The sequence below is a fragment of the Argiope bruennichi genome, chromosome 7 (genome assembly GCF_947563725.1).
Source record: "Argiope bruennichi chromosome 7, qqArgBrue1.1, whole genome shotgun sequence".
Taxonomy (NCBI): Eukaryota; Metazoa; Arthropoda; class Arachnida; order Araneae; family Araneidae; genus Argiope; species Argiope bruennichi.
The window spans coordinates 33,159,624-33,231,712 of NC_079157.1; the positions used below are offsets into that span (position 1 = coordinate 33,159,624).

Consider the following 72,089-nt stretch of genomic DNA (forward strand, 5'->3'; position numbering starts at 1 on the left):
GAATTTCATGTTTCCAAAATTTCGTTCCTGGCATTTTTACTTATATTGCTTGTTAATCTTTCTGTTTCAATCCCACCTTTTTCCTTGTTTCAGTAAATTTTTGAATCCATATTGAACTAGACTGGAAATCAATCAGTTGCATTTCCAATTCTTCAATTTGCAACTAATCGAATTGGGACAAATTCAATTTATGAAATGAAATTACATCAGGGTACATAACAAACTTGAGCGTTTCCGATAATTCTTTGAACTGAGAAAATCTGGCTGAAAATTCCTTGATTGACAAATTAATCACAGAAATAAATTGTTCAATTACTTTTTTTTCGTCTGGTTTCTCATGTACATCTAAATCTTTGATATATATATATATATATTTCAAATTTAGGAATTACTTGTGATTTTTTTTAATAATATCGTTTCTAAAACATGCAATCCAGCGTCAAAAGCGAGAATGAGATCCATCATGACGATTATTTTATTTGTGCCTTGAAGCTTTACGTTTAATTCATTGAAATGTTGGCATATGTCTGTAAAAACATCAATTTTGAGAGTCACATAACATCCAACAACTGTGTATATTGTTCAATTCCCCCTGCATTTTGCAGAAACAGTCTGATTTCTTCCAAGCAGTCAACAAATCTTTGAAGTACGTTCCCGCGGCTCAACTAGCGAATATTATTATACATTAGTAAGCCATTATACATAGAGTTGATTTCATCCAGCAAAGCCTCAAACTTTCGCTTATTTAAAGCCTGCGACGATATGAGGTAGACTATTTTTGCGACTAACACCATTACATTATCAAGAGATATTAAATCACTCTTAAAACACAAGGCTTGTTGGTGAATAATGCAGTGGAGTTCAAGAATCGAATATCCTACATCTGTTTGAAATAAATTAATGAAACTTTTTTTTTTTTCTTTTTTTGCCTACCATATTTGGAGCAACATCAATTACTGAAACAATTACTTTCAAATAAATTTCTTTCAGAGCAAAGAATTTTTAACAGTTGTACAAATATCTATGCCCTTTTTAAAATGGAATGGGAAGACTCGCGTTTGTTTGTAATACTTCATAGTGAACTTTGTTATTTTGAACTAAAATGCAAACCGTTTTGATCAGAACCATTTTTTAATTTAAAATTAATGTATTAAATTAAGGTATCGTGTATGACACGTTCATTAATTTTCTGTCAGAATGAAGATTTATAAAATTACAGAGGTAATATAATTTTAATGTTTCAATTTTTTTCCTTATGTAATAGCAGTAAAATAAAAAGAAACGTGCTTGCACAGATATTACATTTGTAGATTCAAGATTTCACTTCTGAGGTTGTATTAACAGATGTGCTTTCATTTCTCGATAGATTCTGTATGTATACCTGACAATGAATTGGCTGATGAGGCTGCGAAATCGGTTACCAGTCTTTTAAATTACCTCTTTCCTTTTAACAACATCAAGAAATATATATAAAAACCATTCTAAATTTGGAATGGCAATCAGAATGGAACAGTAAAGAGGTAAACGAGCTTCATTCTATCAAATATTCGTTCGAATTTTGGCCCATTTTACCTGGCAGTAAATTGGATACAATTATTACCCGTTTAAAAATTGGCCATACTAGACTTACACATAAGCATTTGTTGTTGGGGGTGCCATCCCCTAGATGTACAATATGTCAATGCCTTTTGAGAGTTCGGTACATTCTTATAGAGTGCCCATGTTTTAATTCTTAACGCATTCAATGTTTTCATTCTCCTCACTTTATTTTAAAAGGCAATCTTCATAAAACGCTGCATCCTCATCTGTTTACCTTTTTAAAAATAATTGGTTTCTTCTACCTTATATGAGAGTATTGTTCATTCTCTTTAAATGCTTCAAATATATACAACAGTTTTTAAAAAAAATATAGAATCGAACATTTGTAACATTGAAAGAAGTTTTAATTAACCTTTTAAAATGTGACCATGCACTTTTTTATGAACCATATGTTTGCATATACCTTATGGTTGGCGCTGCATAATCAGAAATGGTTTTAGCGCCAGTAAAAAAACTTCTCACTAGATTCTTTTAATCTTCTATTCAGATTTCATTTATGTAATGGATTGATTGATTGCTAACGAAGGAAGAAAAGAATAGTGACTCCGTAGAAATCACAGACAGTATCTTTTAATTACTTGAAAGGATGGGAAAGTATTTCCATGACCCCTTCCCCTATACTCCAAAATCCCTACTGTAAAAGGTATTTGAGTTTTATTCTAGCCTTTAATCTAAAAGTGGAAGTGTTTTTTAAATTGTACTAATTACTCCATACCACAGACAGAAATGGAACTATGTTAAAATACCTTTTTTCAGTTCCTTCTTTCATAGTTATCAATTTAAACATGCAATATTATTTATTCTTGTTATACTCTTTAAGACTGATGGAAAGCATCACTAATCATTTGTTTCTATTTTAGTACATCCATCCCTGTTTCAATAGAAGCATATCAAAGTATTCTATTGATTCTATCCATTCAGAGCAGTACAGATATCTACTGGTGTGCATTTAAACATAAAACACATGCACACCAGTATCCTAATGAATTTTTGTATAATCAAAAATAAACAATTCAGTTTTCATTCATTTTGAATTAACATATTAAACAGATGCTTTCTAATTTTTTGCAAACTTCATTCTACAAGCTAACATAAAATTAACTCGATTAATGTATCACAAACAATAATTTAGCATTCATTTTTTAAAAAGATTTACAGGACACACATTAAACTCACACAAACATTAATAAGAAAACTAACTCATAAAAAAACATTATTTTTGATTTTGAAAAACAATTTTCTTAAAATTTCAAACTTTTATTAATTATTTTAAAAAAAGACTTGCATCATTTTCTTCATGTATTGTCAATTATATATATTATTTTTTTATTATAATAAATTATTATTTTATAGTGTCTTTCATCTCTTTCAAGTTTTGTACTGAACTTTTTGATAGTTTATCGTTCTTAATAAAAGTTAAATTAATTATGAGAACTTTTATGTAATATTAACATGTTATAAAAAATTTTTGAGTATGCCAAGATCCTCTTCATAATTTCTATCCCCCCCCCCTTTTTTGCCTCAGTCTAGTCTTGTGAACACTAATTATAAATATTTATCCAATAACTTCCAGCATTTCAAAAAATTAACTAACTGCTGGTCAATTTGAATAGATGCAATATTTCTAAAAGTGTCAGTACTGATGCAGACATTTACTGGTACATCATATTATTTTTAAACATTTATAAACAAAATATTAATAATAATATATTAAGATGTATATTGAAAAACTGCTGTGAAAATTAAATCCTTATAAGCATCCAAGCGAAAAAAATTAAACACTTTTGTACATGCATGCCAAAATAAATCCATGTATTTTTTCTGCATAAGATGTTTTTTGTTTTATAACAATGCCTGATTGAACAATGTTTTGATTGAAAAATTTAATATATATTTTAATTTTAAATAAGTATTTTTTTAATTTTAACATTTATTTCTGCATTTACTTGTCTTATCAAAATTTTTGACAAAAATAAAAAAATAAAGATAAGAATGCAAATTATCACAACCAAAACATTAAGTTAACTTTTAAAAGATTAACAGTAAAAATCTCAGATATTTTCAGCATTTCTAAAAATTAACAAATTATCAATCAATTGGGATGGATACATTATTTCTAAAAATGTCGACACCTATGCAGAAACATAGGATGACCAACAAAATTTTAGAAGGGGTCAACAAAAATTTATTTATTGTGAATCAAAACGGAAGAAAACAATTAGAAATTAATTAATATTTTATCCTGTACTAAAACTATTTTAATATCAATAAATATAGCAAATGGATATTACTGGATTTAAATAAATTCATTGTATAAACAATCTTTGTAAAAAAAAAAGTATATTTTAATCGAAATATTCTAATATGATACAGTAAATTTTAAAAATGGTTACAACTTTGGTTTAGAGGTTCTATCAAGAAAAATAATTTATTCAGAATGCCAATATTACCTTTAAGTAAAAGTCAAAAATTCGATTTGTGAGGTATTGATTAGAATCCATCTCTCTCTTTCTCTATATATAATCAGTGAAACTGACATATCTTTGTTAAAAATTGGCTTAAAAAATTAATCATCAATTTTTTAAGATGGTAGATGAGAAAACTTTTAGTATTTCTTGATCTTTATAAATTAGACAAAGGAGCACACTACACTAGAAATCAGTATTGTTAAGAAAATTAAATATCAAATAATGTTGACAGATATTTATCACTATAATTTTAAAATTTAAGTTGGAGTTAAGAAAAAAACCAATAATATAATTAAATAAATTTTTATAATTTTAAAATTTAACAACCTTGAATTTACTTCTACCTGAAAAGATCATGTCCTGGTACCTGCTGGGTATGATTAGGTTAGTGCACCCAAAAGAATAAGAATTATCTTGAGGAGAAGATTTTCTTACAGAAAAAAAAAAATTGAAATTTTCTTTATTTAAGCAGTGGATAAAGAATTGGAAAAATGGAAGCTGAGTTCAGAATTCTATTAAGCATAAAAGTTTCGATACCACAATGGCCAACAATTCTGAAGACAAAAGATATTATTGTTTTTAATCAATTGTACCAAGTAATTTGCAAGATTTAAAAATCGATTGGAAGAATACATGCAGTGTTTTTAGTTTTTGCATAGAGGCAAGATGTATATAAACCAAAAACATTACTATAATAGTACATTTCTCAAGTTTCTGATATTTTATGACATGAATAACAGATTGATAAAAACTGCACACACATTATTGGAATCAAAGCAAAAGAAGTATCAGTTCTTTGCAAATTGTTAAAAATCACATAAGCATTATTCAGAATAGATTTGAAAACCTTATGATCCTTGGAATGCATAGTACCAGAACATGAAAATCAAGATTTAAATAACATGGCTTTAAAAAGAATGCTGTAATTTATTCAAAATACCCAATCAAGCAACACTAATATCATTGGGATCTCTTGTCACTCACTATAAGTTGGTTTATCTCATTTTTCTAATAAAACAAAGTAAGTTTGTTCAATTGTGGTTAAGTCCGTTTTGTAATCTTCATAACTTAAAAGCCATTTTTATCACAATATGGAAATGCACTATTGAATATTTAGGAATGGTTGCAATCTATTTGTAAATATTTAAATGATTTTCTCACATTTAAATGTGTTGCATATGCTACAATATTTGTACACAAAAAATCTTTGAGATGAATGTACTAAAAAGAAAGTACTAAGAACTTGAATTGTTTAAAGGAAAATTACTAAGATACACAACTCTTTTGAAATGTGTACAAAATAATAGGCTACATGGAAATTTTTTTTTTGCTATTTCATTGTTATACTCCACAACATTCACACAATGGAATATGTAACTGGCAAAAATTAGAGGGATCTCTTCTACCTTTCATTTAGACAAATCATACCCCACACATTGAACAGATCGTGATTCTAATGGGACAGAATGCCACAATTGATATTTCCAAATAATTTTAATTAATTAAAAAGTTACTCAACATTATTTAACAGACATTTATTATAGACTAAATACACATTTTATAATGAGGAGTGACTTCAGTGTTTTTTTGCACTCAAACATGAGCAAGATTTCGCTTCCCCCCCCCTTAACATGCTAAATTTTTTTTTCTCTAACCACCAGCATTGCTCTGAGCAAGGATACAGAAAGAGGGTACTTTTGGCATTTTTTTTTTTTTTTTTTTTTTTAGTTTTTCACTATATAATCATAGCTTTCACTTAATTCCCGTAGCAACTACAGAAATTCTGTAGCTGTTGAAGGGTATGCCATCACAATGTACTAATTTAAGAAGTAAAAAAATACTTTGCATTGAATAAACTGACAGCATTAATTCTAACTGGATCAATGAAAGGCAGAAGCACAAATGAAAGCGTCAAGCTTGTAATGTGTCAGTTCTCAATTATCTCTGAGCAGATAATGCTACTCCTGCAGATATCATAATAAATTCTTATTATAAATAAATTTAAAAAAAAACAATCATGAATACAGAATCCTAATATTGATGCCAAGAAAGGATAAATAATGAAATACAGACACAAATCACAGCTTTAAGTGTTTTGTTTGTTACAAATATTGATTTAAAAAAAATGAATATTGTATAGTAAATACCAATTATAGATAAATCTGGAAAGATAAAAAAAACATTAACATTTTTGTCTGATTTATAATATGATTTAACACATTTGGTTAACATGCTTCTCATTAAAAAAGGATCAATGCTAGAAGGAAATTTTTTCCAACATAAAATGATGTTTTAATAAGTTGATAACAATAAAAAAAAATCAACTAATTTTTTCACAATCAAGAAATTATTTTTCATCATGAAAGAAATCATCAATTTTCAATGAGGCTCAAATCTGGAAGATTACCAGAATACAGTTTATTTTTTAGTCAACTGTAGATTTAAAATTTTAAACAGTCTTTTTTACTCATCAGAAATCTTTCTATGAGAAATTAATCAGTAGCCATTTAATCATGAACTTTATTCATTCAAAATATTATTTGAATTTTGTTCATTTAAAAATTTGGATCCAAGCAAATTATATTCTATATTATTAAATTTTTAATTTGATGGAAATTGTTAAAAAAAAAAGTACCAATTCATTTTCTTTGCTTTTCCATTATGGAAGTACAGATTCCATTTTAAGAATAAATTGAAACTTATTTCATTACTTATAAGTAACATAGATACTGTTCTTGAGAAATACAAAAGCTTTTTAAAAATGTTTTTATAATCAATCAGAACAGACATAATTTTAAGATTTTGGAAGATTTTCTTCAGAATTATATCTGGATGTTAAAATTGTGTTAAATGCCATAAAATGCAACATTATTAATCTCATATCATTATTTTAAAGTAGGTTAATTTTTGTTCCTACTTTTTACCGGCAGTACAGGAAAAGCGGATTCATGGCGGCGATGACGCCAAGTTGTGGCGCTCTTCATCTCGCCTGTTGATACGAGATTCATTAGTTATCCTAAACTGTACGATATTATATGTATGAATGAATAGATTTTTTTGCAAACAGCTTGATTTTAATAGTCGATAAAAGTTCCTAAAGTTATTTATGTTTATGATATGGATAATAAAGAATAGATAAAATGAATGAAAATGCCAACATTTGATCACGAAATTGACACTGCGTTAAGAATTGTAAAATTTTATCACATACTGAAATCGCTTAAGTATCATATCAAAGTAATTTAAATCTCTTCTTCGGTTAGGAGTTCTTAACAACGTTTCTTATGATGTGTATGTAAGAAAATACAAAATTTATACAATAAAAAAAAAGCATCCAGTCTCATTTGTTGAAAATGCTGTCGATTTCAATATTTAATTTCGATAATACTATAAAAATTGACTAGAATATGTCACTGAAGTTTCATTATATAAATATGTAAGCATTATTTTCATATACTTACCTAAAATAATTTATGTTATTATTTTAAAATCTGGTAAAGCTGACAAACAAAACAATGGCCAGAGAAGCGTCACTTTCTCTGCCGACTTTACGATGTCGTTCACTCAAACCGGTTGAACGATAAATTCAATTCTAATATCTGAATACAATTTTCCGGATCCTTCAGATGGAACAAAATCGAAATCAGCAAATGAATATATATAATAGGTCCACAGTGGTATACTTTTAAGAATAATTAAAAATCATTTCATTTGAAAAGTAAAATTTATAGCGATAAATAAAGTTAAAGAAGTAAGTTATTTTCTGAGAATTACTTAGTTTCTTCTAAACATATAGGCCAAATTAGTTGACAAATTTACATGATCTAATTCAAGTCTTTTATCCCTACGCTATATGTCTGCAATTTAAATTTTAACGCAAATTCAATTTTTTATTTTCTTATAATAGTGGATTTAAGCTTTGTAAATAAAGCTATATTAATAAATATTCAGAATTCTCACTTAGTTTAAGATTCTATTTAATTTTTTTTGCTTCATTTACTTCATTTTTTTCAGAAAATTTATCTTCTCCGCTGCCTTGATAAGCTGTATCGAAAAAAATCGATAAATACGTATTTGTTTATTGTATATACATAAATAAATATGTCACCAATTAATTACTAAAACCAGCAGAAGTGCTCCTCGCCAACCCTTCTTACATACTTTAATAAAGGTCTTATCCTCCTTTCTCCGCATAAAACGCTACGCCTTGTGTACGGCCGCGAATTATAAAGCCGCTTTCAGTTCACCATTGCATGCTATTAGTGAACAATAGGTATGGAATATAGATCTTTGGCTTGAATCTAGAATTTTTACTAAATCTGTCGCGATAATACGTATTTTCAACACCTTTTTGCCGGCCGATTCATCCAAAAATTTAGTATAGTTTGGTTTGGTTTAAAGTTTGATTGCTCAAGAACAAAATGTCATAAATACTACGGAAATGTGGCAAGTTTTCTTTAATCCACAATTTAATTAATTAAAAAGTTAGTGTTAAACTACAGCTGTAGTCACGAAGTAACATACCAAATTTGTTGATTTAAGTCATGAGTTATTGGGTTTACAATAACAGATTTATAGTACCGACTGTCCACTGTTTGATAAATTTGGTTCAAAATTTGATAAATATTGTTACGAAATTTCCGGGTTCGTTTGGATAGTGGGAGTTATATGGTGTGGAGAACGCTCAATCAGCAGCACAAAATAAAACAACGACGTTTATTTACACGAAGACACACAGGACAGCCCAAAGACGACAACTATATACAGCACAGAAGACGATTATCTTCAGCCGAGACGTGCAGCATACAAAACTCTACTACAGACAGTAGCACACAGCTTAGTTCAGCACTAGCTTCACTCCGTCGCTGCTCCGCTTATCTCTGGAAGGCCAGTTTTTTATCATCGGTTCCGACTACTCTTCGACTCCACTGGTCCCCGACTCAATTCACCGTCGACTCCCCAGCAGCTGCAGCTCTTTTTATAGGTCTCAGGAAGTGGGGCTAGAAGTCTCTCAACCAATCAGGAACGTTTGAGGCGTAACTCGGTTCCTACTGGACGGCTCGGGAAAATTCTCGATGTTTCGGGTATAATCTATTTTGGCGCCAAAGTCGCCAAGCCGCCAAGCTCTGGGACCTCCTATGGAACCGACTATGCTGGTAAGCCGCCTCACAGATTCGTAACAATATATATGTTTTAGGAACTAAATCTGTGCGTGACATTCACCTAGCGTTTTGGGTTTTGTAATTATCGAAAAAGCTTGTACCCTAACATCCAGACAGATTTCCTGCGAATGGATTTCATTCAAAATTTGACAGAAATCTGCAAATTTGCTCGTAATTCTATATACCAAATTTCAGCTATCTAGTTCAAAGTATTTTTGAGTTCTCGAGTTCACAGATAGGCAGATGTTACACCAAATTTTTTTTTTCAGTCAGGGAGATCTGAAACGTAAAGATTCGTCAAAATTTAGAGTTTCAAATTTTTTGATGATTACAATACTTCTATTATTCTTCTTATACGAGAAAGTAAAAATTGCCAACGATATCATGATATTGAAACAGCTATTAATTAACAAATATGTTATATTAATCTACGATAAGGTTCGGAAATGATGCGGTTGTACAGAATAAAGTAAGGTTTATATTCAGCCAGTTGCAATCCATCCAGTAAAACCACACATGCACAAAAACTGACGTGAAATTAAGCAACACGGCTTTAATGTTCAGCTATTTGGTCGAATCATGGACATGAAGTTTTTTTAAAACAATTTATCTGGAATCAAATATAACCAATATTTCAGGCTAGCAGCTGCTCTCCTCATGCGACTAGCGTGAAATAAACCAGATAATATTTTTGTATTGAAGGAAAAGGCTAAATTTCTACTAATGTCGTTGCTAGTATTTTTTATCGTTATAATACGATTTTATTAAATGATTTATTAAGAAAATGCCTTCAAAGAATCTAATGTAAAAGTAGATATTGTTATATGATTTATACAGCAAGTTATATTTTCTCTCAAAAATTTCAGATCATTGTTTTTTTTTTTTTTTCATCCATCATTTTTTAATTGAAATCCGAAGCTCGTAGCTCTTTAGTAACGGAAAACATTTAAAAAATGGACCTGATTAAAAAATGCTGTGAATAATGCTAAATATTTTTACTATCTATAAATGAATGATTTGTTAATAGTTTTAACTTAACTTATCTAAACTATTATTAATAAAACAATGAACAATTGAAATATTTTTTTAATGTAATGTTGAAAGCAGCAGCAAAGATGACTCAAATGCTGCAAGTCTTATTAAAAAAAATTATATTGGAAATAGAATATTGTGTATAAAATAAATCAAAATGCCAAGCTAAATTTATAACTTTCTTCTCGAGTTGGACATTCAGAATCCGTATTATCCCAAGAAAATGTGATCATAAAACCATCAGTGTAAAAAACAGTCAGAATTAGTACGATGTGAGCTGATTGGTAGGATTTTCTAACTCGCACTAACATCCCGCCGTTCATTTTTACGTAGACTGAACGCCATTCACTGAATGCAACATCAAGACAAGGGTTTCAGGCTCATGAGGGAATGGGGAGTTGGACCATGGCCATCTCCGGAGGACCATGGAATGAAACCACCTCACTTAAGCGGAATGATCCAAGATCAATAGCTTTAAATATCTAAATCTCATCTTTCGCTTAGTAATTTTCGTTTAACTTAATTTCTATCTGAAAATAAAAATTCCATAAATAATTCCATATATTCATTCATAAATTTGGGTTAGGACTTTTCAGGGCGTCAAAAGTTGGCCATGCTTGTTTATAAAAGCTAAATGCTTGCAAAATTTTTTTTATATAATATTAATCTAAATTTTCTCGCATATTCTCTAATAAAAGATGTTGCCCTCAACCCCCTCGCATAAAATTGGAGACATTGGCAAAGGCTTTGAATTCCTTGCATAGCATTAGCAAACAATAGATACGACATACAGATCTTTGTTGTGAATTTGACAGAGAATGAATCTAATGAGTGATCCTTGGCGAGTGTTTTAATGATTAACTTCTGGCCTGCTGTTAAGAGTGTCTGAAAATCCAATTTTGGTTTAAAACACGATTTTTTAACTGACTGAAACTGAATTCTGATACAGATCTGTAAGTGTACTCACAAATCACATACCAAATTCTATATATTTGAATAATTGTGTTTTAGAGTTATTGTATTTACATGCATTATGAAAGTACACATAGAAGGTCACCCCCTTGATGGATCTGGTTTCAAATTGGATAGTCATCCAAACTTTAAATATTAAATTTGGTACTCCAATTTATCCATATCTCTTCGTTTTGTAATTATTGTATTAATTTATAATCGTCCAGCTGGACAGACATATTTCTTCTGAATGGATTCTGCAGAAATTTCGATAACCTACAAATTTAGTTTAAAGTTCATATAACAAATTTTATCCGTCTAGTTCAAAACGCTTTCCAGTTACCATGTTCACAGAGAGGTAAAATGCCCCAAACATATTTTTTTTAAATTAGGGAGATGCAAAATGTGAAAATCTGTCAAAATCTCGATTTCGAATTTTTTTACGATTACAATATTTTCTGTATATTTCATGAATGAGAAAGTAAAAATGCATAATATGATCTATTTTTTTAAGCAAGAAATTGGCATTCATTGAAAATATTTCAATTATCATTATTTAGATAGTCAATTCAAACTGCTTGGTTAAATAATTTTGAATCATTTTACTTCTCGTATAAGAAGTACACACAAAAAAAGTATCGCAACCGTAAAAGAACCTCGAAATTTTGACAAACCTCTGCATTTCACCCCCCCCTTTTTTTTTAAAAATCACAACTGCAGTATACGGTGCGCATATAATGACTGTTAATTGGCATCTTAAAATGAACACATCGTTCAAAGTAGTTGCTTTTAGCATGCTATAACGGGTGCACCTCTCTATATAGGTCAATCCTATAGATAGGTGGCCTTAAAATTCACCAATGCGCTGGCAATTTCCTACGTCAAATCTTCGATGAATGACATAGTTTGAAGCAGTGCCAGATTTATAAGGATAATTAGTCATTAACTATAGGTTTAGGATATTTTGGGGGGCCGTGGTGGTAAGGCCTCGGCTTTAGAACGGTATGGCTTCAGGTTCGAGCCCCGATTCCACCGAAGAACCGTCGTGTAAGCGGACCTGGCATACGTTAAATCCGCCGGGGCCAAACGCCCTTCTGCTGATGTGATGTGGAAGTTTGGAGAGGGAAGTACCAGTTCAGGTACTGTCCTCGTTATCCGACCACGGCTCAAAATTACGAGTTCCGTCCCGAAATAGCCATAGTGTTGTTTAAAATCAGGGTATCAATATTACTAATCTAGGATTTGTTTTTCGCCAAATTTAAATCTATTAAGTTCAGTGCTTATTAGTTGGAGCTGCATCTTTTATAAGAAAATGTATAATGATATAAATATTTTGTTAGCAAGTTGAATAATAGTTTATATTTTTCTACAGTAGCACATGCAAAGTGGAAAGGATGTGCATTCTATTTAACACCAAACCTATCGCGAGCGGTCAAATGACCTTTCTTCTATGGCAGCTCTAATGTATCTGTAAAGTGCCGGTACGTTAAGTGCACAAATTTCTGTAGTTACAAATTTCTAAACCATTCGGAAATTATACGTTATTAATTAAGACATAACATAGGCAATTTTAATTACAAAGACAGTATTAAGCATTATTTCATTCGATAAATATTTTTCCTATACTTACCTTTCTTCTCACATGCTCTTATTAAATCGATGATAGATGCTTAAACACACATAAGTATGCTTTTCAACCAGTCCAGCGCAGAGACAGGAAACCGTTATTCGAGCATAAGAGCAAGTACAGAAGACTCGAATCGTCCATTTTCTTAAAATATCGTTCATATCTGGAGGATCCGGATTGTACTATATGAGTCTTTTCAATTAGATTTCAATTTGTATGTTTCTATACTTTCACAAATTTATGCTCAATAAACTTACAGCATGGAATATCTTGTTTTCTTTGTCTAGATGAAAACTTAATATATTAAATGCATATTTGTTTCTAAATCATACTTCAACTATATACATTCATTATTAAAATTTGAACTGATTAAAACTTTCGGTTGGAATCTATTTTTTCCAAGATATATCATCAGCTAGGGGAACCAAGCAGCAAGATGGCTACTAATAGGAATAATTCACAGATCTCTTCATTCAGGTTACTATGTAGATACAAATGACTTTTGTTATTGCAAAGTACAATCAACATTAATAGTTGGCTGCATTTTACAAATACACATCTCGATATTTACGGCAGATTATGAACATTTTCAACCACCAAAGAAATAGTTTGAGACTGAAAATGGTTGCAAGTTGGACATGGATTCTGACGACAGTGATCTTCGGTATTTTTTATTATAGATTAATTCAACCTGATTAGAATTTTTTAAACCAATTATAATCTCCTTAATATTTTATCTGAATTTTTCAGGTATTTCATTGGTGGGAAAATAATTAAATTTGCTGTTCTTCCAACGTTCGTTATTATTTTACTATATTTTCTATCATACTTTCATTAGAAGAAAAGTGAAGAGAAGAATTGGAGGAAGACATCAACAATAAGGTAACTTTAAAATATTTTTAATATATTTTTATTCTTAATATGGCTACTAGAGCAGTTTCAGAGACTGCTCTAAAATATTTTTTCCGCGAAGTCAAAAGATTTCATCTCCGTCCTGTTAAAAAATTGAGTTTTCAATTTGATCCTTTTCACGAAAATGCGAAAACGGTTAGGTAAGTTTTAATTTCTTTTATAATTTTAATTATACAAATGTTAATTTGGAGTTGAATATTTATTCATTTATTATTTCTGTTATTCATCCCTTTGATTCTAACGCAGAAGAATTGTTCGTCTGTATAATATACGTGCAGGTAAACGTGTTAAACAAGCATAAATAATTATTTATTTTTAAATACAAATTTTTACTAGTAAAAGTTTCAATTATGAAATAATAATGTTATAATTTAAATATTGCTGCTGAGGAAATATTTCCTCGTGAATGAATGTTTTATACATAACCAGGGAGTATAATAATAAAGAATAATTATAATAAATTCAGAGTGGCCTGCCGTCCGGAAAACCGGGAAACGTCATGGATTTCCTGGAGGTCGAGAGATATATTATAAAACTAGAAATTTTTTTATAAATTTGTAATTTTTATCGAACATGATAATTAGCTGGTATTATTTCATAAGAATGAAACGTTATCATCAACTAATGAAAATCGAACTTTTACTGACAGTGCAAAACAGACTATGGAATAGAAAGATTAACCACTATATCTAATTTATTGCATACATTTATAAATATATAATATTTTCGAAAGAAGTATTTTTTTCAGAGCGACTCTTTATTAACAAGAAGACATAATTAACAAAATTGATTTTGTGTACTAAGGGAAAAGGCAGCCTAACTGAAGCCCAGCCCTTGTTCTGATATGATATTAAGCTTTATTAGGTCTCTTTTATTTAAAAGATGCATATTCTTCCTCCCTTTTCTTCCTTCGAATGTCAAATCGATCATACCACGTGTTCCGAGTGCGAAAGTATGAATTTTGAGTATTAATATTCAAAACTGGTTTTAAAATACTGACCCATTATTATAATTCCAAATCAATTTATTTTAATTAAATAAGTATCCCCCCCTTCTCTTAGATCCTTTTGTTGATTTATGAAGTATAAGACTTTGTTGCTATTATTTCTGTAAAACATTTTTATTTTTATTTTTAAACATTATGAACAGATTACTAAATTCTTTATATAGATGGGTGCTACGGATGATATGAAATACTCTTTATTGCTAATATTTTTTTCAGCATTTTTAAAATTTTTATGTTTGTTTTTAAAATTTCCTATACATTCAACAATATGCTCTATAATCTTAAAATAATATTAAACAAGAAATTAATTTGTTTGATTTATTGTAGATACACATGCTTCTGGTAATTTTTTCACAATTATTTTAAAAAGAGAAGGACAATTTCTTATATGGTTTGATGTATGTATAACTGTTGCCACAAAAATTTACAAAATTCATTCATTACTATCTTTTTTTGTAACTTATACCTTCAAAACATTTTTCTTTTTGTGCAAAAAAGAAAATAATTGATTAAGACCAATTTTCCACTTTTTTTCTTATTTTATGGGTTAAGCATTGAGCCAGCATACCAGTGATTTTTATTTTATAATAGTTAACCCTTATTGTGGCAAGATTGCTTTTTTGAAGAAAAGCAAAAAAAAAAAAAAAAATGTATATAGGTATGTATATATAAAAATGTGTAAGAACAAACATTTGGGCATGTGTATTTTATAATAAACATACATATTTAGGGATATAAATAAATGTATATAAAAATTATTTTATAGTGGTAGTATATTTTTATAAAGTTGTATGTATCGTATACTATACAAAATGAACATAAGGGTTAATGAGCTAAAAGTCAATGCAATTTTGATAACATTGAAGAATTCTTTTTATTTTGATAGTTTCATTTTGTATTTGTAAATGATTTTTTTTCTTTCTATTAGTAAAATTATTATTCAGCTCCAATTGGCATGTTGGTAAACAATGTAGATAGGGGAGGCCCTATTGGAAAGAAACAAATCATTTCATTCTTAAGCACTCCACCAATGAGCATATATTTTTGTACTGCATTTTTCTTGAGTAAACTTGACAAGCAGTTCTGAGATATGACTGGTTGGCTAAAAGTCATTCTAGATGGGCATCTATCTTCTAATGTTGGTTAATATATATTCAAAAAAATGGACAGGGTTTTATATAATTGAAGCTTATCTGAAATTCAATTAATGAAAATGTTTTCTTTTTCTTTCTGAAAATTAAATTATATTTTACATTGATTTTAGTTAAAAGAGTAGAATAATTTCTCAAATGAAGTTAAAAACACGTTGTATAATAATTAAGGAGAATGTTGTGAAGATATTAGAAACATCCAAAAACTGTCAGGGAAATTTCTTTTAAAATACCCCTAGAAATGTCAGGGAAATTTTTAACAGCAGAAATGCTAGCCACCCTGTTAAAACTGCTCATTTCTTTTTGAGATTTATAATTGTACTTTCTTCATTTTCCAGCATCTGTCAGTTTTAAAAAGTGATATTATTTCAGTACTTTATTTCTAATTATATTTTTCTTCGATATTGTTTATTTTTATTATCATGCTTAATTAAATTATAAATCTTTAAAAAAGATTTTTATTCAAAACTCAAACTTATGCCTGCATATAAAAAAAGCATTTCATTACATATTAGAATTAAATTCATATTTTAAATGCATTATTATTATCTGTACAATATTTTTGGTGGATTATCCATAAGATTTATGCAACAATTGTTACATTATAGATTATCAAAATATAAAGTTATTATATTTTGTTAGGAAACAGTGATAAATCTTGATTTAGATTCATCTCTTGTTTTTAACATTTCCTTCTATAAATTATATAATTAAACAGTTATTTATTATTTGACATTCCATAGTGACACAATTATTTGTGAATATAAAATAGATTTGAACCAAATGCTCCAGCTATTTAAAATCAAACAATATTTAGTTGTAATACAGTTAAGAGAATGTTCCAAAGATATTAGACTACAGTGTTTTAGCTATTATTGAATATCATTTTATTTACTTTTAGCAATTAACAAAACATTAGCACAAAATTTATTTCCTATTTTAAAAGGAATGAAAACTTAAAATCTGTTTATCAATGAATATATTGGTATTATGTTTACTTTCTCTACAAATATGCACATTTTCATTTGGTTTAAGCTTACATTCTTTTCATTTATTTACTGTGTTACACAAATCAATATACTTAAGTTACTCTAAAGCAAAAGATAAAAAAAAATAATACTGATTAGCATTCAGATAATAAATAAATATAGCCTTATTTCCATCACAAAATTTTGCTTACACTCTTACTTAGAAAATGAAGAAATTAAAATAATTGGGAATTTATTTAAAAATGGTTATTTGGTACAATTAAACATTTTGCAATTCATGAGACTCAAGCTATGCTATTTAACATATTGTGAAAAATCTGAAAATGATACAAGATTTCTAGTCCATTTAAGGGTTTCACATTAACACATTCATCTCAAGACTGCTGTTCTTGGTTTTAAGATACTATATTATTTCTATATTTATTCTTTTAAATATTTTTTTAAATATTAAAAATTTTTTTTTGTCTCGGTTGTCATTTAAAAATATGAAGGAAAAGGTTTTGATCATAGAGCTTCAATTAACTCTGTTTCTCATGCCATATCTGACACATACCAAATTACTCCTCCCCCCAATAATTAAACAATTCTATGTCTGAGTGAAAATTCTTTTTTTGCTATTTTCCTGCTTCATTTTGGAAATATTTTTTATTTTTGTTTGTGTTCTATTTTAAATTGTATTTGTGTATCTATGTATTATTTTATAATTGATCTATATTATTTACTAATGTTAACAGTATATGTTAGTGTATTTGATGGTTACAGGGAGACCACATTGTTTGGGAAAACTACTTGACTGGCAGAGTGTTAAAATTTGTTTATACATCTTGCAAAAAATGCATTTTTAATTTTTTAAGTAAAGATTCAATGCTAATGATTTTTTAAAAATTATATTTTATGAATATGCTTTAATTTGCTTGTTCTAATGAATATTATTTTTCTTTTTTAAAAAAATAGGGATTTCTATTTCCATATATCATCAAAAAAGATCCGTAAAACCAATGAAGGCTGCATATTTAAAGCTGATGTAGTTAATGATAGATCAGAACCAATTATTAGTATTGATCTAAGTAAGCTATTCAGCACATTTAATTTTAAATTGATTTTCATTTTTTTATTGACATTTCATATTGGTTGTAATTAGCTGTTATATAATCAGTTTATTTGTGTTGTCATGCCAAAAGTTTTTAATTTAAATTTTTATATTTGTCATCTAAATTGATTTTGTCATTGCTCACTGAATTGTTATGATTTAAATATCCATTTATGACTTTTTTCTACTATTTGATATTAATTAAAATTACCATGGAAGCAATTTTGGTTTATATTTGTTTCTCTTAACAGTTATTCAGTTAAAAGAAAAGTTACTTTTCAGTGTATTTTTGATATTGCCATAATGTTTTTTACAATTTGTATTTAATTTTTGTTAATAAGGACTCGTGCTTCTGTCAATTTAAAGCTCCACTGTTTAATTGCTGCTAAATAGTTTGTTAATTTAATACTTTGGCAACTTTCTGCAAAACTGACACTGAACAGATAAAAGAAAAGGAAAATATAAACTACAGTTTTGATCTATTTGTAAACTTATCACATTGCAAATACACATCTGCACTTTTGTTTGACATTGAAATGAAATTTTGAAACAAAGAATATAAAACTTATATGTGATGATTTGAAAGGAGCATGGTATAGAAAAGGAACATGATTTTATAGAAAGGACATTTAACTTATTTTTTTGGTATTTGTGTATCAACTACATGTCAGCAGTATATTGCTAAAAAAAACCTACAAGGATGTCATTTTGATCTATTGACTGTGTTTGCTAATGGTGTGCAATTAATACTCAAGTATTGTTTTTTATACATATTATTAGAATAAGAATATAAGTCTTAATTTATTCTCTATATCTTAAAAATTTTCAAAAATTACCCAATGCCTCCCCCCCATTATTGGTGTCAAGAAAGTGATAAAAATAAATTTTTCTTTAAAGAATCATGAAATTGTATCTTAACAAAAACCCATACAATTTTTACAAAAATAATATGTATTTTCTTAATTATTTGTATTTCATTTTAGGTAACGGCCTGAACGTTTTGTTCAAGTGTTCAAACCTATCACCACTAGAAGTTGCCAAAGAATTTAATCAAATTGTTGAAAAGTATGATGTTCCAGAAGATGATGGTACATCTAAATTGAAAGGAGCATTATTAAAGAAGGCTACCAAAGCAAAGAAAAGAAAGTAGATTTATACTTAAAATTTGTTATTATAGTCAACTATGACGAAAGAATCGTACAAAGCAAACATTAACATCTTTAATAAAGTTTATGACCAGCTACCTGCTTTTGTGGATATTTTTGATGAAGAGACATTTTATGTTTTTGTAATCTTTTTTACACTTGGAACTTTCCTTGTGGCATTTATTTTATCTAGATTCATTACTATAAAACCTGTCGAATAATTTTATCACGTTTTAAAATAGGCAGCATTCTTTATAATGGCATGACATTAAAATAGTAATTAGTGTGTGGATTCTGAAAGTTAAATGCATTTATCCATATTTTTCATGCTCTTTTGGTATTTTCTTATCTTTAAATATTGAACTAATTGCTTACTTGAATTTTAAAAATGATTAAAAAATGTAGTTCAAGACTGTTGCTGGAAAGTGTTGCTATGAAATCTTTGATAATCATTATTTGAACAAAATGTAATAATATATTGTAATGTAAATTCTTGCCATATTGTTAAGGATAGTTTATGCTTGGTATTTTTATTGGATGCTAGATGTCTAGTCATTTATTACACTTTATTTAAGTTTCATATTTTTTGTCTCTTGTAACTCCAGAATTCTCAATCATATGTGCACTCAGGTAATTTAGCTGGTCATCCATTGTCATCACATGCACTGCAAAATCATTTTATCTTTCACTCATTGCTTGTCAATGGTTCTCAGTTGATTGACAGTACTTTTCGTGCATGGTCTAAATTGTGCCCAAGCTGATTTTCCATTATAATTAGAAGGTCTTTTACATCTGAAAAAATAGGAAAAGTAAATAATTTCGCAATGCTTTATTAAAATTTTTTTCTGACTCTCTGATTATAAAGAGAGTTCATTTGAAGTAATTATATTTATCTGGTTTGTGAATGGCATCTCTTGTTAAAAATTATTCTGAAAGCAAATAAGAACCCCTGTCTTCTTGCCTTTGCTAGAAATGTATTTATGAAATAAATGAAATATCTTTAATCATTTTGTGTTTCTGTACATTCAATCATTCATTGTTTCTTCTCTATTATAAATCTTACATAAATTACTTGATGAATATTTTTGTTATTTAAAAAAATTAAAACATTCATGTTGAAGACAATGAGTAAATTTAAAAAATTAACTAAAGGTAGATAAAGCAAATCTAAACCATTATCATTCTAGGATATTCGAACTGGAGATTTGAATCTCATTAAAAAAAATTCTTTTACTTCATATTTTAATTCAAAACCATTTTATAAATCAATTAATTTCATCATCCCCCCCCCCTGTAATGTCTAAACAAGTCTCAAAATTTAACATCTGCTTCTAATTCTTATGATTGCTAAAATATATATTTTTTTTAAGTGAAAAACTAAATTATATTGGAATTATTGAATAAAATATTAATCAAGGAAAACACAAGAGAATTTGATATTAATACCCACTTTTTTTTATAGATTTAAGGAGAGAGTTTCACATACTTGAAAAATTGATCAAGTTGGTTACTATTAAGTAAACAAACTAAACAGAAGCTAAACAGAGTCAAAATTCAGGACAACTAGTCAGAACCTCTTGTCATTTTAAATGGCCTAAGACAAGGATGTGTTCTGGTTTTGCCTTTTCTACAATCTTACTTTTCAAAAAATTCTAGCGTTAACAGTAGATGAACAATTTTTAATAAACCTGCAAATTTTTACATTTGCTGATGACATTGGTATTGCATCTCGGATCCCAGAAGCACTTAAACAACCTTCCTTTATTTGGAGGTTGAAGTAAGTAAGATACATCTTGTCATTAATCAGAAAGAAACTGAATGTCCACATATTAATTTTGTAATAGGAGAATGCATGTTTGAAACTGTCAATATCGACAAACATTTATACTCTCAAATGAGAATATACTGAACAACATTATGGTAGAAGTTCTTAACAGAGTTGCATCTGCAAACAGATTTTTTTTTAGTTCAAAGATCTTTAAAATCTAATATCATCAGGGAGAAAAAATACTCATTTACAAAATGGACTGGACCTATTCTCATATATGCTACTGGGGAATGGGAAATGACTGGAAGGGATAAAGAAACTTGCTGAATTTTAAAGAGGAATTTTAAGGAGTATATTTGGTGGATATAAATACGGACATATATTGGAAAAGAAGAACCAACCTAGAAATTTACGAACTATTTAAGGGTTGATGTTTCGAGGCTGTAAAATTGCTTCCCAGTACAGTTAATTCTGTCGTAGGAAATAGTTTTATGGACAACTGTATTGGAAGCTGGTCAGGTACCATGACAGTGACCCAGAATTTTGCGACAAAATGGATGATACTACTATCTTCTGGAATTTTTCAGAATCAACTACCAGATTTTTATGATAGTTATTTGTTGAAATAAGGTATTTATGGAGATAAAATTTTGTTCATTTGGAACTGAAACATACAAATGTAGTGAAATTCTTATAAAATATCTTTTCACAACAATGGCATAGTTTCCATGAAATTGAAATATTAAGCAAAAACTTATTTTAATGAAAAACATAAAATGTGATTACTTACCATTTTTTTCATCACTGGATAAAAATAAAGCTGTTAATTTTATGCGAGGAACTTCTAACAAGAATTTCATATATTCCAAGCTTTCTTTCAGTTTTCCTAAAAAATTGAAAAATATGCTAGTTTTCATTCATAAGATGTTACTAGCCTTATTTGATGAGCGTTTGGTTAATATGGATTGATAGAAATTAAAAATTTCAGTGAAATATTTTGTGCAACTATATCTCATCTGCTTTTGCAACAAAATATTTTGAATTTTGATATACATATAACACTTAAAATTTTAGAAAGATGTATGCCGCACTGTTCATAATGCTATGCATTTTCCTAATTTGCTGCCTGTATCTTCATACATCCAATTATATCACGGTAAAGAACAGTGGTATTTTAAAATGGGTGTATTTTAAAAATTATTCATATTTGCTTGATTTTGAAATTAAACTTAAATTATTAGTAAAACATAATTATTACAATTTCATTAAAATCATACTTTATGTCGAAACTTACTCAATACAAAAAAAATAACTCGATTCTTCATATTTTGATCATTGACAGTAGAAAAAAGGCCTGGATAATATATTGGAAGGAAAATTGGAAATGATTTGAGTTTCACTTCAGCAATAGAGTGTGTTGTTGTAAAATTAATGTATTGCTAATTGCTTAAAACATAGTTTAAAGAATTCGTTAAAAATAGAAAAAAAAATTATACTGGAATAATATTGGTATCTTTGATTGTAAAATTAATGTAGTGTTGTTAATTGCTTAAAATATATTTTAAAGAATGAGTTAAAAATAGGAAAAAATTATACACAAAAATATTGGTATCTTTGAAAATATACTTTTTTTATTTTTGGATTATATAAAAAAAATCACCGCAATATTTTCGGAAATCATCACAGGCACCAAAATTTAGTTTGGTTTTTAATTAATTAAAATAATAAATATTTCGAGCTGCACATTTGTATCCTCTAAATTATATATGTGCCTAGTTTGGTAGATCTAGGTCAAATTGTCTGGCCTGTGAAGTCCTAACTTGGAAACACATATACGCAAGCACATACACTTTCATTTTTATTATAAGTAGAGATGAATATAATTGGAAAATATATTAATTTCACCATCGAAATTAAAAAAATGTTATATACCTGATAGTTTGAATTAGTTTTACTAGTTTAACTGAAAATAGTTTAATTAATAGGTATTTTAAAGTATAGTCTTTTCATGAATTTTGGTTCCTTCAAAAAGGTATGTGGGTTCTAAAATTTCGATTTCTTAACGCCTCAATCGTTCGTGCCCATACCCGGGCATCGAACTCTAAGATAATTAAATCATTCAAAGATAATACAATTTGACAATTGCATATCATCACAAGCGCTTTATGTATTCAATGAATTTTTAATTAAATCAGTGGCTTTCAAAAAGAACTGATAATCTGTAATTAAAAAATAAAACAGTTAAGGGGTTAAAATACATTCATTTAGCCATCAATCTACTTATTATCTCCTCCTAGTCGTCTACCAGTAATTTAGAAGTTCAAATATAATATATTAAAATTTAAAACTGCCATTTTTATTTCAAAATGTCCTATGTGACGATGAAGGTGCCACTTTTGGAGAGTACCTGGGTTCGAAATTCGCAACCTCTTATATCTGAAAAACTTAAGAAAAGTACATAATAAAACTGATTTTAGCTAAGAGAATTCAATTTTCCGAATAAGTTGGTCCACCTAATTTAAGTATTAAATTAGTGCTAACAAAGTGGGATAATGGGTGAAAAAGAAATAGAATGATTAAAAGAATTGAGATGCCTTGTATGGAATAAACGCGCCGCCAGTTCTACTTCAACGCTACGTCGTGTCAAGGTAGGGGTCGAAAAAATATCGCATGTCACTAATGTTATCTGCTATAATGTTAAGATTTTGCAAGTTTTCTTGTATATGGTTTTTGGCATGCAACAATATTTCCTTATTCACAGCTTAGTGGCAAGGTTCCAGCAGGAATTCTCGGGTCAAATAACCCAATTTGTTGTATGCAAGGATATTTTATTTTTCTCATGTATTCTGTAAGTTTCTTAAAAAAAAGTTTTTAAAATACATTCTGAATTTTTTCCTCTCCTTTTCAGGAGCAAAAAATCCACTGACGATGCAATATTTTTAGTATTCCAGTTTTTAAAAATATCATTATATTTATAGTAAAATAGGAACTATTTCATAAAATTGACATTTACCTGCATTAAATAAATATTTGATGGCTTTTAATAAACTGCTTAAAAGAGGCCCGTCCAGTTTGTTCGTTAAAAGTTTTGGTAGTTCTTGTGGTTTTACAGCTAATAAACAGGCAGCTCCATTCTTACTGTTAGAATTGCAGTTGTTGGAAAGCCACACTTGTAGGAATTCAAACGGACTAACCTGAAAATAAAGATATTAGTTAACATTATTTTAGATTATTAAATTTCCAGTATTTATATGAAAATTATGTTACTACTTATACAGCGGATAGTACTATATAGTTTCTTATAGCAGAGGTTTAGTGGCTGTTCTGAAAAACTTTAATCATGTAACGACTTTCAGAGCATATTTTCGTTCTAGAGAACCAGCTAATTGCCTAAATGCCAATTAATCCAACCAATTCTTCCACCAAGAAAAGATTTCTGTGACATTTCTTGAACTTGTCAATGTTTTTTCTGAAAAAATGAAACTCTAGATCTTAAATCGTTAATTTCAGCCAACCGAATTTAAAGGAAGATTGAGCATTGCATTTGTTTTGTTATTTCATTGTAACTGTTCTTACTTATTGGTAGCTTAATTTTATTAACTCGTTACTTTCGTTCTGAAAATTTTTTCACATCTAATTTGTATGTCAAGGCTATCTGTTTCTCATCAATAGTTTGTTGTATGAAATCATTGCCGCAGTTCTTTGTTTGGAATCTCATATGGGGTTCAATTTGATGAACTCATGTTTTGTCAATCATATGTACCCCTCCCCCCACACACTTCTACATTTTTACCAATAAAATCAGGACCAGACAATTACCATGCCAGTCAGAAAGATACATGGTCGAGGTTCGACTTCTAACATATCTCACTTCATATCTACTACACTGTTTAAGTAATCGAAAGGTTAAAGTCACAGGGGCATGAAATGGCGTTATATTCAATAGCATATATAGAGCAAGTGCTGCTTGGGGCATTATATGAGTTTTTTTTAAATCCTCAGTTGCCATTAATAACTTAACTACTTTAGATGGGCACCCAGGTTTAATATTATATCTTTTTATTCCTTTATAAAGTTGGATTTAAAACGTGACAAGCATTTATAGATGGTGACACAGATATTGTTTCCATGGTGCCCTCTATGATTAGCGTCCGAGATAACTATTCCTCATTTCTGTCACAGGACATAATTGTATTGTAACCAAGAAGGGTTATCACCTATAGTTGAAAAAAAAAAAAGTCACCAGCGCTTTTAATTTTCCTTATAGATGGCAGAGAGGGAACAGCTTCCAATGTACTGTAAAACTTCCTTCGTTACGCCACTGGCACTGTCATTATACTGCAACAAAGCAAAGATATCTACGTAGTATTAAGAAAAGTCAGCAGAGCTTTTATATTTTCCTTATAGATGACACAGAAGGAGAGCCCTAATATTGGCAACAGACTTATGGAATGCGATGGGAAGAACATAGGGTTTTAAAAGTGAAATATTATGTAGTGGCTAAAAATAATAACTTGTCCTGGGCACCAATTAACTTATGTACAGACGACACCAGCCTTGAACCAAATATCAGTTCAGTAATGATCTCTTCACCGATGAATCATAATTCAGTCTGACAATGAAAATGTTTTCTTGATATACTTTTATCTAGAGACTTATAGATCTGGGACTAAATCTTCTTTTATACAACATCCGAGATACGCGACAGTTAAAGAATCATGATAAAATCATGCTAGAATGGTAGCATTAAAAGTGAAAGAATATCTAGTCTATTTTTATTAACAACAACAACAAAGTGTAATTTCTAAAAGTAATACTCACTCTGTGTAGTGCCACGAATTTTGTTGTCATGGAATGTTCTTCATTTTTATATTCTTCTGCTTTTGAAAATATTTCTTTTGTTGAATGTAATACCCGATTTTCGTCGTTGTCTTCCACCGTTTCAGTTTTTGAAGTTTTACTCAATTCAGAATACATCTCTTCGATTTTTATTGGAGAATTTGAAACTTTTTCTTTTATAAATGATTCTCTATTGTTTTGCTTATTGATACTGGAATATTCCAGCTCACTTTGAATTTTGATATTTTTGAAACCTGTCTTAGTATTGGCTTTCTCAGAAGGCATTTTCGAAATATCAAAATCATTAATCATAGCAATTGATTTAGAATTTCCTTGGGATAACTGATTTTCAGTTTCTTCTACTATAACTTTTTCCTTTTTTGTGTTTGCTATGGACTTGTGTTCCGTTTTAAAAATACTCAGCATTTCTTTCGTGTTTTTAGACAGCGGTCTCATGTTGTCGTCGCTTACATGGCAATCGCATATTTCATCAAGCATTTGTCTCGGACTCTCTGTTATTTCTTCAATTGCCAGTCTTTTACTAGTCTTCCCATCTTCAGTACTGAATGCCGATTCATTTGTATCACCGTTGTGTAGTGTTTCTGATTCTAATTCTTCTATAACAACTTTTCTCTTTTCCTCAGGTTTCTGAATCATAGAGTTTTCAATTTGTTTCAATTGATCCTGAAATAAAATAAATAGTAAGCTAAAATTTCAATGAGCTATAATAATCCATTTAATTCATTATTTTATCATATGTATGCATTATTGAGTTGATTCAACAATTTTAACTAAATTTGACAATTTCTCTAGCTACATCACTCGCTTTTGTATCATTATTTTGTAACGATGGTTTGTCCGTGGAGTAGAATTTAGTAAAATTGTTTCAATACTACTATTATGCATCGTTGAAGGTCGAAATCATCGGATTTGAACTTAGAAAACCATCTTTGGCATTTACGAATTTCTAATGCGTTTGGATAAACAAAGCACTTTTTTTTTATAGCAACCGTTGCTTTACTACCTTTGTGAAATTCAAAAAGTATACAATGCTGGATATGTACCTCATCTTGTATTTGATTGACAATTTCACCATACATTGCAAATAAATAAATAAAAATTAGTAAGTGAATAAAAATAATAAAAAAATAAGATTTAATTATTTACGTATAAACAAGTCACTTTAAGCTTGAAATGTCTTTGGCATGACTTTGAAGCACATAATAAGTTGATAAATGACTAACGAATATAGACATGCTTAGAAACGACATTACTTTCCTGTCCTCCTAATCTATACAATAGTCTTTCTGACAGCAGATTGGGATATCGACTAGATGGCCTAGATCTAAACTATAATATTATATTGAAAGGTATTTTTGCTTTTTTTATTAAACATATAAATATATATGAAGGTGGGCAGAATTAGTTATGTGATCGTAGGTATTAAGGGAACTCCGATTATTCAATTAATTTAAACATCTATTTTTATAAAATGAGAGTGTGCGCGGCATAGAAATCGCTCTTATTACTGTGTGTCCACCACGAGAACACTTCCAGACAAATGTCTATGTTTACGGCGGGTGTAATAAAAAAATACTTTTTTTCTTGGCGTCAATTTGGGGCTTTAAAAAAAAAGCTGTTGCTCATTTGTCTTCTCACTTTAACCACAGTTGCACGTGTTTTTATATTCGCTTTGCTAATTTCTTTTATATTTTATTAACCTTTTCTTTGGCTAATATTAAGTGTATGTTAATATAAATTTGTTTCGGAAAACAGGATATACTTCAGAAAAAAATCAATAAATATAAGTTTCGAAAAGTTTCAAACCTATTTAACAATGAACACTTTATATTAGAATATAAGCAACCTTTTATGAAAATTATTAAATAAATACGATTAATTATACCATTGCTTTTACGTTAAATTAGACAAATCACATCGCATTTCCTCGGGAGAATTTAAAATTAATTTCTTACAAAAATTTAAAACAAATGGAATAAAGACGATTCATTTTTTTTGTCTCATGCATGTTTCCTTCCACTTTAGATTTCTTAATTATTTTTCTTCTTCTTGCGTTAGACATACAAATAATTATTCAATTTTTCTATTTGATTTGCTTTGTTCTTTGTATACATATGACATGAATATCAGATATTTTCAATATTCTGAGTATTCAAATGATTTTTAGCTTAGTGAATTATTTTTTGAATTGGTTTCCAAAAATTAAATGTAATAATTCCAAATATCGCCAATTTGACGCTAAACGTGCCAATGTAAGAGACATGAATGAATTTCTACCTATGCGAAATGAACTCTTCCTACAGTAACCTATTTCTTTAGCTACCGCGGTAAACGTAGACAATTGTCTAGGAGTATGGCACAGATGGTGGGCACACAGTAGTTATTGCCGAAAGGCAAAAATGATATGTAAGCAAACCTATAAGTACGAACTTGTCAAACTGTTTCATAGAACATTTTTATAGCTGCACCTTTTCTAACGTTTTGCTGTTTATTTAATGGAGCTATTAAATATTATTAGAAACCTGCGGCTTGCCTGCAAAACGAATTGAAAACAATTAGTATAGATTGTCAAACAATGGCTGTTCATAAAATATTTAAATTTTGTTAAAAAATGTTCATAGCTTAAATATAAAATGAAATTCCATATGAAAAGGAATTTTGGTTGCTTACATCTATTAGATATTTTATTCATATGATTTTAAATATTCAAGATTTACTTTTGGATTTGATTTGCGATATAATGTACATAACGGGCACAGATAGATAATGATTGCATTCATAACATGATTAAATATATTTGGTGATCAAATCGTCACCAAATGTCTGAGTTTCTTGATGCAAAAACAGAAGATTGTACAATCTAAAAGGATGTCGGTCAAAGAAGAGAGCATGTTTTAAATTCGGCCCTACGTTACAGATTTCGCTGGACGATTATATTATAGATTAACAACAATAACTCTTAATCTTAAGCATCAAGGTTTGAAAGGTGTTTTGAGAACCTTCAAGATTTTCAATCTTTTAAATAGCATGCTTTATACAGCATGGGTCTTTTGAATTAGGAAACTAAAGTTTTGAGGGATATCAGAGTAGAACTTCGGAAATAAACAATTAATAAACCGGCTTTCATCTAACTAAAGTGGACATTTATTGTATAATACTTACTTTTGCTGATTTATTTTCTGGCTCCAGCCTTAAAATAATTTCGAAGTCTATAACAGCCAGATCGAACATTTGAGCTTCTTTATGAGCAATTCCTCTTCTGTAAAGCGCTGTTTAAGACAGAAATTAAGAAACATTCATTTTGTACATTAATTCTAAACAAAATCGGTTTATAATATAGAAAACGAAAAATACCTTTTATATTGTTGGGTTCCATGCTTATAACTTCATTGCAATCGATTACAGCTTCCAAGTAGTTTCTTAGCTTGAGATCTATAAGAATATTACTTGAAGTTATAAAATTTAGTTATCCAGATCTTTCAGAGCAATTATATGTGTTTTTTTTTTTGGATTCAGAGTGTCAACAGAAAAGACTATTTTTAAAGAAATAAATCTTCAGATGGTGTTTAATGAATTGTTAGAATGAGTTACATATGATATTATTTAATAAATAATAATAATGAAAAGTTTTTAAAAATATGCTTTTATTAGAGTATTAAAAATAACTTTTCAAAGAAGAAAATAAAAATGTCGAAGAAAAATCACGAAAAGGAGACATTATGATCGAAATGCTTTAAGCAATTTGGAATTTTAAACCCATTTAGTTAAACAGTGATTAAAATTCCAATTTGTTTTTTGCTATTTACAGCTGTAATACCTTTACACTATAAATAAAGTTCTTGAATTTTCTTTCGTTGTTGAGATTTACTGTAACATAATTGTGATATCGTTTTCAGCGTTTCACCTTTTTACGATTAAAAAAAAATATTTTTCATGTTTCAACTTATTAATAAACATGTTTATTTAAAAAAAACTATTACTTTCTACCATCTAATCTTTAATATACTTAATAATTCATTATTAAAAATATTATGAATGCTTAGGTATCCGAACACGTTCGGAGCACTTTTTTAGAAAAACTTAGTTTAGACATACTTTAACCATATTTCTTGGTTTAAGGCTGTTCCAGATTAGTAATAGGATGTCAATATTTGAAATAAACATTAAAACTTTTTGAAAATTGGCATTTAATAGCATACATTTAAGCAAATTCTTTAAGAACTTTATTTTGAGTTATTTGATGTAAAGTGAGCAAAAAATAAGTAAAAATCGATTTCGAGAAAAATGCATTTAAAGTACACAGTAACATGTTTTAATAATAAATTATGTGTGTACATACTTAAAATTCACCACATTTATAGGTTATACCTTCTTACTTCTCAGCTTTTAATAATTTTCTTTTTTTAATGATTTTATTTTTTTTCTGGCAATTTTTGTATTTGGCAGTGAATGGCCACGTAGATTCATTTATTCTGCTTTTGTCGAGCTCAGCAAATGCTCTAACTGCATTTGCACTAGGAAACATTCCAATAACCTTAAGGATATTCAGTAATCCTATAAAACCTTCATTAAAATGTATTACAGACATAAATACCCCTAATATGAGAGTTCGGAGCTCAACAAAGACATTTTTATGTGCAAATTTCCTCAAAACAGCGCTGAAACTCTTATTGGCATTTTGCATTTTGCCGTTCAAAAAATTGTCCGCATTTAAAACTAAGTTAAAGTTTATACACATTTTTAACACTTCCAATTATTTAAATGTCTACTTCCGGTTTACCGATCATTACGAAAATATTAATAATATCTTGACTTCTAACTAACGTAGAGATAAAATTAAACCTATTTTGGATAGCTCAAAGACTGATCAATCCAATAAAATTTTTTTTCAAAATGTCATTTTTCGTGAAAATCGACCTTTTCAACCCGTTCGGATACCTTGAGATGATCCTTTTCTCAATTTCATTATAGAAAGGCATCATCATATAAATTCTATTAAAATTAATCGACTTAGTGGTAATTAATCGAAATATTAAAATACTAATTGAAATAATAGGCATTGATAAAATTAAAACCCTTTCAGTTATAATATTTTTCAAGCAAAACTAACTTCGCATAAAATAATATAATTTACAAAATACTTTTATCGTCTGCTTTTAATTAAAATTATAATATCATTTAAACCAAACGATAAAAACCATAAATAGCTAATTTTCTCTTTAAGATGTTTTTTTTTGTTACATTAATACTGCAAATTTATTCACAAATTCTGAAGTATATGAAAGGTTCGCTTTGTTTGAGATACTGATTTAAACTCAGCTTTAAAGCATAATCTAAACTACTATTTTAGGATCAATAAAAATATTGTTAAAAGACATATTAAAATAAAAGTGAAATTGTAAAAAAATAGAAATAATGTTATTCAAAGTGTAAAAGAGGGAAAAATTTCTTTTAATTTCTAATTAATTGAATATTTAATTATTTGTACTTGAAAGGTTGACAGCATACTTTCTCATATCATAATAATATGGGAAAAATTTGATCGAATTCGTCTCAGTGGTTCAGGAAGAAACATGGTACGCACTTATATATGCACATACATAAGCAGATTTTTTTTTTAATGTCAATCATAAGAATTATTTTTTTAATGTCAATCATAAGAATTATTTTTTTAATGTCAATCATAAGAATTATTTTTTTAATGTTTACATGAAAATCCATATTAAAATTGTATGGTCATTGGAGAATAACAAATCTACAAAATATCAGAATTTTAACGCATGAAAAATGATTAAAAATCAACCTCAAAATTTCATTTTTAAAAGCAAATGTAGAGTCAAATTAAATAAAAACATGTATACATTCAAGCCTTGAAGAAACTACCATGTAAGCATTACTAGTAGCAAGTTATATAGTATTAGAATGGACAAAATATTGAGTATTGATTTAATATTGAAAGTGATTAATGATTTTATTTGATGATTAGTCCCTGGTATGCTTTTAGTAGTATCCGAAAAACGCATCTGGGTTATAGGCATGTTTTGTTGTTTATTATGGCACTTGCCACGAATGAGCCCGCTGTTACTAAGACAGCGATTTGAGCCGGAGGGGGAGCGTCACTTGTTTTTATAGTAGTGCAAACTGGGGCCAAGAGTACGACTTTGCGACTCACGCATCACTCATTCGCTTGTACAGCCCCTTTTTACAGGAGGGCACATTCACACATCTCACAGATAGAACAACGGAAGAACAACCACGCCCAAACCGGGACGCCCAGATCACGGAGAAGACGCGCTACCCCTATGCCAGGACGCCGGCAAAAGATTTCATTTAGTGGTTGACTTAAACAAAGCTGATTATTATGAAACAATGCAATATATAAATTTGTGCATGCGAGTCTCTCTGTCTCTATGTGTGTGTGTACATGTCTCTCTCTCTCTCCCTCTGTGTGTGTGTCTTTTTCTCTCCCTGTGTATGTGTGGGCGTTTCTTTCTCTCCCTTTGTATGTATGTGCGTCTCTCTCTCTCTTTGTGTCTGTGTGCGTCTCTCTACCTCTCTGTGTGTCTGTGTGTGTGGGGGGGGGCGTTTCTCTCTGTCTTTGTGTCTGTGTGCTTCTGTCTCTCATTGTGTGTGTGTACGTCTCTCTCTCTGTCTGTGCGCAGGGACATTTCTCTCTCTCTCTCTGAGTGTGTGCGTGCATGTGCGTGCGTGTGTGTGTGTTTGTGTGTTACTCTACAGGCTAGACAATTTGACCTTGATTTTTCAAACGTGGCTTATATACACTTTGCAAGATAGGAATGTGCACCTACTAATGTCTTGTTTTGAAATTTCAATTAATATAAAATTAAGCAAAATTTTGATACAATTTTAGAAAATAGCACAGCACAAAAATTATTCTTCCTCACTTTAAAATTCAAACAAAGCACAGTTTCAATTATATAATTTTTTTTTACCGTATAATTTTTTCTTCATTTTGAAACAATTAAAAAAAAAATTGACACAAAACTGTCATCACGAAATATCATATCAAATTTGATATATTTAATTCATTGTGTTTTTGAATTATCGCTTTAACATATTTCTTAGAGTAGAGACCGACAGAAAATCAAGTCGCAGTTGGATTTTGCTCAACATTAGACAGCCGCCTACATCATAGATGTTTGTCTATATAGCTCTCTTCGTTTTGTAATTATCTATTAGATTATATTCGAACAGCCGGACAGACGGATTTTCTCGGAACAGATTTTACACCAAATTTGATAAAAATCTACAAATTTGGTGTAAAGATTGTATATCAAATTTCATCCTTCTGGCTAGACCGACATTATCCAAAAATGTGTTTTTCGAACTCTGGGAGATCAAAAACGTGGAGATTCGTCCACAATCTCGAGTTCGATTTTTTGACGATTAAAATACTTTCTCTGTACTATGTAGGGATTGCAATACCGGTATACCGGGATACCGAATACCGGTATTTTGAGCCATTTTACAATTTCGTAATACCGGTATTCACAAGTTTAAATACCGGTTTTTCGGTATTTACTAGAAATTTTTAAAATTGTCTTCACTATATGTTCAGGTATCGCGAAAATAGCAAAATAGTATAGGTTTTTGTTTTTATGTCTCCCTAACTGGCGAAATTAATTAGCTAATTAATGGCTTAATTAATTGCTTAAATCTAAATTAGCGAAACATGGATTATCCCTGAAAGAAGATATTGTATCTATAACGACTCATGGAGCAACAATTATGAAAAAATTTGGAAAGTTGATTGATGCAAATCAGCAATTGTGCTTTGCTCATGGATTTCAATTAGGAGTAAATACCAAATACCAAATATACCAAAAAAATAAAGAATAGAAGAATCCAAATATTGTGGATATAGAAACTTCGGATTCCGACATTGAAGAGAGTAAGAGTGAGAGTGATATTGACAATGAAGATAATGCCAATGTAATTGTGGAAGAAGATATTGCTAATGAGGATGAAATATTAACCCATCAAGAAATGCTTCCTGTAATTTATAAAGTTCGAAAAATTGTTAAGATATTTAAACTTTCCCCTACAAAAAATTTCATATTAAAAATATATATACTAACTGAAAATAAAACAGAATATATGTCAATAATATATTCTAAGACACGTTGGAACAGTTTACTCCTAATGATGGAACGGTTTTTGAAATTTAGAAATCCAATCCAAAAAGCAATAATCAACTTAAACCTGCAAATTAATTTTTTCAGACAGTGAATTCGTCTTAATATCCAGAACTATACCAGTTCTACTTCCAATAAAACTCACTATAGAGGCATTATGTCGGAGAGATTTTAATTTATTAACAGTTAATGCAACAATAAATTTCATGTTGCAATCATGAAAGAACAGCACAAATCACTATCTGAAGAACGTAGACGTAGATGCCGAAAGAGCGTTTACGACAGCTGGTAATTTTTACACAAAATTACTTTTCAGCTTTAATGACAGTACAACTGATGCATTATGTTTTTTAAGATCATATTTCAAAAATTTGTATTAGTACCACAGACTGAATAGTGATATTTACAATTTTTTTTGTGATTTAAATAAATAAGTTGTTTCTTTACTTTTTTGTGATTCTTTATATACTGTTATAATTTATAAGTTCCATATTATTTTTTGTGATATTACACTCTTTTATAAAACTGGCAAATAAAACAAAGAAACACCTTGTTTTCTTTCTTTTTCTAAAATTTCTAATACCGGTATTAAAACCGGTATCCCGGTATTAAGATCTATAAAATACCGAATACCGGTATTGAAATTTTGGTCCGGTATTGCAATCCCTAGTACTATGTATACCAAAAAGTAATACCAACATCAAATATTTTGTAAATTTAATGTTCTGATTCACAGCATGAGGAAATAGCATATTGTATAATTCTCTCAAATTAAACATTCCTAATTTTTATAAGCGTAGGCATCTTCCCAAAACTTTCGTGCATGCTCTTTAAACAAAATATAAAAGTTAGTCGCTAAAACAAAATAGTCGCCAACGCTATGAATGCTCATATTTTTATTTTTAGTGTTCCACATACATATGGCTTTCTACTATAGCGAAGAAAATCGAGAATACATTTTAGACGTTTTTTTTTGTAACCGAATGGAATCAAAACTTGATATAGAAGTACAGTTTGAGTCAAAAAGTCACATTCCAAATTTTATTTATTTGAACATCTTTGAGTTATCACGTTTACATACGTGCGAAAGTACAGAGAGACAGACGGTCAACTCTTTCACAGATTTCATTTAAAATTTGATACGAACATACATTGTAAATTCTAAAACTGTGTACCAAACTTCAATGATCTAAAATGTTGCGATTTTGAGTTATACGCATGCGAAAGTGCAGAGCAACAGGCGATAAACTTTTAATTTTGACATTTCCGAATCAAAATTTTATACAAATCTGCATTTTAAAAGCATGCTCTTTTTTTAAATGAAGCTTTTACAAAATTTCATTTATTTAAGTCATTTTATTTTTGAATTGTAATCTTTAAATGCATGCGAAAGTGCAAGCTGTCAGGCAGTTAACCCCGTTGTCGGATTTGCATACAAATTTGACATGGATCGGCATTTTGGTTGCTACACGTGTACTAACTTTTTATTTATGCATTCATCTGCCCTCAGACAGGTAGGAATTTAATTGATTTTTAAATTTAATGTATTCCGTTCACAATTTAATAGAAATCTTCACATTTTGGTTTAAAAACCATATATCAAATTTCATGCATCTAGCTCAAAGTATTTCGGAGTTATCGTATTCACTGACAAACAGACATGATTTCAAAGATGAATGTTTCAGACACAAGAGGTACTTGAAACGTGGAGATTCGTTCAAACCTTGAATTTGATTCGTTTAACGATTACATGATGTAAATTTCTCACATATATAGAAAGTAGAATATGTATAGAAAGCATTGTAATAGTCAAAAGATTCGAACTTGAGATTTTGACGAATCACCCCGTTTTAGATCTTCATGACTTCGAAAAACACACTTTTAGAAAATGTCCGTTTGTCTGTCTGGGACAAAGATAACTCAAAAGCACTTTGAACTAGAAGAATGAAATTTGGCATACAGTCTTTACACTAAATTTGTAAATTTGAATCAAATTTTGAACTAAATCCTTTCCTAGGAAGTTTGTCTATCCGGCGGTTTTCCGAATATAAGCTAACGCGATAACTACCAATCGAAGAGAGCTGGATAGATGAAATTCGGTACTCAGATTTATCTATATTGTAGACATACAGTTTTCGAACAAAGGGTTGAAAGTACAGAAGAAGGGTCCGTACTTTTAGAAACACGCAAATGCGATAATTCAAAACGCAATGATTTAAATATAATAAATTTAGTATGTGATTTTGTGATTGTATGTATAATTCTGCATCAAATTTTCATTTCATTTCGTTAGGAAACACGCTTTTATAACAAAAATACGGTTTTCGTAAACTATTTGCCAAAAAACGGCAAGGATTATACGATAGATTCAGTAAAAATGCTAAATTCACGGCAAAAGTTAATATTTGATAATTATTGTACGCCAATGCTATACAAGGCATTTTCTAGGATAACATTATTAGATGGTATGCGAGAAAGTTGCGGGGAGACCACTAACGCTGCTTTCTTTTTATAATTCGCATACATGCACAATAAAATAAAAAAACGAATAATCAACATCCTATGTTCTAAAATTTTGTATCAAAATATCTCGGCTAATGCAGATTCAAAGTTACACGATTCCTTATTCTCTTCTTCGAATATTTCTTGTTTGGGAATATGATGCATATAAAAACAATTCGGAGATAAAAAAAACAGCAACAAATAACGGAAATGAAAGAAAATTTATGCTTTTCTTAAAAATATGAGTTGAAATAAAGCCAGAAAATGAATGAAATTATCGTGTGGTAGAAGTTGATAATTTTGGCCAGCAATTACATAGGAGCATAATAGTAATAAGAAATAACTGACAATCAATGTAAAAATACGTCGCCAAATCACAGAAGTCGAAATCTCAGAACCAGATCCACTAGAAAAACAAATGACAGTTAAAAGTTGGCACAACGCCAGAAGGTCTTTGGACAGATGTGAAAGAGGTTACAAGTTTTGGATTGGATTCAATGAGAAACAATGAATTCTAATGAGAAGCTTATTTTAGCTATAAGGCATGCAATTAAAAAGGAAAGAAAGAAAAAAATCAATTTCCTATCAATAAATTTTACATGAAAAGAAGTCGTTGAGTTGTCGACAAACTTGTTACCTTTTATGAAACTATCGTTTATAAAATAATTCAGTTTAGTACAACGTTTTAATTTTAATTTGCTCTATTTAGTGTCTCTGCATCCATATACAGAAAGCCCGCTTGTTTGTCCAAATACAAGTGGACATTATAACTACAAAATGTAAAAAAGTAAGATGGTTAAAATTTGGCGAACAAATTTAACATCTAAAATGTACATTCGGAACAAAGTTTGAAGCAAATCCTCCAAAGAGTCGATAGTATGTTGGTTTGTTATGCATGATAACGTGAAAAATTAATCTCGTTAAAGCAACGATTTAAATAAATAAAGATTGGTATGTGATTCTTGTAAAACTAAAATTGTAGATCTATGTTTAATTCTGTTTTTCAATTCAAATTCTGAATACAAAATTCATATTTGGTTTTCTTGATCAATGATCTCTTGGCGTATTGTCTTGTTCAAGAAAACAGATCATTTACGTCCCGCACGTAGCTCAGTGCTGCTGTTTTCTGATTCATAAAAGAACTGCACCTGAAAATTTTCGATGTATTTAGGTATGGTTATTTTTATGTGACGTTTTATTAAGTAATAATTTTTTTGAGATCTATTGCATTGAAAGCATTCACAATGATTTTTTTAAAAATCAGACTCAGAAAACTTTTTGAAATACTCTTTCTTCTCAACCTATGATCATCTGCACTTACCAGCGGAAGTGGTCTCTCAAAAACTTTCTCGCATACTCTGTACTAAACTTGTCATGTTAGAGAATGCCTTACAAGGCATTGGGTACAATAGTTACGAAATATTAGCTTTTGGCTTGAATATACAGGGTGTTCATTAATTATTGTCGGGGTTTCCGTACCTCATAACTTTCGAATAAAAAATATTAAGCAAAAACCGATTACGTATTCGTAAATTACAACTCAAAGAATTTTATTAATGATATTAAAGTGTAAAACTTGCACAATTTGCACTTTGTAGGCATTCAGCTGAAGGCGATTCTTTGAGTTGTAATTTACGAATACACAATTCTTTGAGTTGTAATTTACGAATACATAAATCTTTGTTGTAATTTACGAATACATAATCGCCTTCAGCTGAATGCCTACAAAAGAGTAAATTGTGCACGCTTTACACTTTAATATCATTAATAAAATTCTTTGAGTTGTAATTTACGAATACGTAATCGGTTTTTGCGTAATATTTTTTATTCGAAAGTTATGAGGTATGGAAGACCCGACAATAATTAATGAACACCCTGTAGTATTTTTACTAATCGTGTCATCCTTGGAGAGTTGTTTGACTATTAATCCTCGGTATACGACTAATAGCATTCGAAAACAAAATGTGTGTTTTAGACATGTTTTTCTCAATAGATTGAAACAAAAATTTGGCACAAAACTGGACTTATAGTCACAAAGTCTCATGCTGAATGTGATATATTTAAGTTATTGCGTTTTTGAATGATCGCGTTTACATATTTTTGAAAGTACAGATTGACAGACAATGAACCCGTGGTTAGATTTGTCTCAAAATTTTACAGGTGTGTACATTACAAATGTTAAATCTCTACACTGAATTTTATCTATATAGCTTTCTTCGTTTTGTAATTATCGTGTTAAATTATAGTACAACAGGTCACACAGGCAGACTTCCTTTGAGTGCATTTCTCAAAATTTAATAGAAATCTACCAAGTTGGCATAAAAGACTAAATTTCACCTGTTTAGCTTGAAGCATTTTGAGTTATTTTTATCATATATAGGCAGACGACATTTTTTTAAAAAATGTGCTTATCTAGCTCAGGGAGGTCTAAAAAGTAAAAATTCGTCAAAATCTCAAATTCGAATTTTTTTTGTCGATTACAATACTTTCTCTATACTATGTATACGAGAAAGTAAAAATTAAACTTCAAATTCAAGGAAACATAATTTAAATCTATTTGTGTTTAAAATGACACAATAAAGAACTTATTATTCACAGTGTGCTTCATAAATTAATACGAACTTCAAAAATTAAACTTCAAATTCAAGGAAATTCAAGCATCAGAAAGACATAGAATTTTTTCCATTCATGTAAAAAATGATTCTAAATATGGCGGAAAGAGAGCATTCACATGTCTACACTGAGTCAATTTAGGCAAATCAGGATAACACAATCAGACATAGAAAAAAAATCGCGATAACATGATATTGTGCATTATTTTAAAGTAAACGATGTCCAACATGACCATCAGAACAATGTATTACGCAAATAAGACGCATCATTATGGTCATTACAGTTGAATACAGATTGGCTGTTATGCCGATGGTTCATCAAATGACACATTTCAGTTCCACCTGAGTGGCGGAGGTGCTCTTGTACACACGAGGGTTTAAGTACAGCCATAATCAAAAATTTCTGAGGAATTCTGGGGCCACTTAAACTTGCAACCTCAACTTATGTATTACTCAATCATCAGTGAAAATTTTCGACGTCATGATTTCACCTGCAGGGTGTAAGGGAGACTATTCTGAATAAAAAGTGAAGACAAGTAACGCATTTCTGCCCTGCAATGCATGCACAATGTGGTCATGCGAAAGCATAACAAACCGTTCTGAATGACTGTATATGTTTTTGCCTGATACCAAAGAAAACTTTTCAAGAAACAAAAGGTTCAGAATGAAAAATGCGATGAAACCGTACGAAATAGTCACCTCAGTCGGTTTCGTTTGCATTTTGTTACTTGTATTTCATGTTTTCGTGCAGAATAAAGTGTTGTTATCTTTTACTGAACTTATCGGAATTTTTGTCACCATAAAATCCACTGGACAGATAGGAATTTTCAATAATTATATTTTGAAGAACAGAAACGAATTTTACTTACGAGTTTGAGCTCTATTGTTGAGAGTTTTTACCGATCTGAGCGCTGATAAGCTACGTGTGTAATACAATACAGCTTCTTCATAATCTTGAGCTTTAAAAGCCTGCAAAGAAATAGGAGACTTTCGTGAATTTTTTTATTAATTGGAACTCAAAAACAATGATTCGAAAGAGGTCCTTACCTCATTGCCTTTGATTCTTTCTAAATTTGCAATATGTTCTCTCTCGGCTGCAGATAAACCTTTTTAAAAATATAATTTTCTTAGTATTATAATATTTCAAAAATAATACAGACTTTTGTTTCCATCTAAGCAATTTTCATCATGGATTTCTTGAAGAAATATATTATACATCATCAAGATTTATAATATGGTAAAAGGAAAATTTTGATGATAGGAATTTGATGATCTTTTAATTTATTATAACAAATAAAAAATATTGTTTTCCAGTTTGAGATATAGAATTGTTCTTACATAAGGCAATAAAGGATAAATTATTTTTATTTTGCCAGAACTTATTTGTATAAAATTACATGTTATCTTGAATGAAATAGTTTTTTTTTAAATTATATTATTTTTTAAAAAATTCTTTAGGATGTAGAATTATCTAACATTCTTACTGTTCAATGCTTTTGAAATTTGGACAATTTAGTACTCTATTAAGCTTGTTTGTAGTAAATAGTTAAGTTTTTTTTATCACTTTTTTACAAGAATTATTTACAATTCTAACTTAACATGTCATTGCTGATATATATATATAAGAATGTCTTATGGTAATTTGCAAAAAAAAAAAAAAAAAAAAAAAAAAATATATTTTTGCAAAATTATATGGTAACATTTTGTATGAGCATTACTATATGTAGCATTTGCATGAGTATGCTATATCTCAAAATGTTGTATATGATCGGCTGATAAAACGCAATCTTTACAGCAAAATAAAATGCCATACGCCGTAGTGGGGTTTATTACAGACGACATTTTGGTATAGCAGCGACGATATATTTGCATGTTTAAAAGTAGAAGAAACCTGCAAATTTTTTATTTCCGTTATTTTGTATTATTGCAGTACCTTTTAATAAAATCTTCACATTTTGGAAAGGGCATTCCGCAAATACCGCGTAAGCAGTGAAGATTAAGTATCTTTTAAAGATTAAAGTAAGGCAAGATTCTTTGAGCTACATATGAATTCGAATGAAAAAAAAGAAATAGGAATCATGTCTCAACAAGCAGAGTTTTTAAGAAAATTACAAAGTAAATTTTGACAGTACGTTCTGTATACGGAAAATAAATATTATTTGGATCAATATCGGCAGCTTTTGTATATGTCACTACGGTTAAGTAAGAAAATACTAAAAATTAGAGTAATATCTGTTGGTATCTTACCAGGTGCCATATTGTTCTCTAAATATCATAATCTAAATCTGTTAATAAACATTTAGCAGATGATTCCTTTTCAGACATTTTATAACTGCTACTATTAAAAAGTAAAAGCGAACGATTTTTTCTTTGATAAACATATTTTGTAAATATTATTTCGTTTATTTTTTGTATAATAGCTGATGATCCATTGTAAACCTTCTGGAATCTGGTATTGTTTGGAAAATACGCTGTTGTGTTGAAAGAATAAACAAGCCGATGGAATTCTAAATTGCTTGGAGTGTTATTTTAATTTTAAGAATTTAAGATGCTTTGCAAGCTATAGTTTGAAGCTTAAGAAAATGGGTAGTTTTCTAGAAAGCATGCAAAACATATCTTGTGATCAAGGCAGCTATAGGATTTGACGAATTCATAATTTTACTATGAAGATTATTTAGATGAGAATAAGACGCAATACTTTTCTTTCTCGCTTTTCTTGAAAAGTGGGAATTATATGATCTTCTTTTAGAAATGTTCATGTTTTTGAAAAAAGAATCACATTTACACTGTTATATGATCTTACTCAAATACTATATATAATTCAAGCTCAATGTTGTATGTATATACGTAATTAATACATAACATGAAATGAGTGAGAGGCTAAAAATAGAGCAAGAACTGCTGGTAACCACGAGTATTGTTGTCAATTTCGAAATGATAATCTCTCTCTGTATATATATATAACGCTAACGCACGTGGCACAGAAATCGAGCTTATTACTAATTGTCGAGTGGCAATGCTAAATATAAACAAAATATGATAGGAATTTCAGGCTGCTTCATTCACTGAACATTTTACAGCTGTACTGAATCAAATGCTTCACTTAGCTAATTAATGGAGCTACAAAATATTATTAGATGTGTTCTGAAGATAGTTCGCAATATTACCAAAAGTTATCAGTTAAATGAAAGAAGAAATCAAGAAGCAGACTTAAAAAAAAAGGTTAAAACAGCAAGCGCAAAAATAGGCTTAACCATCGCCAGATAAGTGTAGTAAGACTAATGTACGGCTTCTCGCCAAGCACGTCAAAATCGTGCCAACTGTCCAAAAATTTTCTTAAAAGTCTGCAATTCTCGGTGTATACTAAAAAGGCTAACAGACACTTCTTGAATTTACAATCGAAAATTGTCATGATTATATTTGATAAGAAATCGCTCGAAAATTTTTCAATTTTTGGCATCCTTATATAAATCTTAAGTCTAACAGTAATCACTATGACTTGCCTATGGCAATTGATACTCAAATTTTCGTAAACAATTAACTTATAAAAGTATTTTTTGTTTTATCCAAAGACTAAAATAATTATCTTTTTTAATGATATAAATTCTAAAATTTTTCACTTAACTTTAATAATATTTTAATTCAGTTTGATACACTATCAAAAACAATGTTTTTATGAGATTCAAACTCTCCATTAAAACATTCCAAATTCGATTGATTTTCATTTCCGCTTTTATTTTGTAATATATACGCTTTGTAAATTGTAAACTGTATTTGTTTGTAGTAAACTGTGTTACCGCTTCGTTGGCGCTTTTTGTTAAAGAATGTTGCAACCATATGCTGACTTTGCTTCAGCGATAAAATTTATTGTAACGCTGCTGACATGGGATCAGTTTTCAAAACAATTTCGCACTGAGTCGTTGCGGGGTCGGTGAACCTCGATGAAATAAAAAGTTTGCTTTCGAATTGTCGTTTGATTTTAAATAAGAATACAGTCCACTTATTAAAAAATTGAAATGAACCAGTTTAAACTTATGGTGAATTCGTACCAAACTGTTTTAATTAATGTGATTTAGTCATATTAAATTACAAGGTGAAATGTATTTTTTTTAAAGAATTCCATCCCATATTAATAATTAACTGACAAAATGTTGATAATCTAGGCGAACAAACCGATCGCCAAAGGCAGCTAGTGTTAATTATTTTACGACAGATAGACATTTTTTCAATAAGACAGAATAAAATGAATCTAAATGAAAATAATTAATTTCTAGCTTAAAAATAATTTATTAAATACATTTTACCTGTAACTGGAATATATTTATTGATCGTAACTTTTTCTTCTGTTTCCACTTCGTTTTTATCTTCCAACTTTTCTAATTCCCCTTCGACGTCAAATCTAAGTAAGCATGGATGGTAAGTTAGAGTTTTCACTCTTTATATAAACATTTTTTTTATTAATATATGCACGGAAGTTTTAATTACTTATCCCATTCTTGATAACTTCTTGGCTTACAAATTTTATTCTTCGTTTCATTAATCTTCTGCTCTGATTTCTCCTGAAAATAAATTTAATTAATAAAATTCTCAAATTGAGGAAAAGATGGCAACTTTAAAGATTAGCGCTTTCCTTATTTTGAAATGTATGGAAAGTATTTTCAACGAGGAAAAAGAAATCGAATCCTTATATTTTGATCATCAACAATGGGGAAAAAAATCAAGATGAATTATTAGTAGAAAGGATAGAAACAGTTTGAGTTTCACTTCAACAATGAAATACATTGTAAAATACTGATAAAATATTTGAAAAAAAAAATTGTTTTAAAATGAAGAAAAAATTATAAGGTAAAAAAATTATGTAATTGAAATTATACTTTATTTGAATTTTAAAATGAGAAAGAATAATTTTTGTGCTGTGCTATTTTCTAAAATTGTATCAAAATTTTGCTTAATTTTATATTAATTGAAATTTCAAAACAAGACATTAGTAAGTGCACATTCCTATCTTGCAAAGTGTGTACAAGCCACGTCTGGAAAATCAAGGTCAAATTGTCTAGCTTGTAGAGTAACACACACACACACACACACACATAGAGAGAGAGAGCTTTATTATAAGTATAGATATAGATACAGATTATAAAGTAGTTATATACAACTGTTAACTTATTTATGTAGGATGCAGCAACTTGTAAACGTTTAATTATATCAAAATACAAAAAGAAATAATTCAACTAAGACAGAAAAGCATCCGATTTCATGCATCAAAAAAAGTAAATTGAGAGCACTGATACAAACAACAATAATGAAAGTTGTAATATTAATATTTTGTCTGCAGTCCTTTAGATTTTATCATTGTCTTTAATCGTCTAGGCATAGATGTGACCAATTTTGATTGTTAGTTCGGGAGGTTTCTCCCCCCCCCCTTCTTCTGTATCCCCGGGGATGAGAAGTTTCCGACCTCGAAATGAGGATGAGATGCTTCCGGCATGGTGGTTGGATCTCTCCACCCTGGAGGGTGCATGAAAAAGTTGGGGTCTGGCTCCTCCCATCGATGACGGGACGTACTTCCTTTAGGAAGGGCTGTACCTTGGCCAGTAATGACCCTTTGGACTCAACCACAGTTCCCGCCAGTGTTGCTGTCGCGGCGGTCCTTTCATTCATTATTTATTATCCATGTATCTTCGGGTGGGTCAGAGAGTCAGTGATATGAAGTGCCATTCTTCTGTGAGAATTTGTTTCAACTCTTTCTTATTAGAAACGGGGGGCCGCGGTGGCCTGGTGGTAAGCTCTCGGCTTCGGAACCGGAGGGTTTCAGGTTCGAGACCCGATTCAACCGAAGAACCGTCGTGTAAGGGGGTCAGTTGCATGTTAAATCCGTCCTGACCAAACGTCCTCCCGCTGGTGTGGTGTGGTGTGGAGAGGGGGGTGCCAGCTCAGGTGTCGCCCTATTCATCTGACCGCGGTTCAAAATGACGAGGTCCGACCCAAAATAGACCTAGTGTTGCTTCAAACGGGACGTTAATATAACTAAACCAAACCTTATTAGAAATGGTTCTTTGCAGTGCATTTTTCTCAAGATATTCACATAAATTTCCAATGGGATTTAGATCTGGTGACTGTGGAAGATGGTTCAAAGTCTTCGCAACACGATAGAGAAACCATTCTCTCACAATGTTTGATGTGTGTTTGAGATCGTTATTATGTTTGAAGATCCAACTCCGTGACAAGGGGTAGCATTATCTTTTAAATTATTTATATTGTCAATTTTGTTTATTGTAGATTCGACAAATACTAAATTATCAACTCCTGCTATCTCCATACCCCCCCCCCCCAGATAGTAACAGATCCACCCCCATGTTTAACTGTCTTAACTGAATTTTTATTACTGGATTCTTCATTTCTTTAATCTCTATATTTTTGCGAACTTCTGTGCTACAAACAATTCAATTTTTTTTCTCACCACTAAATAAAATACTATTCCAAAAATCTAAATTTTTATTAAGGTCTTATTGGCAAACGGCAGACGCTTTTTCTGGGTCGATTTCGTGATGAATGGTTTGTTACGTGGAATCCTGCTATTTTATTCATATTCATGAAGAGTCCTCCTTATAGTGCTTGCACTTATTGTCTGCGTTAATTTTTGTGAGATACTTTGAGATATTTGAACAGCACTCATAGGTAGCTGGATTAGCAGTGATCTCTCATACTTCTGCATCAGTCAATCGTCTTGGTCTTCATGTTCTCTGAAAATCTTTAACCTGCCTGCATTTGGAATATTTGTTAAGAATTTTCTTCACTGTGCAAAGAATTTTCTTCACTGTGCTGTCCTTACAGCAATTTTTTCTATTTCACGTAAGAATTTACTTATTTTCCTTCAAATTTATTATCAATATTCTCGTTTATAGTTCTGTTTATTTCCCCATCGCAGATAATGTAAATTTTTAGAAAAATCTCTCAGATTTGCATGGAACTTTACATAAATTCAGGCAGAATATAAGACTTTAACTTGTACCAAGATCGTCTAAGAAAAAAAAGCGGCGATATCTATATAATTAAAACATTTTAAGGAGAAAGAGTTATGAGTGTTTACTTTTTTTTGACGCATAAAATTGGATGATCTTAGGTTCAAGTTGACTAATTTTTTTACGTATTTTATTTTAATTGAATTTTTACAAGTGGTTCGATTGTGCTTAAATAAATTAATAACAGTATATATCTACTTTATGTTATGAATCAGTAATGTATTTGAAATAACACATTTTCTAAATCAACCATGGGTGCTTACTTTCTTTTGACACTCACTGTATATATAAACAAAATAAATTCAACTTACCGTATCAATCTGCTGTTCTATCGTCGAATTTTTTTGTCCTCTTATTGGTGGAATATCATATACTTCTGTTGACGTATTTTGACACTCTCGTTTGGAGTATTGTTTTGACCAATCCTAAAAATAAATAAAAAGAATTCTCTTTTTAATGAATTATAACTGATATAACGAGAAATAAAACAGTTCTTGACATATAAACTCTGATAATGGAATGCAGGTCATGATTTGAATATTTTATTGTTAACGGTATTTGTCATAGGCTTAAATTGAAAGACTCTGTTGAAATATTTTTTTTTATCTCTGTGTTTAGTTTTTTTAAAGAATCTGTTTCGTTTTTAGGAAGAATCGCCTTTTATACACACACACAAGCGCGTACACATGCACACACAAAAGTAATCGAATTTATTAATTATATTTTTTTTTATGTTTTTCAGTTAATGTTTACATTTTAAATAAAGATCATGTATTGAAATTTTCCAATTTACCTGGGATCGCTTTTTAATAATTACGCTTATATCCAAAAAAAAAAAAAAAAAACCTTGTTGACAAACAATTAATTTATTGAAGCACTAGCCGCCTTTGGCGACCAGCCGGCTCGCCAATCTTAATGTTCGTTTAAATTTTAATAATTACAGTAGACTTCCGATTATCCGCGCCTGCCGCACAAAGTTTTTTTTTTTTTTTTTTTTTGACTGATTTTTTCAAAAAGGTGCAGTTTTACTGTTATGCTTTTGTAATTACATAATACATTACAGTATTAAAACAGTACATATGTTCATTTTTCTGTGTATCCTTGACGCCTCTCGTAAATACAAAGCACTTTTCTGTTTTCATTAACAAAATGCAATTTAGGTTAGTTTTGAGTGATATACTAAAATATTAAGCGTTAGTTAAACATCCTGCTGTTTATTTTACCTTTTATTGTACATAAAACGATTTTTTCAAAGTTGGAATGACTGTTTTCTTTTTTGCTATACCCGTTTTTAGCTTTTTTGGGATTAACCGCGATTTTTGTTATCTGCGACGGCTTCGCCACCCAATTCCGCGGATAATCGGGAGTGTACTGTAAATAGGTTGAACCGGAGCAACCCCCTTCTTCGCCAAGTTGCGATAACGCGCCAAAGCCGGCAATCTTTATTGTGCACTATAATTGAACATCTGCTCCTTTGCTTTTGAACATTTCGTGAGGCCGTTGTTGGCGATTTTTAAAAATTGCTCCAAGCAGGGGGTTAAACTCCGGTCGTACCATTAAATATTTTACGCAATTCCAACTTTAATAGATTCTTCAGCAAAATATTTTAAAACTTCAAATTTTGAGAGTCATATAATTCAGTCATAATATTATAAAGGCCTTCAGTCATAGCGTGATATGTATCTCTCTAATTTTCTGTTACCCCTCGTAGAAATTATGCTTTAAATTAAAGTGTAAATGATTAATCTGCAATTAATATAATAATATTTTTTACTGAAACAAAGCATTTTTTTAATACTATGATTACTGATAATAGTGTCACTGAGCGTTTAAACTTTATGGGCACTAAAGAATATCTTTCTTAATTTATGTAATATCTCAAGAATTTGTCAACAAAAATTTCTCAGATTCATCATGAACAGATCGATTTATTAACGATGTTTAATTTTAAATGCATCAAACACTAAGAAAATAAAATGAATCGTTTAAAATAATCGGTCGAAAACAGGTTTAAAAAAACTACTTAAAAAACGATGTACTTAAAACTATAAGCATATACAAAAAATATATAACTAACATAAATACAATTTACTTAAAAAAGCATGCAACTAACCTAAAAATAATTTAAATCATCCGTTGGTTGTCATGTCAACAGTCAGAAAATAATGCGCATGCGTGAATTTTCTTCGCCAGTTACGTTAACGCAAATGCGTGAATTTTTCTACGCCAGTTGGGGTAACGCTATGCAGATTATACATTTTTAATTTTCTTTATTCTGTGTTATTTTAATTCAAAAGTACTTCAGAATGAATCTGAAATATGGATTAATTAACAATGTTTAATTTTAAATGCATAAAACATTAAGAAAATAAACAGAATCGTTTGAAATAATCCACCGAAAAATGTTAACCCTAGCCTCAATTCTGTTGGGAGAAAAAAATAACTGAAGCCTTACTCATTTGGCGGTGGGGAAAATGGAAGATTTTTTTGGCGGGAAAGTTAGTTTTTAACTAATAATTAAAATTCTAATTAAAATTTCAAAAAAAAAAGGGACCCCAGTTGCACATTCCCGACCTCTAAGGTATACATGTACCAAATTTGATAGCTGTATGTCAAATGACCTGGCCTGTAGAGCGCCAACACACACACATTGAGCTTTATTATAAGTATAGATTTCTTTGAAATTTTATAAAATCTTCAATTCTAGTAATATGTCAATAATCACTGTTATCCCCGCTGAATTGTCTTAAAAAATCTGAAAATGAAGAGAAAATAATTAGCACTTAATTTATTGGTTTAAGTTGTTAAACCGACAAGTTAAAGCATTTGTTTTTCGTATTCGAATAAAAAGCTATTGATGTAGAAGGAAAAGCTTAAATCAAAAAGTTGTAGGCATTAAAATGTTTTATAAGATATGCCGAGGAACATTACGAGAGCTTAGTTAGATTAATAGTAAATTTTTTTAAAAAAAGCAAATTTGGAAAAATATTTTTTATGTTTTAAAAAATTTGAATAAAAGTTTTGAATTTAGTCTTAAATACGTTTTACATAAAAGGAAGCAACTGGTAAAAATTTCAGATCTGTTTTTGTGTAAGTGTTTGAAAAATTCAATTTAATTAAAATAACAATGTCGTTTTTGATTTCAAGTTCATTTTCGTGTTATTTTACAGTTTCGACATTATATTTAAAAAAGGAGCAAAATTTAGATTTGAAAAAGAAAAAAGAAATTTTTCTACTTTGTCGTGACTGATTCTCAAAAAAAATGAAAATAGAAGTATTCTCAACGCAACTATCATCATCAGAAAATCAATTCAGGCTTAATAATTGAGGCACAAATGTTTTCAAATGTAATATTCATCGCTTTTTACTCTCAGTATATGTAGTATCGAAAAAGTAAAATAATCGCCAAAAAATTCGAACTCAGGATATTGACGAATTTTCACGTTTTCGGTCCCCTTAAGTTTGAAAAATACATTTTCACAAAATGCCCGCTTTGTCTGCCTGTTACAAAAGATAAACCCAAAAAGCTTTGAGCTAAAAGAAAAAAAATTCAGTATATGAATTTTTTCATCGAATTTGTGGATTTCTATCAAAATGTGAGCAAAATCCATCCAGAGGAAGTCTGTCTGTCATGCTGTTCGAATATAAGTTAACAGGAAAACTACAAAACGGAGAGAGTTAGATAAATAAAATTAATTGCACATATGGTGCAATTAATTTTATTTATCTAACTCTCTCCGTTAACAACGTTAACATGGTAATGTGGATATCTGTCAAACTCTGATCCAAATCTAACTGCCGGTTAACTGTCTGTCGGTCTGTACTTTTAGAAACATCTAAACGTAGTAACTCAAAGACTCATTGGTATGGGACTATATGGGTATATAATTTGGTATGCGACTACAAGTATAGACTGCATCAGATTTTTTGTGAGTATATCAGATATTTGTTTCAGTCGGTTGGGAAAAAAAGCGTCTAAAATACATACATAGGGGATACATACATAAAAATACATACATAAAACGCATACAAAGGGAGAAAAAAAAACCCGCCAAGAATGACATGATACATTTAGTAAAAATGCCAAAGTTTACATTTAGTCTCGCAAAAGTTCATATTTCGTAAATATTGTTCGCCAATATAAGAATATAGGAAGCGAGGCATTCTCTGAGATAACATCTTTATCAGAGAGAATGCGAGAAAGTGTGAGGGAGAGAACTCCCACTAGTTTTTAAAGGTCTACCATTATGATATCACAAAAAATCGTAAAGTAAAACTTCTGGAATAGGATTTTTTTTCTATTCACGAATTCGGAAGGGAACAGTTGATTAGAATAACAGAAAAAGTCTATTAATTATTATATACTTTGTTATTTTCGCCAAAATTGAAATATTCAAAAAATAAGCTAGATATAGGTTAGAAATTTTGCCGACTGTTTTTTTTCCTTCTATGCAATTCAAACTTAAGTAGAATCCCAACGATTTTGCTCCATTAAATAAAAATTAATTTTTTTCAAATTTTTATTTATTTTTATATTTATACTTGATTTATTTAAGTATTTTAACGTTGAGCAGCTCATTTTATAAGTCCTTTTAATACCTACAGAGTTTTCATATTACTAACATCAATAGGGAGACCACGTGATATTTAAATGAGTGGCAGCTAGCTCCGCCCAGGAATACCACGTGGTTAACTGAATTTTTAACACGCTATACTGCATCGCCTATGCTTCGAAGCGGAAGCTGCATATACTTATTCTAATAGTTACAATTTTTTTTTTTTTGTGTGTGTGTAAAACAACGTTTTTTAAAGAAAGACACCTATAGTGATAAACTTAAAAAGCAAAACCTTATATAAATATAAAATGTGGTCCGAATCGTGAGAGCCGTTTGCGAGAAACACGAAACAAATAAATTTATACTACATATACAAGAATTGCTCATTTAAAGTCTTAAGATTTCGTTCTTTTTTTAAAAAAAATTTTTGAATGTGATATTTGAGAGAAAAAAGATTGTTTATCTCTTTTTTTGAAGAGGAGTTTTTAAAAATAGACCAGTAATTTCAACACGCACTTTATTTTTTTAATCAAAGGTCTTGAATTTATCATATTATCAGTGTCTCTGTTTTCGAGATGATAACCTCCAAATAAAAATAGAAACACAATCTCAAAACATTCCTTATTTTTAGAACTGAAGATTTTGCTTTTTTCTTTTTTTGTATCAGTCAATGCTTTTCAACATGTTTATGCGTTATCTGATATATATATATGTGTGTGTGTGTGTGTGTGTGTGTGTATTTAAAATTGCATGAACATTTTATGATCCAAAAAAGATATTGAATTAATAAAAAAAAAGAAAAAAAAGAAAAGAAAATATCTACTCATATGGAACAAAAGTTCTCACTTCATTTCTATTATAGTTGATCATTTTAATAAATTATATGAAGAAATATTTCTCCACTAATAATGTTAATGTACATTTCAATTTATAACAAAAGCAAATGAGTGTCTATATGTCTTTTAACTCTTCAAAAGAAAGACTATTTAATCTTAAATTATCAAATTTCTCCCAAATATACTGGGAAGGAAAATTGTGCGCCATTAATAAATTTTAATTTATTAAAAATTAAGCAAATTTTTGACTTTTTCCCGTGATAACTTCTAGAAATACAATTGTCCAAAAATAATTTTCGAACCATTTTAAAATCCAAAAGAATAGGTTTTCAACAATATCAATTTGATTACCGTTCAATTTTTCTTCTGGTTTTAATAAATTTTTAAATACCGTTAAAATATATTTTATAATATTGATATTCGAAAATATTATTAGTTATTTTTCTTTCCAATTATAAAATTTAATTTTTTTGCTTGTTACCTCATGCCTATTGCCTATTATAACTATTTATGCATAACCATTATAACTGTAACATTAATGCAGCTATTTTATGTTTCATTCTTACCATTATTTATTGCCAAAATAAGGAGATTCAGCTGTATTTTGTATAGTGTGTCAACTTCTTTTAAAAGTGCATTTTTAAACAAACAAGCAAACAAGTAAGCAAGCAAAGAAACAAACAAACAGTAATAATAATAATAAAATGTTTTTGAAGTCGTTTTGGTTAGTATGGAACTTCAGAAATAAGCAAAGATGAAAAAGCTGTCTATTTCATCTAGCTGAAGACTATTTTCTTCTTATTGTTCAATTTATTGTATAAAACTATACATTGTTACTCTTTTCAGGTTGGAATTTTGCTTCCTTATTAAAACACATCAATTTTTTATTGAATTTGTGAAAAACTCATCTATTATATTATATAAATTAGGAAATACTATCCGCCTTCGGTCACCTATTCTTCGCCTACGATATTACTAATAATGATTCAGTAATATGAACCAACTTCGATTAACTCCATCTAAATATGCCAAATGAAAAAAAAAAAGCTGTTTAAAATTATATTTGGGGAATAAATATAATGTATTCCGAATAGTCAACTACGTAGGTAACATGACGAAATAAGGGCGAAATCAGTCCTGTTGTTGACGCTGGGAAAAAAAATTGGAAGAATGAGTGTATGCTGGCAATAATAATGTATCTAAATTTCAATACATTTCAAATGAAAAATTGATGAAATTGGTAGAATCATATGTGTTGGGATTTTCCGTCGCCCAATTTTCTTTTAGAAACTGTACAGTAAAGTAAGGTTTTGGGGATTTTTCTCAAACAGGTTAGGTAGATAGTTGAAGGCGAATATTGATGACATATCTAAGTTCATGAATTTTCATAACAAATAAAAATTGACAAAATCAGACTAGCGTTACGTCTTGGGAGAAGGCTCTTTAATTTTTCTAATTATTTGCATATTATTGCGTAAATCGTCCGCTGAGTGTATGGTAAAGAATTTTATTAAGTTGGATAATGGGAAATGACGATTTATTCGACAAAAAAAGGAGAGGAATCTAGACAAAGCATATACCAGAAAACCAGTTCTAGAAATCCAAAACAGACAACAAATCGTGATAGCGTTCCGAGTGCACAACTAGAACTTGTTCCAAAAACACAGCTCCAAAGAGAGAATTGATTCACGAGTGAGTGCCTCGACTTTTATAGTCTTTTGATATGGTATAACACTTCATAGAATTTGCTAGGAGTATCTAGATCTCTTTTTCTAATAAAAATAATGTCGTAATCCTTGTATTTTCTAGAACCTTAATTTTTGTCTTTAAAATTATACAATTTGTCATCAAGATCGCAATAATTGATCATCATTAAGCTTCAATTAAGAATCTCTTTTTCCCGGGACGATAATAAACATGGGAGAGATGCGGACAATATTATACCTATATATTATCAGATTCCTGATAATAGATAGCTACTTAGATGTGCATGTTTCGAATTTGAGTAAAAATATTTTTAATGCTTTTAAATTTAATCATATTTTGTTTCAAATTCAAAATTTAATAATGGGTGAAATGACAGGTAAATAGGTTGGCATATATAAAAGTATATTGAACAGTATAAAGCTGTTAAAATGGTTTAATAACTAATTAAATGTCCATAAAAATTGAAAAATGCTTTGCTAAAGGCGCGAATTCAAACTAAGCTACGCATAAAGGATTAGCTTGGAATGTTTCGCAATCAGTTATCCCAGGGGAAAAAAAGAGGGTCTCTAAAGATGGTTTATGCTTATGATAATAAGATGAAGTATGCCGAAAATCTTACTTCAATGCCAGCCAGAATATTTTCCTTTTCCTCTTCTGGTAGGTCAGAATAATTCATGATACCTTGAGCTGAAAGTAAATACTTGTTGCTTGGGTCCACCTGCTGTAATCTTGCTTCACAAAATTTTATTAAATGAGGAAATACACCTTCTTCTCCGCTTCTGAAAATAATTTTTTAAATAATATTTCAATATTATATAAAAATGAAGTAAAACTGTTGAAAATCGTGCTTTTTTTTTCATAATAATAATATGGATCTAAACTGAGGCAAACTTTTTTCGAAATTCATCACAAAATAGTTTCTTGAAATTTTCATATAAGACCGACAGCTTGAAATCCAGTGGTTTTAGGTCGGAGATATGTAGACTTTTTCTTAAAGAGCCATTTTAATAATTATATTTAATTTATATAATTAAATATATTTAATTATATTAAGGGGAGATGCAAACCAAAACTTGCTTTATGAAACAAACGTTTTAAAAAATTAAACCTAAAATGTTTTTTGTTTGTCGTTAAAATGTGTTTATTTTTACTTTGATTAAATGCGATTTTATTGTTTATTTTCAATGTTGTAACAGCTATAATAATAATTATATAATTTATGATAAAAGTAAAATATAAATTATTTTAAACATTCTCAATATTAATTATTATTTTTATTCCATCAAATGTCATAATCTACTTAATAAAACGACAAATAATAAAATTATAAATTCGTCATGAAATATAAGGCCAAATAGGGTGCCCCAAAATAGTGGAATTTCTGCTTATTTCCTTAAATATTACGCCTAGATATATACTTCCAGTTATAAAGTGTCATTAAGGTGGGAAGTTGTATAAATACACTTTGGCTTTTGTTCAGGATAATAATAGTTTTATTTTTAGATCAAATTTTTATTCTACCTACAGTGTAAAAAAATATCGCTTAGTATTTTTTTTTATTCGTCTATGTTTATTCAAAGTTTGAAAATTATTTCTATAAAATTTGCAGACATAATGCAATTTTATTGAGTTAGATCTCTTTTCCATACTTCAAGCTGCTGTTTGTGCGAGTCTTCCAACACACATTCCAGGAGTAATATACCTATCACAATCGCTTTAAAAAAAGTCAAAATCAGAAAATAAGAAAGCAATTATTTACTCCCTTAAATTTAAAAAAAAGATCGATTAATAGAATCAATTAAAATGTTATCAAAACTTTAAAAAAAACACCCGAATATTTTAGACATTTCTATTAAATTACATTCTTCCAAAAATACTTTCAACAACGTGCAAGTACATCATAATTACATACAACCTAAATAATCAATTTTTAGAAGCATTCCTCGATATTGAAATACGTTGTTTTTAACCAGCTGAAGTGGTTTCCCTAAAATTTTCTAGCATACATTCTAATAAAGGTGTCCCAGAGAATGAATTGCATAGCCTTGGCGTACAATAGTTACAAAATATTAACTTTTGGCGTGAATTTAGCATTTTTATTGAATCTATATAGTACCATCCTTGGCGAGCTTATTTGGCGATTAATGCTATTTGAAAATCAACTTTGTATTTTAGATGCCCTTTTTTTCAACTGATTGAAACAAAAATTTGAGATAAACTACAATTGAAGTCACAAAATCACGTACCAAATTTGAAAGATTTAATCACTGTGGTTTTGAGTTACCGCGTTTACATGCTTCTGAAAATGCAGGTGGAGGACAGTCAATATCTTAGTGGATTTTGCTCAAAATTTGGTAACGTCTATACTCTAAAGATGCTAAATCTGTGCACTAAATTTTATCTATTTAGCTCTCTTCATTTTGGAATCATCGTGTTAAATTATATTCTAGTAACCAGACAGACAGACTTCCGTTGAGAGGATTTTGCTCAAAATTTGATAGAAATCTACAAATTTGGTATAAAGACCGTATACCAAATTTTGGTACTTTTCCATTATACCGGGGCAGGCGATAAGTCGCCAATAATGATGCAACCAACGCCAAACTGAATATCGCCGCTGGTAACCTGGTAACGCTGGTATGATTTGTTCTGGCGATTGTGTGCTGTCGCCAAAAAGCCTGCTTGGCGAGATTTGCGCCGGTATAATGGAAAAGTACCCAAATTTCATCCGTCTAGATGAAGGAATTTTTGAATTATAATTATGTCAGAGAGACAGACATTTTCCAAAAATGTGTGTTTCGAACTCAAGAAGGTTTAAAACTTGGAGAATCGTCAAAATCTGGAGTTCGAATTTTTTTACGATTACTATGCTTTCTCTTTTCTACGTATAAGAGAAAGTAAAAAAGCCTAAAAAAATGCGTATAGCTGCAAGCAGAGTTTTATGGCATTTTTTTTTTTCTGTAACTTGAATATTCTGATATCTTTAACGAAAAATTATTACTCCGCTTTTAGAGGTATTGAAATTCTCACACTAACTCTTAACTCATAGATTTAATAATTATTTTAATTATTCATTGCAGACGCGTATTGTAGTTTGAGTAGTTTACAATTCAGAGAGTTTGCATTTTTAACAAATTTATTTATTTGCAACTAGGCTTCTAAAATTTTAAATGAACTCTTGTACTCCCATTAGTCCATAAGCTACCTAATTCGAAATCGATATTGTCTATATTACAATATGAATATAATTGAAATTGCTGTTTCAAAACGCTGCAATCATGAATCTGTAAAACTTGCTTTTAGACTTGAATACGTGTGAAACAATAAGATTTAATTTGGCGAAAAAAAAATTTTTTTTTCAAAAAATTTCCTATAATTAGAGCTACAAAAATAATAATAACGGAAGCTCACAAAGGAAAACAAAAATCTTCAAGGGGAATGTCTTTTTCGAAATTTCGAAATATAGAATGTTTCCAGCAAAAGAGAAAGATTAGTTTGCAAAGTAAAAATGATGACTTCATAAGAAAACAATAGTAAAAATGAACAGCGACAATACTTAGGAAACAGAATAAAATTCTAATACAAACACTTTCAATTTTCCCGGAAAATGGTTAAATTCTGTCTTTTATTTTTGAAGCAAGTTTTTTCTTTAATCAAATAATTTATATTTCTACAAATGCATACAAATGACAAGTCAGTTTGAGAATTTGTTGTCAATACACAGCATTTTAGTGAAATGAAAGTTTTTCGAACATATGCACTTGCTTGTTCAAAGCGTTTTACAAATAATAAAGTAAGTTTTCATTCGTTTCGTTTTAAAGAACATTCGGATTTACGAAGGATTTAACTATTATTACAAGCTATTTTATGAAATAAAATAGGAATTATGAATAAAAATACGAATTTAAAATAATCTATCCTGTTATTTTTATAAATAGTTATTAACCCTTGGTAAATAGCTGTAAATGTAACGAATAGTATTACCGTCACATTAAACAATAAGTACTTTAAGCAGCATTTATGAATACAAGAAAATTTCAACGTTTATAGATATTAGAACAACTGCACTCGAATGCTGTTTAGTCAAAAATGGCTTTTATGATAATTTAATTTTCATTAATTTCAATAATAATTATGATATAATGCAATTATATCATATTTATATATGCATTATGAAATATGTCATATGCATTATAGCATACTCAAATATTATTCAAAATTATACAACATACCTTAGAACTCTCAAAATCTTTTCAAGCTGTTTGACATTCTTGCAATTTTCAATATATTTATAATCTAATTGATCCAAAGTCAAGTTTAATTTTTCCAGAAGAGATGCGTGGGGATTTGAAATCACCATTTTTCCATCTGAACTTAAAATTATCGCAAAGAAACAAGCTCTTCTTTTCGAAAACCGTAGCTTCGCGGAAACCACAGAGAAGGGCAAAACTAATCATTCTAAAGAAACCGAAATTAGCGGTAGAAAATTTGCTGTTGGTTGTCATGGCAACGAACAAGTTTCTATCGTGCTGAAATAACTACAACATTCTATATTTAATGTCTTTGCCATTTCGATTGTCTATTTTTTTCCCAGCTACAACAATAAATTTTGTTTTGAATATTTAATTTTTTTTTTAATATCACCAAAGATAAAAGTTTTCCAACAAACATTTTGTTTGGTATATCTTCTTTGCGAGACTTGGCAATTAGGATTATAAAAATAATATAAATTCAAAGCACATTTTCCAGTAAAAATTTTATCATTTGCTCACAGATATTATGCTCTTTTTTTTGTACATAAAATTTGCTTTTGCCAGTTGGGAAAATGAATTTTTCACCTTGAAGCAGAAAGATTAGTTTCAAGAGAAGAATTAAGGTTCAAATTAAACTTCAAATCTGATATTTTTTTTGTCAAGAAATTTATTTAGAATCAAGAGGAGTGGTTTTCTCAAAGCTTTTTCTAATAAATTTGTCAAGCCAGCGACAACGCCTTGCATAACATTGTCGTGCAATAGTTTACAAAATATTAACCTCTGGTGTGAATTACGCATTTTTACTAAATCTGTTGTGTCATCCTTGGGAAGCATTTTGGCGATTAATCCCTGGCATGCGGTTGATAGCATCCGAAAATTGAATTTATGCTTTAGATACTTTTTCTCAATCGATTTTAACAAAGTTTTGGCACAAAACTAAACTTGTAGTCACAAAATCCCATACCAAATTTGATATATTTAAGTCATTGCGCTTTATAATTCTCGCATTTCCATGTTTCTGAAAGTACAGACCAACAAACGGTCAACCTGTTTTGGCATTTGGCTAAAAATTTGACAGATGTCTACACTGTAGATGTTAAATCTGTGTACCGAATTCCATTTATATAGTTATCTTCGTGTTGTACTTATCGTGTTAAATTATATTAGAAATAGCCGGACAGACGACTAAATTTGGCATTGAAGTGTTTTTTTGTTACAACTTTTTAAAGCAATTTAAAATTGTTTGCAATTTTAGATGTGGAAAGATTTTGCATTCATTTGTTTTATTTCTTTATATTGGCATATGCCGGCGTCCTGGCATAGGGGTAGCACGTCTTCCCCGTGACCTGGGCGTCCTGGGTTCGAGTCCCGGTTCGGGCATGGTTGTTCTTCCTGTTCTATCTGTGAGAGGTGTGAATGTGCCCGCCTATAAAAAGGGGTTGTGGAAGCGAATGCGATGCGAGTAGCTAAGACGTACTCTTGGCCCTAGTTGGCGCTACTTAAACAAGAGACGCTCCCTTGGCTTAAAATCACTGATTTCGTCAGCGAGCTTGTCCATGGCAAGTGCCATTATAAACAACAACAATGTTGGCATATAAATTTATATGCAAAAAAATCTTAATTTATTAAGAAAAATAACTTTTAAGATAATTATTTTACTTATTCAACCATAACAAATTATTTAAAAAATAAAATTTGTATATTTTTTGCAATAGCATCTCATGTTAAAATTGCAGACATATATTCTTTTTGTAAATCAAATTTTTCTGCATCATTCGGATATGGAAGATGCAAAAATTTCTCTTAACGCTTTGCAGGACAATTCCTTAGGACATAAAACTGTCAAATTTGTAATGTAAATACTCACTAAGAAAGTTTTTTTTTCAAAGGATCTATTAAAGCTTTATTAGGTAATTAACTGGAATAATTTGAAATCATATTATTCAAAACGGTGATTTTTCAGCGATATCATTTTTATTTTCGAATAATGTGTAGCATACACGGTTTGATTTAAGCCACTGATAAACGCAAACGACAATTTAAGGATATTTTTTTTCCAAATTCCATTTTTTGTAAATATTAGTTTCATTAAAATTCTTTTCTTACAATTGTGAAAGTTATTTTGTCAGGGAAGTAAATTTGTCTAGTTCTGTCAATTTTAAGAATTAAAAGAAACTGATGTTCCAGAAGTTTGGTAATTAGAATAATTTAATTTATAGTAATTTGTCGATAGTAATTGCTGATGCAACATAATTAGAGTAATTTTTATGAAGTAAGACCTGCAATATTTTTTCGTTTTTTTACATGTGATAATTTATAATAATTCATGCCTAATTAGAAAAATTTTCATCTAAATAACATTTTAGAAAAATTAACCATATTTTTTTTTTCGAGAAGTGAAAGAAAATGAATATTCAGTAAATCACTTACAGTGGCTCAAAAAATTGAGAGTACACCTTACTTTGACTTGATAAATCCGACTTTCAATATAAATAACACATAACCGGGAAGTGCAAACATGTTTTTATTTTTACACATAATAAATGGCTTAATTTAGAGTAAAAATAAAGAAAAATCAACGAAAAATTTCTAAATTGAAAAGTTTCAGAAGCATTTTAAATAAACATGCGTAGAATTTTGCCTCAAAAAATTGAGAATACACCAATGAAATTTTTGCAATTTCACGCATAGAAACAAAGTGTCACTATTAAGTTGCATGTCTTTTGGCTCTTATAATGGCCTCTAAACGTCATGGTACAGATTCAACCAATTTTTAATGGTATCTGATGATAATTTACCCCATTCTTCTTGCACCACTTGTTATAAATGGGTTTTGTTTCTTATTTTGTGTTTTTGGACCATTCTTTTGAGTATGGCCCAAGAATATTCAATGGCATTGATGTCGGGATACTGTGGTGGTGAGTGTAATTGCTGTTTACAATGAAAAAGGCACATATTTTGACGTTACCTGCATTCTGTATGGGGCCGTTGACCTGCTGCAAAATGGAATTTCCATCTAAACCCAAATTTTTACGCTTTCCTTTAGATTGCTGCGACCATATGGTTCATCCAACTTGTTGCAGAAACTTTTCAAATCATAGGCAGAAGTGTATGTGCTGAAACTGTGCGAAATGCTATTAGACAAACTGGATATAAAAGTAGCTTTGTTAGAGAGAAACCGTTCATCATCTTGCAAATTCAGAAAAAGCATCTGAAGTTTGCAAAAACTAATCTATTGAAGGTCAATAACCTTTGGAAGAAAGCTATATTTAGTAATGAAAGAAAAATCAACATTTTTGGCAGTAACAACCATTATACTGTATGGAGAAATCCTAATACTGCTTTGAATCTAAAAAAAATTATCTCCTACAGTTAAACATGATGGTGACTCCGTCATGATTTGAGGTTGCATGACTTCATCCGGGATAGGAAATTTAATTTTGATAGATGGCATTATAAATAATATGGTTTACTTGGATATACTTCGCAGCAATCTAAAGGAAATTGCTAAAAATCTGAGTTTTGATGGAAATTTCATTTTTCAGTTGGACAACGATCCCAAACAGAATGCATGTAACGTCAAAATATGGTGTCTTCTTCATTGTAAACAGCAGTTACACACACCGTCACATTACCCCAACATCAATACCATTAAATATCTGTGGGCCACACTCGAAGCAGTGGTTCAAAAACACAAAATTAGAAACAAAACCCATTTTAAACAAGTGTTGCAAGAAGAATGGGGTAAAATATCTTCAGATACCACCAAAAATGGGTCGAATCGGTACCACGACGTTTAGAGGCCATTATAAAAGCCAAAAGATATGCAACTAAATACTGACACATTCTTTCTATCCCAGATATTGCAAGAATTTCATTGGTGTATTCTCGATTTTTTGAGGCAAAATTCTGCGTATGTTTATTTAAAAAGCTTCTGAAACTTTTCAATTTAGAAGTTTTTCATTGATTTTTCTTTATTTTTACTCTAAATTAAACCATTTGTTATGGCAAAAATAAAAACATGTTTGCACTTCCCAGTAATGTATTATTTATATTGAAAGTCTGATTTATCAAGTAAAAGTTAGGTGTACTCTCAATTTTTTGAGCCACAGTAAATGTCCAATGAGTGAAATTAAAAACGAAGACGAAAAAATATCAGCTCGAATTTTAGATGAAATTGATTAAAAAATATCAGCTCGAATTTTAGATGAAATTGATTAAAAAATATCAGCTCGAATTTTAGATGGAATTTATTTAAAAATATCATCTCTCCAATCCGAATTTGTTCTGATTGCAGCTCTAGGGTTTTTAAAACTCAAAGGCTCTAGTTTTCTGTCAAAAAGTTGTTTTAAACCATGAAATTAATTAAACAATCGTGTCTACAGTGGATTTTATAGGCTAATCAGACCCAACCTACGTTTCTCTTGCTTATACATTAATTTTATGTCTTCCTTTCTCTTTTTTAAAAATTAATTTTTACTTTATCATATACGAAGTATATGGAAAGTATTGTAATTGCCAAAAAATTCAGACTCGAGATTTTGATGAATCTGCTTATTCTCCATGAGTTTAAATACATTTTTGGAAAATGTTCGTCTATCTGCGATAAAGATAACTCAAAAATGCTTGGCGCTGGATGGTTGAAATTTCGCATGTTTTCTTTACATAAAAGTTTTAGATTTCTATCAGATTTTGTGTAAAATCCGTGCAGAGGAAGTCTGTCTGTCCGGCTGTTCGAATATAATTTAACTAGATGACTACAGAACGAAGACAGCTGAATGGATAAAATTCGGTGCACAGATTTAACACCTTTAGTATAGATACCTAGCAAACTTTGATCAAAATCCAATAAGATATTGATTGTCTTCGACCTGCATTTTCAGAAGCATGCAAACGCGAAAACACAGTGATTTAAATCTATCAAATTTGGTACGTGATTTTCTGACTTTAAGTGTAGTTTTATCTCAAATTTTTGTTTGAATCAATAGGTAAAAACGCATCTAAAATGCAGATTCGATTTTCGAATGTTATTTAACGCATGCCAGGGCTTAATATCGAAATAACTCGTTAAAGAAGACACGATATATTCAGTAAAAATTTTAAATTTATGCTAAAGCTTAATATTTCATAACTATTGTAAGCCAATGCCATTTAAGGCTTTGTCTTGTATAATACCTTTGATAGAGAGAAGCGAGAAAGTTTTTTGGGGTCCTTTCCCGCTGGTTTATTTTTGTTAATAATCGAATTCTTTGAATGAGAAAATAAACTCATTAAACACGCAAAGTGAAAAATTTATAAAATTAGGGGGGGGGGGAAACCCAAAACCGGTTTAAAAAAAATAATTTTAAGGGATTTCAAACTTTTCAGCTCTATTGGAGAACTTTTAATAAAAATGTTAATTTCGTCTGTCGTCCCCTACATTCCTGCATAAAATTGTGGACCTGTGAGTGTCATAAAGAGTACGGAGAATGTGACTGCCAGGAATGTTCAAATATTTATTTTCAAAATTTCGCGCATGAGTTCTTGTGTATTATTAGCCACATGCCATTGGTCAACAATACTTATGAAAGAACCTATTAGCATGGATCTTTGGTAAATTTTAATTGGCGATTATTTGCTGGGATCTGATTAATACGCAAGTATCAGATAACTGAATATATATATTGTATACTTTTTTTTACCGTTCTATTGAAACCCAAATTTCGCATAGAACTATGATCGTAGTTGCAAAATCGTTTACCAAATTTAATTTAAGTCATTGAATTTGTGAATTATCACGTTTATGTGGGTAGACAAAAATACAGACTGCCAGATGGTCAAATCTCTTGTTGAATTTGGTTTTAAATTTTATATATGTCTATAATTTAGATTATATACCTGTGTGCGAATCTTTTTTTCACCGAACGCTTCTCATTTTGTAGTTATCATAATAATTAATACTTGAGCGGCCAGTTAGACAAAATTTTTTTGAATAGATTTCGTTCAAAATTTAATAGAAATCTGCTAATTTGTTGTAACGACAGTTTATCAAATAATTCAAAACGCTTTTGAGTTTTTTCATAGAAAGACATACTTCAAGATATCATTTTTTAAAATAGTATTTTTTGGATTCAGAAGAAGTCTAAAACGTGGCGATTTGTCACGATCTCGATTTTTTCGATCATTACAATATTTTTTCTTTGTATACTTCGTATACGAGAAAGTAAAAAGTTAATGATGTTTTACAATTCTTTTTCGTCTAAGAATAGATTCCCCAGGTTGCTAAAACCGTAGAGGAGTAATATTGGCTCATAATGTAATGTCTTGATCTAGACTGATCAAACAAGAAAGCAGAATTTAAAGACAATTCTTTATTTTACAGCCCTATATATACAAAAGAACAACTTGTTCTAATCTTGGTTAAATAAATAGTTATTTACACCTGTAGTAGGAGACACAACAGTTGAAGGTTTATCTTGAAACTCAGTTCTCCATCAATACGGAGAAACAACACCACAGGGAACTAACAGGGTGTTAGTCAACACGACCACTCCAGGGGTAGTTCTCGGACTCCGAACTCGTGGGCGTAGTTCAACAGTCTGTCTGCAATTCGTTTCTTCTCCTCTCCCTAAAAAAATCTCCGCACTTTATTTCGGAGACAATCTCCGCCTCTTCATTTACATTGGTCATTTGAGCTCTCTTTCGGCCAATCGGAGTTCAGCAATATGCTCCCTCAGGGGCGCCAGTCGGTCGTGGGAAGGTCCTTTTAGTGATGCACCTTTCATAACTGACTATTTTGGAACATGGAGTTATCAAAGTCCTTTCATAATGAGAAACATTTAGCATCCAGATGTTTGGACACCCCTTTCTCTTTGAAGGTACTCTCAATATCTCTTGGACGAGGAATTCCCACATGTGGTCTTTCACTGTAGTCGCTAATGAACAGATGCGAAACCACCCAGGTGAAAAGATCCACCATCTGGCTATCTCGAGGAGTTTAGTAATTAACAGCGACGACACAACTGGTTGTAAATGTCTTATCGGTACTGGGAAACGGGGAATGTTACAATAATAACAAAACAAGAAGATGATCTCCTCCAAACTCTCTCCCATACTCTCTAATAAACTTGTCATGCCAGAGAACGACTCGCATGGCATTGACATACAATAGTTACGAAATATTAACTTTTTGGGGTGAATTCAGCCTTTTTACTGAATCTTCATCATTCTTGGCGAGTTATTTGGCGATTAAATGCAGGCGTCGTTAATAGAATCCGAAAATCGAATTGTGTTTATGATTCTGCCAAATTTTCAGACATTAAAGCCGTATTATTTATTTATGTTTTGTGTTCATTGTGTAAATGAACTTTTCTAAGGAAACCAGTCTCTTGATATCGTCGCGTCTTGATATCATTCACAATCATTATCATATAATCTAATATATTAAAATCTCATGTCACGGTGGTTGTGTTCGAACTCTTCCGAAACGGCTAGACCGATTTTCATGAAATTTTTATGTTTATTTGGCAGGTATGAGAATAGGTCGTAAAGTATATTTCACAAATCTAGATAACTAGGGTGTTCCTATAAACGTTCACCGTGCACTGAGGAGATCAACGCTTGCTTGAAATCATCGCCACTGTGACGTAATGTTGAAAAAGTCCAGCTAAAAATAAACACGCGCTTCCAAATGCTACAAGATCCATCTGCTGACACATTCTCGGACCAATTGTTAGATATCGGTGATGGAAAAGTTGCTATCTATGAAAATACTGGATGCCTAAAATTGCCCTCTAACTTCTGCACTATCGTTGATTCACAAAATGCTGTCATTGATCGCATATTTCCCGACGTACGCACATAATACATAAATCATGCGTGGCCTGCAGAAAGAGCTATTTTGGCAGCAAAAAATGTGGACGTCGATGATTTAAACTTCAAGATACAGCAGTCGTTGCCAGGCGATTTGGTATCATACAAATTGATCGATATAGTTTGCGATGCTAACGAAGCTGTAAATTATCCAACAGAGTTTTTGAACTCACTAGATTTGCCAGGCATGTCACTACATCTTCTATGACTGAAAATTGGATCTCCGGTTATTTTACTTCGGAATTTGAACCCACCATGGCTGTGCAATGACACACGATTGGTCATTAAAAATTGATGAAAAACGTTATCGAAGCCACCATTTTGAATGACAAATTCCTAGCCGAGATTTTGCTGCCACGAATTCCAATGATTCTCACAGACGAGCCAATCGAATTCAAACGTGTTCAATTTCCTATTAGATTCGCATTTGCAGTGACAATCAATAAGTCGCAAGGCCAAACGATGTCTGTTTGCGGCTTAGATTTGGGCACACCGTGTTTCTCACACGCGGCATGTTCTCGCGTGGGCAAACTATCGAGCTTATTTGTGTTGGCTAAAGACGGACTGAGAAAAAATATCGTACACTCAATTGCCCTTCGAAATGAATATTGATTTTCTTTATTTCATTTTTATACTTTAGGATAAAAAATATATTACTTTTTTCACTTTACGTTTAACTTTTAAGAGATCAAACAATGTATATGTTCGTTATGTTAATGAAATACATTGTATTGAGAAAATGAATGGTTGGTGTTTTTTAATTTTTATCGGCGATCATCGTCTACAGTGCTCCATTCCTCTTTCTGTCATAGATTCCATCTCTACACACTTACAATACATTCGTTAACAACCAAAATATTCAATAGAAATAATTTATAAGGCAGAACAACGTTTGCCGGGTCAGCTAGTTTAAAATAATATTAAGGAAAACTTAAAACTTATGAATCAATTGCCCAGACAACGTGGACTTTATCAATTTTTGCATCATACGATAGTTTATTATTTTTAAATAGGCCATCTCCTGCATTCCTCTTATCTGAGATCCATAGAAAAACACAACTTCAGCATACATTATATCTGGCGAAATCTGGCTACAGAATTCGCCAACCAGTTTTGATAATTGACTGAATCAGTTTTAATAATTTTTTTTCTTCAAAAGAAAGATCAAGACCTCTATGCATGTCATCAAAGGTCTCCTTTTTTCCTCCAGATTCCAGTTTTGGAGAAATGAAAAATAAATCTAGTTCATTCTTAATGGAAAAATCCTGCAATAGGGTTTACTAGTCATAATACTCTACAGATTTTTTAAAAAAAATGTTTTTTCCATATTTAGTTAGTAACCTTTAGATTTGATATTAAGGGTTGTCGGATTTTACTTTTCTCCTTTTTCGAGAGAAATCGAAAGAACATTGCTTCACTCTACATTTTTCATAGAGAAAAATATCGACAGAGTTCCCAGCTAGATTTCGACAATTTTTGTTTCATATAGGAAGCCACAGATTCCTCACTACATTATCAATGCTCGTTTATTCCATTTCTCTTCACATTTAACGAAACTACAAAATAAAATTTTGACAAAATGCTCAGCCTCAATAACTGAAAAGAATTTTGAAATTTTTTTCTCCAATTTCATAATTTCTATAGTTCGAAGTATACTTAACAAATCAGAATATTCTAATAATATTATATAATTAATTGTATTATTGCAACTATACTTTTTTGTGATAAGATACAGTTCATCAAAGTTAACTGGAATGATTAAGTTAATCTTTTTATTACAAACCACGACTGCATAAGAATGCAAGAGCATTTTGATTGGGATAGCCATGCTTGTAAAATAGTGACATTAATTGGAATGAAAATTGCGAAATTGGTCCTCTTGATGAAATTGTTGAAGATTCTGTTTAGCATTTATTTTAAAACTGGAAAGAGAATGGGCAGGACGATTAATGATGTAGATAAAAAACATGAGCTTTCTATACGGAAAATGTTTTTGGAAAATCGTTGCATTAAATATTTTTTGATATTTTGACTGGCGAACTCTCTCAAATATTTCCCTTCTGAGAAGGTAGAAATAAAGTAGAAATATCTTTCCGAAATTAATTTAATCTAGAAAAGATATCCCTAATTTGATATGTAATTCACATGTTGTTGTTTCTTATGGTACTTGCCATGGACAAGCCCGCTGTTACGAAGACGGCGATTTAAGCCAGTGGGGGAGGGTCTCTTGTTTTGTTAGTAGCGCCAGCTAGGGCCAGGAGTACGACTTTGCTACTCACGTATCACTCATTTGCTTGCACAACCCCTTTTTACAGGAGGGCACATTCATACATCTCACAGATAAAACAACGGAAGAACAATCATGCCCAAACCGGGACTCGAACCCAGGACGCCCAGACCACAGGGAAGAAGCACTACTCCTATGCCAGGACGCCGGGGATGTGTAATTCACATGACCGTCATTGTCATCTATATTTCGTATGAAAGATCGGTTTCAGCATTTGAGACCGGAGAATGGTTGTTTGCTTTTGCTAATTAAATGTACAGATGATGGATGAACAGATAGTCGCTAAAAGTGGCTAGTATTATATAATACTGTATATATACTATTATACAGTGCAGTATAATTTTATTCATTACTGTATAAATTATGCAGTATTGTGTAACATTGCTCACTATTACGAAAAATACGTTACTTTTACAAGTTTTATGATACTTTAAAATATTATGCGCTTTTTGAGTAGAATATAAGAAATAATTAAATTTGTACAGCATCTCTTCAATATTTTTAGCCTTCCTTCCTATTCAGTACTTGATTCAAATCGGAAGTTATGATTTTGATTAACTAATGGCATCTTAGCTATTTGACAAATAGGTACCAATAGTCTGAAATTATGGTAACTAAATTGAAATAACTACCATTCAGAGCGAATATTTAAAACCGACGAATAAAAAAGTATCTAATATTAAAAAAATTGTGGATTACATGCTCTTTGGACAGAAGATCGCTGAATAGTTCTAGTGCGACATCTTTTAACTCCTATATATTGAAATGAAATGAAAAGAAAGAATTTTCGGCGAACTGAGAAACTGAAACAATTATTTTGTTATGCTGCTCTTTGGTTTTGGTTTATCCTGATCATCGGAGATATACTGTTTTCCTTGTATATTTTAATGATACTGTAAATTTTCAGATTTCTGCTTCATTGTATTTTATATATATTTATAAATTCTTTAATTTCTTACTTTTCTAAGTCATCTGATTTCGTAAGTATGAATTTTGCATACTTTTTATTAGTAATATAATCGTATTAAATTTCATTTGATAGGATCAACGAAAATTTTTCTTTACTGAATGTCTTAAAAGTGTAATATTCAGTTATCTTGGTTAAAAACGCTACTCCTTTTATAGTAAAGATTTCTTGCTTTGATTTAATGTAATTATTTGAGAGTGCAGCTTATATCGTCGTGTGACTCATTGTGGTTTTTGGGTATTGATTTCTATGATCATAATATTTTCCCATTGTAAAGCGTGTTATATAATGGTTCTGAATTTTTCATTATAATTCAGTGTTCTGTGAAATGTAAGTTTAATGAAGGGAACATGTTTTACATTTATTATTTATTGAAATAAAATAATTTAGTTCAAAAAATTTTATTTTTATCTTTTAATTGTTTCTTTTTTTCTGACAGTTGAAATAATTGTTTTTTTGTATTTAATGTAATTTTTCCTTGCATTTGAACTTCAGGGAAAGAAAATAATGCCCATTGTTTATATAGATCTTATAGAATGAAGTCTTAATTTTAGTTTTTAAAATTATTTGCAATGATTTGTCATAAAAAATTATAATTTTTTTAAAAAGAAGAATAAAATAATTTCTTTAATTCTAGTAGTATTCTGATTTTTATATACATTAAGATATACTTTCCTAATTTCTTTAAATATTTTTAATAATTTAAATAGTTTTTTTTTCATTTAATGTTGATAGTGTGGAAATTATGGCTGAAATTCCATACTCTCCAGCTGATGATTTACAGTTTCTGCATCAAGATTTTGTTTCTGTGCATGATATACCTACTCATATTGTAACTTGTGGAAGGTGGTTAGAAGAACCTTTACCTGATAATGATCCTGGTCATTTTTTAATCCTGTTTATACCTGGTATGTTCAATTACATTTGGAATAATTTATTATTGTTAAAAATGATTTAAGGTTAAATATTTTTTCATAATTATGTTTGACTATGCATTGTTTAAAAATGTATTTTATGCTACTATAACTTACATATCGTAATTGAATTTCCCCTTTGTCATATTTAAAATTCTTTGTATGCAATTTACAGTGTTATATCTGAAACATGCATAGATTTATCATTGTGAATGAATTTATTTTTATGCACATTGAAATCATTTTTATGTTCTTTTTCTCTTTTGTAAGTTTTTTACTATTCGATTAAAATAAATAAAGTCAATTTTCCTGTTTCAATTAAAAAAAAAAAAAAAAAAAAATTAACAATCTAGATCAATATTTTTTTTGTTGATAAAAGTAGTTTTATGACTTCATCTATGAAAATTATGAGTTGTTTTCCCTTTTCATGGGTACTTTTAATCAGTAATTAGAATTATTGAGAGATTGCAAAAAGCAATATTTATGAAATAGCAGAAAAGTATAATTTTTTTGTAATTTTATTTGTGATTAAATTATTTGATGCACTTCATCAGACAAGTAAGAAATATTTTGAAATACTATGAAGTCAAGAAGTTAGATAAATAAATTATTTTAATTGAGCAAAATATTTTAATTTTACTAATTTTAAAATTGTTAGTTTAATTTAGTTTTAGTTTATAAACAAACTGTAATAATAAAATGAAATATATTCTAAATTTTTGATTTTTTTTAAATCAAACTTTTTTTTTCACATAGCAAAACAAATGTAGTGAATTGTTACTGTATGATTATATCAGTTTATTTCTATTTATCCCATTTTAGAATATTTATTAAATAAAGATTAAAACCAAATTCAAGATTTCAGTTTTTGCAGCAATAATCTTTTGATGTGAAATCATTTTAGTAAGTCTGATTGTTACCTCATGTGTTATCTAAAGATAAATTATTATTCTTATATTTCTGAAGCATAATTACTTTTATGAACTTTACAATTAGAATTTTTATAACTGGCTGCTGATTAATTTCTTAAAAAATTACTGATTGCATTTTTATAGATGCTGTTATTTTATTGATATAGCATTACATTTATTTGCTCTTTGAAGTGCATTACTTTTTGTGTTTCATGCAGGAAATCCTGGTGCTCTAGAATATTACATTGAGTTTTTTAAAGCTTTATATGAAGGTCTTCAACGAACCATTCCAATCTGGGGTATATCTCATGCTGGACATGTGAGTGCTCCTCCTGGCTGTACAGTGCCAAAGCTTGAAGGTAAGTCATCCCCTTTACCTTTTTTTTGTAGAAAAGAATATTACATATAAATTATTTATTTAGTAATAATGTCTATTTTGATGTTCGGTGTGATATGGTTGCTTTTAAAGATTTCACATTTATTTCTCATATAAAAAATGTATAAGGAAATTTTACTGATATTGCAGAAAAAAATGAGATAATATTGGATCTCCATATTGTGGTTCTTCCTAAAAGTAAAAAAAAAAAAAAAAAAAAAAAAAAAAAAAGCTTTTTAAAAAAAATTATCAATGTTTCTGAACAATGTAGCACTAAAATGCAATGAACCATTTTATTTTTCAGTAGCATTTCTGTATACAGTAATTTTAAAGAAATGAAATGAATTATTTTGTATGTGGCAAATCTTTATAAAAATAAAATTTCATTGAAATCTTTCAGCAAAAAGTATGTCTTTTTTGTTCATGCCTATCAACATGACAAATATCTAGATATACAAAATTTAACATGTAGTTTTATCATTAGAATTGTAAATTTGTGCAAAATTTTGGCTAAATCTTTCAAAAGATTATTTGTTTTTATTTATGTGCATATATCAATTCTAACTTAAAAATATAATAGTTTAAACAAAAGGAAAAAATAATATAAGTTTTAATTAATACTTAACCCAAAATATGTTTTAAAATTCAAAATTGTTTTTGTATATTTGAGTAGATTTGGCTATATATTTTTATTATTACTTTCTCAATGGTAATAAATATTTATTTGCATTTTCAGAAAATGAAAATTTATATTCTCTAGAAGGTCAGATTCATCACAAAATGGCATTTATCAACACTTATGTTCCACGTGATCGTACACTTATTCTTATTGGACATTCCATTGGATGCTATATTGTGCTAGAACTTCTCAAACGATTACCCCATTTACAGGTAATTTTTAAAATAAAGTGATTCAATTGAAATTAAAATTAACTACTGATAAATTTGCTTGCTAATATGTATTTATGTTTAAAATAATGAAATTCTGTTAAGAGAAGAATATATATGTTACTGCAAAGTTTGAAATCTAGCATTCTATAAAATCATGAAACTGGGCAGAAAAGTAAACTGGAAACTGGGCAAATATGAATGATCTATATTTCACACATTTCTTAAGCGTTTTATAGAATGCAAAATGACAAATTGTCAAAGTATGAATATATTTCCTATTATCCTATTTTAATTTTTATCTCTTCTTATAATAAAGATAAGTGTGTTAATGCTGTACAGTCTAGATTATTTCTAAAACTACAAAGCTTAATATGTGTATAAAAATGTGCAGCTTGCAATGATTGTTTTAAATTATTAAAAATTAAGTAATACAATTTTAAAATATTGCAGTACAAAAATTGATTGTTTTTACATTGCCTTAAAATTAT

The 72,089-nt window shown here is 29.8% G+C and overlaps 3 protein-coding genes across 3 annotated transcripts in view; 2 read left to right on the top strand and 1 right to left on the bottom strand.

The window, feature by feature from the left end:
- Positions 1-13,692: 13,692 nt before the first annotated feature.
- Positions 13,693-19,272, top strand: LOC129976462 (39S ribosomal protein L53, mitochondrial-like). The gene is made up of 3 exons (XM_056090056.1): positions 13,693-13,891; positions 17,852-17,964; positions 18,971-19,272. Exons 1-3 carry the CDS (start codon positions 13,761-13,763, stop codon positions 19,135-19,137), a joined length of 411 nt encoding a protein of 136 aa, XP_055946031.1. The 5' UTR covers positions 13,693-13,760; the 3' UTR covers positions 19,138-19,272.
- Positions 19,273-19,514: 242 nt separating this feature from the next.
- LOC129976461 (sperm-associated antigen 1-like) lies at positions 19,515-57,584 on the bottom strand. Its single transcript, XM_056090055.1, has 13 exons — positions 57,384-57,584; positions 53,771-53,930; positions 46,364-46,477; positions 43,516-43,589; positions 43,335-43,429; positions 40,078-40,136; positions 39,900-39,999; positions 29,115-29,192; positions 28,923-29,029; positions 25,722-26,423; positions 23,914-24,094; positions 21,691-21,786; positions 19,515-19,924 (listed from the first exon to the last, which is right to left on the bottom strand). Exons 1-13 carry the CDS (start codon positions 57,509-57,511, stop codon positions 19,842-19,844), a joined length of 1,977 nt encoding a protein of 658 aa, XP_055946030.1. The 5' UTR covers positions 57,512-57,584; the 3' UTR covers positions 19,515-19,841.
- Positions 57,585-68,362: 10,778 nt separating this feature from the next.
- The window catches only part of LOC129976060 (lipid droplet-associated hydrolase-like), a 6,706-nt gene continuing 2,979 nt past the window's right edge, over positions 68,363-72,089 (top strand). Inside the window, exons 1-4 of the mRNA XM_056089418.1 lie at positions 68,363-68,522; positions 69,245-69,417; positions 70,553-70,693; positions 71,447-71,601. Coding sequence (XP_055945393.1) covers positions 69,255-69,417; positions 70,553-70,693; positions 71,447-71,601 — 459 coding nt within the window. The 5' untranslated portion in view covers positions 68,363-68,522; positions 69,245-69,254. The remainder of the gene's footprint in view (positions 68,523-69,244; positions 69,418-70,552; positions 70,694-71,446; positions 71,602-72,089) is intronic.

Bases quoted from the DNA above. Each gene is read 5' to 3' on its own strand.
- LOC129976462 (XM_056090056.1), top strand. From the start codon at position 13,761: ATGGCTACTAGAGCAGTTTCAGAGACTGCTCTAAAATATTTTTTCCGC. The intron at 13,892-17,851 runs GTAAGTTTTAAT...TTAAAAAAATAG, and splicing joins GAAAATGCGAAAACGGTTAG to GGATTTCTATTTCCATATAT. The intron at 17,965-18,970 runs GTAAGCTATTCA...ATTTCATTTTAG, and splicing joins AATTATTAGTATTGATCTAA to GTAACGGCCTGAACGTTTTG.
- LOC129976461 (XM_056090055.1), bottom strand. From the start codon at position 57,511: ATGGTGATTTCAAATCCCCACGCATCTCTTCTGGAAAAATTAAACTTG. The intron at 53,931-57,383 runs GTATGTTGTATA...AATTATTTTCAG, and splicing joins AAGATTTTGAGAGTTCTAAG to AAGCGGAGAAGAAGGTGTAT. The intron at 40,137-43,334 runs GTAAAATGTATT...ATTTTTAAAAAG, and splicing joins TAAATATATTCCAGTTACAG to GTTTATCTGCAGCCGAGAGA.